Source organism: Nicotiana sylvestris, chromosome 12, assembly GCF_000393655.2.
Source record: "Nicotiana sylvestris chromosome 12, ASM39365v2, whole genome shotgun sequence".
Lineage (NCBI taxonomy): Eukaryota > Viridiplantae > Streptophyta > Magnoliopsida > Solanales > Solanaceae > Nicotiana > Nicotiana sylvestris.
The window spans coordinates 122,594,352-122,666,440 of record NC_091068.1 but is presented as its reverse complement, the minus strand read 5'-3'; the positions used below and the strand labels follow the sequence as shown (position 1 = coordinate 122,666,440).

At 35.1% G+C, this 72,089-nt stretch overlaps 5 protein-coding genes, 1 long non-coding RNA gene and 1 other non-coding gene across 10 annotated transcripts in view; 3 read left to right on the top strand and 4 right to left on the bottom strand.

Moving 5' to 3' along the window:
* LOC104212541 (light-inducible protein CPRF3-like) overlaps positions 1-4,461 on the bottom strand; it is an 11,938-nt gene extending 7,477 nt beyond the window's left edge. Inside the window, exon 1 of the mRNA XM_009761837.2 lies at positions 4,105-4,461. Within this exon, the coding sequence (XP_009760139.1) occupies positions 4,105-4,284 (180 nt within the window). The 5' untranslated portion in view covers positions 4,285-4,461. The remainder of the gene's footprint in view (positions 1-4,104) is intronic.
* Positions 4,462-13,708: 9,247 nt separating this feature from the next.
* LOC104212542 (IQ domain-containing protein IQM3-like) lies at positions 13,709-24,791 on the bottom strand. The gene is made up of 10 exons (XM_009761838.2): positions 24,650-24,791; positions 24,357-24,581; positions 24,156-24,270; positions 17,294-17,359; positions 17,110-17,198; positions 16,251-16,338; positions 15,798-15,944; positions 15,595-15,687; positions 14,966-15,067; positions 13,709-14,339 (listed from the first exon to the last, which is right to left on the bottom strand). Exons 2-10 carry the CDS (start codon positions 24,569-24,571, stop codon positions 13,836-13,838), a joined length of 1,419 nt encoding a protein of 472 aa, XP_009760140.1. The 5' UTR covers positions 24,572-24,581; positions 24,650-24,791; the 3' UTR covers positions 13,709-13,835.
* A 2,595-nt stretch (positions 24,792-27,386) lies between these two features.
* On the bottom strand, positions 27,387-28,142 carry LOC104212543 (uncharacterized). The gene has a single exon (XM_009761839.1). It carries the CDS (start codon positions 28,140-28,142, stop codon positions 27,387-27,389), a length of 756 nt encoding a protein of 251 aa, XP_009760141.1.
* A 16,055-nt stretch (positions 28,143-44,197) lies between these two features.
* Positions 44,198-45,187, top strand: LOC138883645 (protein FAR1-RELATED SEQUENCE 5-like). The gene is made up of 2 exons (XM_070164341.1): positions 44,198-44,499; positions 44,599-45,187. Exons 1-2 carry the CDS (start codon positions 44,198-44,200, stop codon positions 45,185-45,187), a joined length of 891 nt encoding a protein of 296 aa, XP_070020442.1.
* Positions 45,188-45,205: 18 nt separating this feature from the next.
* Positions 45,206-45,960, top strand: LOC138883644 (uncharacterized). The gene is made up of 2 exons (XM_070164340.1): positions 45,206-45,343; positions 45,481-45,960. Exons 1-2 carry the CDS (start codon positions 45,206-45,208, stop codon positions 45,958-45,960), a joined length of 618 nt encoding a protein of 205 aa, XP_070020441.1.
* Positions 45,961-64,174: 18,214 nt separating this feature from the next.
* Positions 64,175-64,280, top strand: LOC138884507 (U6 spliceosomal RNA). Its single transcript, XR_011404688.1, has one exon. It is a non-coding gene; the product is annotated as a U6 spliceosomal RNA (small nuclear RNA).
* A 2,952-nt stretch (positions 64,281-67,232) lies between these two features.
* LOC104235732 (uncharacterized) lies at positions 67,233-71,587 on the bottom strand. Of its 4 annotated transcripts, none has more exons than XR_713251.2 (7): positions 71,450-71,583; positions 71,215-71,312; positions 71,017-71,074; positions 70,092-70,120; positions 69,864-69,960; positions 68,372-68,419; positions 67,233-67,487 (listed from the first exon to the last, which is right to left on the bottom strand). It is a non-coding gene; the product is annotated as an uncharacterized lncRNA (long non-coding RNA). The 4 variants fall into 4 exon arrangements; XR_713252.2 differs by having other exon boundaries at positions 70,092-70,115; XR_713253.2 differs by lacking the exon at positions 70,092-70,120 and having other exon boundaries at positions 67,233-67,492; positions 71,450-71,587.
* Between the last annotated feature and the right edge of the window lie 502 nt (positions 71,588-72,089).

Sequence of the window (72,089 nt, the reverse complement as noted above, 5' to 3'; positions counted from 1 at the left end):
TCTCTACTTCTGTTCGGTAAACTTTAAAAGCATCAAGTGATTCTAATTTGTTAAACAGAAAATAAAGATACATATATCTTGAATAGTCATCAATAAACGAGATAAAATATCTCTCACCATTCAAGCAAGGGGTAGGAAAAGGTCCACATATGTCTATATGTATGATCTCAAGTAATTGAGAACTCCTTTTGGCACCTTTAGTTGATTTGTCGGTCTGCTTACCCTTTATGCGGTCCACACAAGTCCCAAAGTCAGAAAAATCAAGAGTTTTTAGAACTCCATCATTAACCAACCTTTTGACTCTATCAATAGAGATGTGTCTCAATATCTTGTGCCAAAGACTAGATGAGTTCTCATTGATAATACATCGCTTAGTGTCAATTTCTTTATCATGCAAAGTTAAAACATTGCATTCAAATGTGGGGTCTAGCTCAAGTTTATATAAATTTCCATTCAAATTTTCAAAACCAATAACTTTATTATATTTCAAAAGTTTCACAGAAGGATAATGAAAATTCAAATCATATCCACTAATCGATAGTCTTGAAAGAGAAATTAAATTTCTAGAATATTTTGGAACATAAAAAGTATTTTCTAAATCTAAGTGAAAACCATCCTTCAAAATGAGCCTATAAGTCCCCACGCTTTTCACACGTGAACGTGTCATATTGCCAGAATAGACGTATTGTTCACTTCCTATCGGCTTCCTCTGAGTTAGAAAGCCCTGCATGATTTTGGCAATGTGAATTGTAGCACCAGAATTAATCCACCATGTATTATCAAAAACTTCAGTAAAATTAGATTCATAACATACAAAGGTAAAATTACCTTTCTTCTCAAGTCATTTCTTGTATTTCAAGCAATCCTTCTTCCAGCGTCCCTTCTTCTTACAGAAACGACAAGTATCTTTGTCAAAGGTGCTTATCTTCTTCATGGGAACACTTTTGCCCTTCTTTGCATTTCTCTTACCATGAGTCACCATATTAACACTTTCAGGTATCTCATGCGTCAACCTCTCTTCTTCTTGAACACACATGGTCAAAAGTTCATTGATTGACCATTTATCCTTATGTGTGTTGTAAGAAATCTTGATCGAACCATATTCCGCAGGAAGGGAGTTGAGAATGAAATGCACAAGAAATGGTTCAGACATATCCACATCAAGGGACTTGAGTTTAGCAGCAATGTCTCTCGTCTCCATAATGTGCTCACGCACGGTACGACTTCTGTCGAAAGTCATACTTGAGAGCCTCTTCATAAGGGTGCTGGCCAATGCCTTGTTAGAGCTTACGAATTGTTCATCAATTGCCTTCATGTAAGCTTTGACCTTATCGCTATCAGGGATAGAACCCCCAATGCTTTGACTTATGTGAGTTTTTATGAGCATTAAACTTAAGCGATTAGATCGCTCCCACCGCTCATAATTAGCCTTAGCAGCTGGCATACTTGATTCCATGGGAATAGGTGGTTCATCCACACGGAGTGCCAGGTCTAGGTCCGAGCACCCTAAAGTGAGAAGGATTTTCTCCTTCCATTCAGCATAATTGTCACCAGAAAGCATTGGGATTCGAGCATTCTCATTAAAAATAGCAGTAGGAAAAGCGGTAAAGACTGCAAAACAAGGATAAACATACATAAGCTATGAAGTACAATCCATCAAAGGTGAATCGTGTAAAATACCTATTCATAATAAATTCTAGACCTTCCTGTGGGCAGAGGTTGCAACTCATGCATAGAATTTACTAACTTTATTAGACTAGTAAACTGAAATGCATAAAAAATAATCCGTACCTGTGGGCATAAGATAATTTTCAACTTAAAGGTTTACTATCTCATTTCAATTAATCTCACTAAAATGGTTACCTCCCTGTACGGCCGAGTTACCATTTTATTAAGACAACTGGACTAAGTGGATGCCATTATAATCTTAATCACTAAACTTTATGTGATTAAACAACTAAATTCCTTCTATATCAAGTACTCAAGATGTCGTGGCTACTCCTAAGTACATCACATAAAAGAAAACTCATATGACATCTCAAAATAGTTAATTTATGAAAACATAATTTGCAATCTTATGCAAATTGGTTAGACAGTGAGTGCGTCGGGAATAAAGCCTTAATTGCTAAGTGGCTTTACAAAATGTTTAAAAGGCTCTAAAGTTTTACTAGGACAGTAAGTTGATTCATGCCCCAAGAAACAAGAATCTTTTTTTTTAGATAATTACAGTGAGAACCACAAAATCAATCAATATATAAGGACAACTAAAACAATTAAGTAATAGGCCGTCTCGATTCTTTTAAATTGAACAATCTAATTACAGAATTCAACTACAATCTTGATCAAAATTGAAACAAAGACCTTCCAAAAACTCATTGTTTAAAAGCAGCAACTAAATTCACGTTCCAAGGAATGAGGTTAACAAATTTGGTAATTGACCTCGCCAAGATCCATACGGAGGAAACGAAAGGCACAAGTTTCAAAACAAGTAAAGAGATTATTTTATAATAAGCAAATAAATATATCTCCTTTTGAGTGGTATTATTAAGAAAACAATTCCAAACAAAGAAAGACAGTCTAATGATCAATTATCCAAACAGCCAGTTTCTTTATGCAAGGAAGAAGTGCAATTGATCAGAAACAACAAAATTATATGGGTCAAGTGATTAAACGGATTCTTCTTGTTCGTTGTTCTTTAACCGTGTATGCAAACATCACGAATCTGTCGTGTTTGTGATCTCTTAAACTACTGTGATCTATGTAACATACTTAGACTCTAAAAAATAGAAAAATAACTTATACATAGAACACGTATATACTGATAATCAACATCGATTCACATCCTTTTGCAAAGATCATAACAAAGTTGTCAAATTACTCATAACGAGCAAATCCAAAACTGAACAACATAGCTAAAGGACGGCTTTGATACCACATGTTGAAAATTCGAATACAAACACAGAGCCAACACAGCGGAATATTAATAGGAACGTACCTTCAGCCATGGTTGTTCAAGTGATGTGGGGAATTCCTTTAGAGAATCTTGAGAGAAAATCTAAGGAGTCTTCTAGCCTATGCCTATCGTAGGATGCCAAACTGATGGAGTCACAAGCGTATTTATAGGTAGGCTAGGGACTCTTAGGCAAATACTTTAACCCTAAAGACTTTTCCATAAATTATAATTACCCTAGGGACTCCTAATATATGGTAATTTCTTTCCATCAAAGAAACTACCAATATATGCATAACTACAGAATATTATCTGATATATTATTTCCTTTGGGAGACAAGGTAAATAATTTATTACTTTATATGTGGGTCACACTAGAAGTCTGTAGAAGAGACTGTAATTTCTAACATCCTAGACAATAAAGGAAGAAAATCCGCAATTCCAACTCAATTAATTCAACTTGGATGTGTCATATCTTAATCTAACATAGGAAACAACTCACATTGTACGTTCTAAAAAAGCTGACATGACAAGGAAACTAATCATTAGTAGCAACTTTGATCTAGACATACATAAATATATTGCATCTGCGTTGCATCAGAGAGTAGTTCCCGGTTCCTTTTTTTCCCTTTTGCCCCCTCTCTTGATAATCCTTACTCAATTAACTCAACTAGTCTATAATAATTAGTAGTACTTTATTTGGTTTTTGAAGCCAATAAAGCTCAATTTAAACTCTTTACTCAAAATCAAATAGTTCACCGGAGCAGATATATGATTTCCTTATTTAATACACAATGTTATTTCAGAAGGGGGAATCACACTAAAGAGAAGTATAGCAGCCATAATATGTCTAAATTTATTCGAAAGAAATATCTATATTTACCCCTCAACTTTTGAATATGAATATGATTTAGATTACCCACAGTTGGACATCCCTTATGGGTTAAGGACAAAAATGAAACTTTTTCCTAAAGGCGGATAAGCGTTTTACCTGAGGGTAAAGTTGTTCAATTTCAAATAATATTGGTGTAAATTTAACCTTTTTTCCCCTAAGTTATAGTAATGCATTTAAATTGTACATTACAGTTATCAATAAAAAGGATTTATCATATTGTTAGTCTATAAAAAATTGAATACATTCATAATACACATACTGTCGAATATAAGCCAGCTGCATCCCGGGCGTCCATGCAGAGTTGAACATCGCCAGTCACCGGATGCGACAAACGAGCTAACGCCTCCGCCGCTTCCCACTCAAATTCCACCAGTTTATCATCGGAAAACCTACCGTCCGCCGTGCACGGCGCCGATTTGTGTATCTCTTCGTAGTTCATGCATACAAACTAACATATCAGGTGGTAACTAGTAAGGTAACGAGTGAGAGTACTTGGTGAGTATTGAGGAGGCAGCAAAAAGGAAACAGAGGAGGAGGAGGGGTGCGGAAACGACACGTGTCCTGCCAGATAACCGCGACACAACTTCCAAGATTGGAAGCCATGTACCTGTAGATGCCAAGTGTTGTAAAATATACGCACGTAAACTTGTGAGTGGACGCTGGCACGTGCCTGAAGCTGGTCTGTTGTGCTGGGTCATGGTATAAAGGGCAGCCACACTAAACTCCCGTTATGCGCTAGATTCGGGAAGGAGCGGACCACAAGGGTCTATTGCAGCCTTACTTTACATCTCTGCAAGATATTTTTACGGCTTGAACCCGTAACCAGTAGCGTACGCAGAATATTGCATAAGCGGTGTCACCATTTAAACAAATAAAAAATTGATGTAAATTTGTACAACATACAAAAATACAACCAAAAAAAACAAAAGGCAGCAGCATCCTTTAACGTTTAAAATAATTTACTGTCGCTAGTCTATGTAATTGTGATTTATCATCCACTAGTTTAGTGTTTTCGTAATGCCAAAGAGGTCAGCGGTTCAAACCCAGGCACAACTATTTTGTGGATGGGCACAAAATATTTCTACAAAAAAAAGTGCAGCTGAAGGTTCGCGACCTCCCTCAAAATAGTTGTCTCAGACTGCATGAGCTACACGGATCGGAATACTAAGTGGTGTCACTTTTATTATTTATCTGATTGTTGTGTTTGTATATTTGAACTATAGTGTTATGTGATACCGCTTGGGCTAACCTGTTGGTCACCTGGCGGCAATTTTATCAATTACGCTAAAATTTTTCTTCTGCTGGACTCAGAAATGATCTGTTCCCTTGAAAAAAATTGGGAAAATACTAATTGACTGCCCAGCCGAATTTAATTATATTTTCTAGCTAAAAAGTGAAATTTTCTAGCTAAAGAGCATTTCGGTGCATTAAGTTCCCGCTATGCGCGGGATCCAGAAAAGGACCGGACCACAAAGGTCAATTGTAAGCAGTCTTACCATACATGTCTGCAAGATGTTCTTTCCATTGTTTGAATCAGTAACCTCATTATCACATGGCAGCAACTTTACTAATTACGTCAAGGCTCTCCTTCTACTAGGATATTGTAGGTTCCATTGAAAATATTTGGGCAAAATAATAATTGGCCACTCAGCCGAATTTGAAAGCGATGCACGGCATTTATTTTTATGTTAATTTTATCACTTAATTATAATTGATGCACTTATTCTCTTATCAGACAATTGTAGAAAATTAACACGACTTGGTATAAACCGAATGTGAATAAAGTATTTTTTGTTAGTAATCTGTATTTGTAAAATAATTCTGAAGAAAATAAAATAACATAAACAGAAATGTAAACGAAATAACAAAAACCAATTCGAGCCCACTGAATTCACAGTATTTCCTTAAGGAATTTAATTCCCTCCTAGTACCCAAGGTTATGGATTATTTCCTCCCAGTATAGAATGAATTACACACTGGTGTAGTGGTACTTCAAACCCTAGTGTTTCAACGAACACAAAGTTCGGTAGCAAATCACACTTACTGTTGCTTTCTTTGAAGTTAAAATATACAGAAGAAAGGAGAAGAACTCAGAAAATTCGTATGGAAATTCTGAGCAGAATAGTCTTGTATTTATAGCCAAAGTTTGGCTGAAATCTGAAGAGGTGCAACTCTTCAGAATGGTTGTTTATGCAAAACGGCCACAAATGTCATAACATAAATGGCTATTTAATCAACAATAAAGAGGGAAAATTGAAGAGGGTAATTTAATTTTCAGTTACACAACTAAAAAACGGATTGTATTTAATATTAATATTTATTTCAATATTAATATTCTGTTATTAAAAAAATATTTAATAACATTTCTGTTAATATTTTATTAATCAATCAATCGATCATTTGACCAAATCCGAATCTGAATCTGAATCCAAAGCCGAAGCCGAGCCGAGTGAGCGACGACGACGACGGCGCGAGGCTTGCCTTCTTCTCAACTCTTTAAGAGCTAGAAGAAGAGCAATTGCTTATATACCCATAAAAAAACTCTTCCTCTTCTAATATGGGACAATGTTCCTTTGCCAATGGGAGAAACTTAAAATTTCACTTAAAATTTTCATTTCCTTCTATTTCCCTCCATTTCTCATTCACCCTCTTTTAAGCCTCATTAATGCTTAAAAAATCCCAACAATCCCCCACATGAATGGGGAATGGCTATATTATGGAAATATGCATGGAAAAACTGTGTGATTCACAAGCAAGGATTAATTGCATCTGGATAAGTAGGTTTCCCTTTGAACTTTCCGTAGTGAACTTATGTCGGATATACTCGGTCAATCAGTAGATTTGATATCTTTGAACCGTCGAACTTTGGTGTATACCTAGACAACCAAAAGTCACACAACCAACCCTTAACCGTCTTTGGTTCTCATTGTTGTGTTCGTTTCAGCCATGAACACCACCTGGTTTTATAAGTGCATAGAGAACTGGCCTTACAAAGTTCTCCTTGAAGCAGCTAACACTTCACACTTACATAGGTGATTCCTAAATGTGTCATCCAGTAGATATACTATTTGATATACCCCGTATCAAATTTAGAAATCATTAAAAAGCCTTAATGTTTTATCCTTGGTAGTTGAACATTGTCTCATCACGAGAATGGACCAAAAGTTTAGTTGACAATGTTGAACCGTCATTAATGACTTTATTTGATCTCCTTGAACCTAGATCTTGGGATCTCCAGTCTTCTAGGTAGAGTTACCGCCACTATGACTTGTTCTCGGCCATAGTTCCATTCCCCTTGATGATTTCTCAACTACCTCTCTAGTTAGGCCTTTCATAAGTGGATCCGACACATTATCACTTGACTTTACATAATCAATCGTGATAATTCCTCTAGAGAGTAATTGCCTAACGATTTTATGTCTTCGTCGTATATGACGAGATTTACCGTTATACATAACGCTCCCAGACCTTCCAATTGCTATCGCAATGTATGCATATTGGTGCCAATGGTTTGGGCCAAAATGGAATATCTTCCAAGAAATTCCAGAGCCATTCAGCTTCTTCATCGGCTTTATCTAAGGCTATGAATTTAGCCTCCATTGTAGAGCGGGCAATACAAGTTTGTTTGGACGACTTCTAAGATAACGCTCCTCCATCAATAGTGAATACATATTCACTTGTGGACTTGGAATCAGTTGATCCGGTGATCCAATTTGCATCACAGTATCCCTTAATGACTGTAGGATATTTACTGTAGTGCAAAGCAAAATCCTGGGTATGTTTTAAATATCCCAAAACTCGTTTCATTACCATCCAATAAAATTGACCTGGATTGCTCGTATATCAACTCAATTTACTTATAGCACAAGCTATATCTGGTCGTGTACAATTCATGATGTACATTAAGCATCCCAACACACGATCATAATCCAATTGTGATATGCTTTGGCCTTTATTCTTTGCTAATGCAAGATTCACGTCAATTGGAGTCATTGCAACTTTAAAGCCCAAGTGCTTGAATTTTTCAAGTACTGTCTTAATATAATGAGATTATGACAATGACAGACCTTGAGAAGTCTTATGGATCTTAATTGCCAGAATTAAATCAGCAACTCCCAAGTCTTTCATATCAAACTTGCCAGTTAGCATGTGCTTAGTCGCATTTATGTTAGCAATATCATTACTCATTATCAGCATATCATCCACATATAAGCAAACAATGACTATGTGATTTGGAATGTTTTTAATGTACATACATTTATCACATTCATTTATTTTAAAACTATTTGACAACATTGTTTGGTCAAATTTCGCATGCCATTGTTTGGGTGCTTGTTTTAGTCCGTAAAGGGACTTAACAAGTCTACATACCTTCTTTTCTTTACCGGGAACTACAAACCCTTTAGATTGTTCCATGTAAATTTCTTCCTCCAACTCTCCATGTAAGAAGGTTGTCTTAACATCCATTTGATGAATTTCAAGACCATAAACTACAGCTAACGCTACTAATATTCGTATGGACGTAATTCTTGTAATTGAAGAGTATGTATCGAAATAGTCAAGACCTTCTCGTTGTCATACCCTTTGACCACAAGTCTTGCCTTAAATTTGTCAATAGTGTCATCATCTTTCGTTTTCCTCTTAAAGATCCATTTAGAACCCAACGGTTTATTTCCAGGAGGGAGATCAACAAATTCCCATGTATGGTTGTTTAGTATGGATTCTATTTCACTATTAACTGCCTCTTTCCAAAACAATGATTCCGAAGAAGACATAGCTTCTTTAAATGTTTGAGGCGCATTTTCCAATAAGAAAGTCACAAAATCTGGTCCAAATGAAGTAGACGTCCTTTGACGTTTACTACGTCTTGGATCCTCCTGGTTAAGTGTATTTTCTTTTGTTTCTTCCCGAGGTCATTTAGATCCTTCACCAATCAACTCACATTCCTTTTTATACGGATATATATTTTCAAAGAACTCAACATTATCTGATTCTATAACCATATTATTATGAATGTCAGGATTTTCTGATTTATGAACCAGAAATTGATATGCTTTACTATTAGTCGCATATCCTATGAAAACACAATCAACGGCTTTCGGTCCTATTTTTACCCTTTTAGGTTTAGAAACTTGCACTTTTGCCAAACACCCCTACACTTTAAAATAATTCAAGTTGGAGTTCCTTCCTTTCCATTTTTCATATGGAATGGATTGTGTTTTGCTATGGGGTACTCGATTTAGTATTTGGCTAGCCGTAAGAACGGCTTCCCCCCAGAAATTCTGTGGCAAACCAGAACTTATCAATAATACGTTCATCATCTCCTTTAATGAACGATTCTTTCTTTCTGCAATCCCATTGGATTAGGGCGTGTAAGGGGCCGTTATTTGATGAATAATTCCATATTCTAAACATATTTGTTCAAAAGGAGATTCATATTCACCACCCCTATCACTTCTTATCATTTTGATTTTCTTGTTAAGTTGCATTTTAACTTCATTTTTGTATTGCTTGAATGCGTCTATTGCTTCATATTTACTATTAAGTAAGTAAACATAGCAATATCGAGTACTATCGTCATTAAAAGTTATGAAATACTTCTTTCCACTACGAGATGATATTGACTTCATATCGCAAATATCTGTGTGAATTAAGTCTAAAGGATCTGAATTCCTTTCAACTGACTTATAAGGATGTTTAACATACTTAGATTCCACACATATTTGACATTTTAATTTGTTGCATTCAAATTTAGGCAATACTTCAAAATTAATCATTTTTCGTAAGGTTTTATAATTAACATGACTGAAACATATATGTCATAATTCATTTGACTCAAGTAAGTAAGACGAAGCTGAAATTTTATTATTATTTTCAACAACCATTACATTCAGCTTGAAAAGGCCCTCAGTGAGGTAACATTTTCCTACAAACATTTTGTTCTTACTTATTAAAACCTTATCGGAAATAAAAACACATTTAAAACCATTCTTAACAAGAAGTCCAGCAGAGACTAAATTCTTCCTAATCTCGGGAACATGAAGGACGTTGTTCAAAGTCACCACTTTGCCGGAAGTCATTTTGAGAAATATCTTCCCGCATCCTTCAATCTTGGCCTTTGCACCATTTCTCATAGAAAGCATCTCATCGGGTCCAACAGGAGCATAAGTAGCCAAAGCTTCTCTAACAGCACAAACATGGCGAGTGGCTCTAGAATCAATCCACCACTCTTTAGGATTGCCCACCAAGTTGCATTCGGAAAGCATGGCACATAAGTCATCAACATCATCATGTTTTTCAACCATATTTGCTTGACCCTTCTTCTTGTCTTTCTTCGAAGCACGACACTCCGTAGATTTGTGTCCAGCTTTTCCACAGTTGTAGCAATTTCCACTGAACCACTTCTTGCTTGGGTTGTATTTCGGTCCACAAGCCTTATTCCTCTTTTTGTTCTCTTCAACAATATTTGCTCTCATTATTGTTGAGTTTCCACGGCCTCTCTTTTCAGCAGGTTTGTTGTCCTCTTCGATTCTCAACCGAACAATGAGATCTTCAAGGGACATCTCCTTGCGTTTATTTTTCAAGTAGCTTTTGAAGTCCTTCCACAAAGGAGGCAACTTCCCAATCATCGCTCCTACTTGGAATGCTTCATTGATGACAAGATCTTTAATGAAATTTCTGTTAGTAAAAATACTAAGATTACTACTTTCAACATCAGTATTAATTTGATTTATACCTTCAGCAAGGAGATCGTGAATAATCACTTGCAATTCCCGGACTTGGATAATAACAAACTTGCTATCTACCATTTTGTAGTCCAAAAACTTTGCAGCAACGAACTTCTTCAACCCGGCATCTTCGATTTTGTATTTCTTTTCAAGCGCAATCCACAATTCTTTTGACGTTTCCACGCCACTGTAGACGTTATACAAAGTATCCTCCAACCCGCTTAGAATATAATTCTTGCACAAAAAATCTGAATGCTTCCACGCCTCAATCACGAGAAAGCGTTCAGTTTCTGGAGTTTCATCGGACAACACAGGAACATCTTCCTTGATGAACTTCTGGAGACTTAGAATGGTCAAATAGAAGAACATCTTTTGCTGTTAGCGCTTGAAATCAATCCCGAAAAATTTTTCGGGTTTCTCCGCCGGTGCCAATGCTGTCGGTGTTGTTCGGCTCATTGAAGCATTGGCAGTCACCATTGGAACAACTTGGTTCACATTATCTTAGTCATTTTATGTAAAAAAAAAAAAACACAAACGTTAAAATCACGTAGATTTTAATCTCCAATAAAGTACAAAACCACAAAGGTTTTACTCTCCAGAAACAGTGAGTACAAATACAAAAAATATATTAAATTCCTTAAGCTTGCTAGCAATCTGTATTTGTAAAACAATTCTGGAGAAAATAAAATAACATAAACAGAAATGTAAACGAAATAACAAAAATCAATTCGAGCCCACTGAATTCACAGTGTTTCCTTAAGGAATTTAATCCCATCCTAGTACCCAAGGTTATGGATTATTTCCTCCCAAGATAGAACGGATTACACACTGGTGTAGTGGTACTTCAAACCCAGTGTTTCAGTGAACACAAAGTTCGGTAGCAAATCACATTTATTGTTGCTTTCTTTGAAGTTACAATATGCAGAAGAAAGGAGAAGAACTCAAAAAATTCGTATGGAAATTCTGAGGGTTGTTTATGCAAAACGGCCACAGCATAAATACCATAACATAAATGGCTATTTAATCAATAATAAAGAGGGAAAATTGAAGAGGATCATTTGACCAAAGCCGAAGTCGAGCGAGCGACGACGATAGCGCGAGGCTTGCCTTCTTCTCAACTCTTTAAGAGCTAGAAGAAGAGCAATTGCTTATATACTCATAAAAAACCTCTTCCTCTTCTAATATGGGAAAATGTCCCTTTGCCAAGGGGGGAAACTTAAAATTTTCATTTCCCTTCATTTCTCATTCACCCTCTTTTAAGCCTCATTAATGCTTAAAAAATCCCAACATTTTCCTTTTTCATAAATGAAAAGCTTAAGAGTATAACATAATGAGAATACCATTGACTTTGCCATAAATTTTAATCTTAAGAATCTTATTACGCTTAATACAACAACAACAACAACCCAGTATAATCCCACTAGTGGGGTCTAGGGAGGGTAGTATGGTAGAAAGGTTGTTTCCAAATAGACCATCGGCATCCTTCCCTCCAAGAACTCCCCACCTTGCTCTTGGGGTGACTCGAACTCACAACATATTGGTTGAAAGTGGAGGTTACTTACCATCGGAGCAACTCCTCTTGAATAGAAACATGAAATAGTGAAAACTGAAAATAGGCGAAAAATAGTTAAAGAGGTGCATATATGAAACCGCAATTCACATCTTCCCGTTAAAGTAAGAAAAACCCTCCTTCAATATTCCGACAATAATTAATAGAGAATCTAGAATCTAGAACCTAACAAAATAAGTAATCCATAAGTGACATGATTTTTTATTTACGTACATTAGAAAAAAGATAATACTAGTTGGAGAATTTTAAAGTTCGACTCAGAATGAGAACTTACAGTTGAAATATTAGTCACTTACACGAGGAGGCGAAATTCTACTTTGAAATTTATTTGTTTTAAACCCAAAATTTAACTATTGAACAAAGCCCTCATTGACAAACACTGATAATTCACCTCAAATTTCATAATTTTAGATATTGAAAAAGTGCGTGAATATAATCTCAATGCCATCATCCGATATATGGATAATATTGTACACTTGACTTATCACCTTTTATCTCCATGAGAAAATGAAATAGCTGTTCATACAGGAGCTGTAATGAGAAGATAGGGAATCCAATTTTAATGTTTGCCAAATCAATGTCTTTTCCTGTCCTGCTCGCTAAATCAAACACAGTAAAAACTCAACATATGTGACATTAATTGCCTTTACTTGGTGAGTACTTGGAAGAACGACATACGGTAGGCTTATATTTTAGAAACTTGTCTAACTCTTGTTTGCTATAGCTGTAAATTTGTTTTGCAAAGTCTGTAATATGCACATAGGGTCTATTTGATATGAAAGAAAGTGATTTTTTTACTTATTTTCCGATGTTTGGGAAAATGTTTCTTAGAAAATAAGTGATTTTCTTACTTATTTTTCGGTGTTTGGTTAGACAACTGAAAATATTTTTGAAAAATATATGAGCAAACACTATATGAGACGAAATGGGTAAGGGCAGGAGGGGTGGTAGGTCGGGATCTATGGTTCGAAATGGCAGTGGCGATGTTAGGGGGAGGAGGGGGTAGTGGGTGGGGTGGGGGAGGGGAGGGGGGTTAATGTTTTTTAATAGACCCGGGAAGATTGAAAAAGAGTTATGGCAAATGTTTTCCCTCCTTTTGATAGGGAAGTCATTTTCCTCCAAGGAAAATGAAATAAGTTCACGAGAAAAATATTTTTCAAAATATTTTTGCCAACCAAAAGTGAAAAAATTGAAAACACTTCCAGAAAATATTATCGAAGGGGAGCCTTGGCGTTACTGGTAAAGTTGTTGCAATGTGACCCGAAGGTCATGGTTCGAGCCATGGAAACAGCCTCTTGCAAAAATGCAGGGTAAGGTTACGTACAATAGACCCTTGTGGTCTGGCCCTTCCCCGAACCCCGCGCACAACGAGAACTTAGTGCACCGGGTTGCCTTTCCAGAAAATATTTTCCTTTATACCAAACACACCCTTAATATAACCTTTTTATGGTTATTGTAATAATGTTCCTCTGCAGATTCTATCCTCGGACTAAATGAACTACCGAGGACAGCACAAACTCACAAAGTAAACTAACAGCAGACTGATAAACAGGAAGAGCGTGGGAGGATGAAATGAAGTAACTACTGCTGATAACTGCCAAGAGAGTACGCAGAAGAATACATTTCCGCTCACTACAGCTTGCTCGCACAAAGGATGAAAAATGACTAATTATGCTCTAAAGAAACCTCGGTTCAGGTGCGTGTTACATCACCATTGCAAAGAACTGGTGAAGGACAAGTAGGTGATACAATATCATCAATCGGCCTTGGAGTTGATGATGCAGAACAAGGTCTAGGTGAGAGGTTAGTCAGTTCCAAGGCCTGCTGCCTTAGTTCAGCAGGGTAGTCAGCAATGCAGCCAATTCTTGGACCAGCACCCGTTGACCATGCCAGGGAGAGTTGATGACCCAGTTGATACGACTTTGCAGACTTCTTTGAGTTGATCCTTTGCAGTATTGCAGTCGTTGGCACCTCTGCTCTTGGGCTCTCAAGACCACCCGAGAGTGTTCTCTTATAGCTACTTGTCTCTTGAGCTCGCGGACTTCTCATTAATTCCGAGGAAAGGTCCTTTTCCTCTTCCATCGGATCATCAACTTGAAGAGGGGAATATGATACAGTTGAAAGTTCAGACACAGAGTGACTCTCATATGACTGTCCCTCTACATTGCTCTCATCGTCTTCTTTTACCTTTCTTATCTGATTTAATTGAAAAATGATAAGGATTAACTGATGTTAGAACCAAATACTTAATCAAAACCATTCGTAAGTAAAATCATATGCAGAGTAGATAACTATAAGGTAAGGAGAAGCAGCCCTCATACTAAGCATTATCCCACATAAAGGGAAAGCATCCATTAGATTAGATGCAGTAGACAGGAAAGAGGAAAACCCATTATGTTACATTAAATCATTACAATATGATAAGGAAAGAGAAAATGAAACCATCATTACTAAGCATCTCAAAGATGAAATGGAACCAAAGAAATTATATACTATTAGGATGTGCAGAGTTACATGCGGCATTTGAGGGAGTTGAGAATATTATACATGAGATCAAGAGTTCCTTTTTTTTTTAATTTTGCTTTTCCCAAATCAGCTTGTTTGTGCCAAGTAGAGTATTCCCCACTCTCAGTCTAGTGGTGTTAGGCTTGAAGGGACAGGGGACCTAAACCTCACTAATATTGTACTTTCTATTTCTTTGGCATGGCCATTTCCGTTTTATACATTCATTGATGAGATATCAAAAGATCAGATTTTTTGGTGCTGCAAACATTACAGTTAAAAAGTAATTTGAAAGTAGGAAAGACATGAAAATCACTAACCTTAACCTCATCTAGGTTAACTCCATTTTCCTTGAGAAATGATAAAAGGCTGTCAAGACTATCATCATTTGGCCTATAATGCCCACTATATGCTGAAATAGACTGAAAAGAATAAAATATTAGAGCACAGCATAGAGCCAAGCTAAATGTTGTGAACAGTAACTGGAGTTTAGCTTTCAAGCTACACGCAGATGATTCAGGTGGCACTACCCATATTCTTTCTTACCTTTTACTTTGCAAATAATACATCTAAGGTTTTGAAAACAAATATGGAATACAAAAGGGAAGGCAATCTTCTCTTCATATAGCTTCTAATTCTATATGCAATTATGGTTTCACAATCTAAATAAATTTCGCCAAAGGTGGTGTCGCTGAACTTTTAAAGTGTACTAATTTGGAGCAGAATTAGAATTTCAAAGACATAAATATTGTTTCATAAATTTGAGAAGAAATGACTCGTGCATTCTGGCAGCCCTCCATTTAGATCTCATCATAGTTTCATTGTTTGTCAGGACTCAGGCATATGTAATGTAAAGGGAAAAGAACCTTGGCCTGATTGCTTTAGTTTTTGAGATATATCGTGTAACTGTCTAAAGCAACAGTTCAATACAATGATAACAGATATTTACCTTAAGTATCCCATCCGTTACCCCTAGTCTTCCAGCAGCTAAAGTAGCCCCACCAGCAAGAAAGCTGGAATGATGAAATATTCCTCTCTTCTTCTGAAAGGCATTAGAATAACAAACCTTTCGCATTAACAAAAGAAAAACAAACCTTCTTTTTGCAGGATAATCATCAAAAAATCATTTTCGCAGTAACTTTTACAACTCACCTCGCCAGCATAGAGTTTTTTTGAGGTGCTCATTACAAAAATCCATTTTGCCTCCGGCAACCCATTGGTTGTATCAAGATGATTTCCTGTTTGTTTATGCACAATTTTCCCTTCAGCCACTATATATTCATAATGTTCTCTCTCTTGCTGAGAACAGAAAGAAAACGATAAATAATTAGAGCTGCATGCTAATATCAAACAATGCAACTAAGGAAATTATGCAGAATTTACTCCTTCACTTAGTAGACAAAAAGTACACACTGTCCTTTTTCTTAATCAAGGACAAGAACATACTAGAACATGCAATGTAAGTGATATTAGCAGTGTATAATAGAGCAAATCATATGCATAAAGAGAAACCAATCTCAGTGCATTGATATGAGAAGCCATTTGTATATTGATGCTAAACATCGTGATTTGCATTGCAATAAGCAACAAAGATTTTGCACATACTGGTCCAAGATACTTAATACACTGTTTCTGAAGCTTTGATCTTGGACATTCTTTGAGATCAACCTTTTTGCCATCTCCAAGATCCAACCTGCATATTCCAAAAAAATTTAGTCACTCCTTACTATGTCTTACAAGTAACTTCATAAATCATGTTGCATTATCCATTTTGTAAAGCGACTATAGTAAAATGAAAACAGAACTCAGTAACGCACAATGTTCTTAGACTTCATACTGAAGTAGCACAAGATTAGTCAACTGCTGTAAAGTAAATTAACACCTCAATTTCTTGTATATATTATAACTGTACTACATGGAATAAATCAGTAATGTCCAAATACATTTGCACTTATGTTGATTTTTGTCTTATCGACGCGAATGCAAATCAAACAAACAGTTCCACTAATTTTTTAATATTGGTTGCTTATTAGGACTAGTATCTATTTCTGGAATTACTTCTTATTCTCTTTTGTAATTCTTCCCAAAACCTTCTTCGAAAAGGTCTAAAGTCTAAGTTACATGAGCTATATATTGATCTTTTCGTCGAAGAACTACCACATCGCATTATGTAACGAGCAAGGCTGGTCATGAATTCCACAATTAAGAAAAAACACAAAAACAAAAATTTGGAACAATTGCCAAAAAAGAGAACGAGAAAAAGAATTTAGCCCAACCAAAAACCAGAAGCAGTAAAAATAAGCACAACACTGTTCTTTCAACCGAAATTTATTGGATAGAGCTGTCACACAACCCCCACCACCACCACCACCACCCCACCCCCAAACCCCACCCCAAATATTTACCACAATAATATACCTCACAAACTATGTAATGTACCAATTCCAGTATTCAGCTTTCTTACCAATAGAAGAAGGGCTGACCAGCATCAGTTTTACACCACTCCTCATAGTACATATGCAAGCTATGTCCATATCGGTGGCGTGGGTCAATCTCCAGTTACCACAAAACCAAGGTCAGAAAAATACAAATATCAATAATGCAAATTGGGTACAGTCGAACAAAAGCCAAAGTGGGCAATGACTCACAGCCTCAATCCAGTGCTGAAAAGCTAATTTCTGAGCTTTTCCATCTCTGGATAATCCCTTTCCAACCTGGCCAAAATGTAAATGAAATTATATACTCCTACTTGTCTTTGTTTTTGTGAATAATAAGGTGTCAAGCTTCCATCCAATAATATATCCACTTTAATTAATTTACAGGTTTCAGAATTAACCTTTAAAATTCTTTAGCTAAGAAAATTTAGTCAAAAAGTAGAAAACAATTTGGTTTAGTTTGTTTGATATATTCTCCTTTCTCCATTGTCACAAATTTTATTTCCTATAAAGAAAAAAAAAGTTAATTTTGTTATGATAAATATCATATTATGGTGGATGTCTACTCTTCCTCCATGATCTTCATGTCAAATGCTTAATGACATATTCAATGACATATTTTCTATGTTCAATGACATATTCCATGACATATTTTCTTCACTTTTCATGCCTATATAAAGGCCTTGTAATAGATAGGAAAATACACACAATTAAAGAAAAAAATCTCTTCCTTCTCTCTATCTCCATTTCTTGTTCATGTTTTACTAAATTGCTTTTATTTCCTTGTTCCATATTGCTACTTTGAGTTATATTTCATAACACGTTATCAGCACGAGTCTCTAACCAATTGTATATATATATCTACAAAAAATTTCCTACATCCGGAAAGATTACAATTAGAAGCCATACATATCATCACATGGTTAAATGTAAAGAGAAACTACATATGGTAAGTAATGAAATGTAAGAAGGTATGATTATCTTATAACTTGTCATTCCTTTAAAATCTCATATGCACACAACTTCGTACTACACCTGTATTGCATAAGCACATATTAATATTACATCTTTTATATCACATGAATGGAATAAAATTTTCGAAGTTCTATATGTGAAAATCATAGTAGCAGTTAATTGTTGATATGATGCATGTCATGGTAACCAAGGATATTTTATATAAATTGTCTTATGCATATTTATGTGTTAACTATCTTCAATCTGTCTTGCCGCTTTAAACATTTTCTTTTACTTGGATGAATATTTTTTTCCTTTTGGATTTTTACACTTGCATATAGTACCAAAAAAAAGGAATAAAAAATAAAATAAAATTGGTCATACTGATTAAAAGCATAAATCATCTTGAAGAAAACAAGAAATACTTCACATCTTTATCTAGGTTGATTAATTACTTCTTTGAAATTTGGAAAACAAACCAGCTATTGAGAAAGTATACTTCATAATTTATGGTCGTATCATTTGAAAGCAAACAATGATTAGTATGACTACTAGAAGAGGTATTTTTGAGTATCCATGACCTACTTGATGCTTGCTACTGACTTACCATTTTTAAGTATTTTATCTGAATGATGCACAACCTACAACTGGTAAGTTGTTACCTATAATGTCACTTTTCAGGTAATATAAATGCTGAATTTATGTATTAGTACTATATATGTGTTGTTACCTATATGGTGTACTTTTGATAAATTTATTCACTAATTGCTTGGTTGAATTGAGTGAAGGAAAGTCATGGCGTTAAATCAAATCCAATAGGTAGGGTATACCCCGAAAACAACAATATTTTTGAGAGAGACTCAATAAATATTATGACAATGATTTTATGATCCTTTTAAACTCTAATAGAATTTAGAAGAAATATTCTGACTACAAACGGTTGTATTTCATATAGATGCTACAAATAATTAATAAAGCTTTACGCTGATTTGAGATTTGTACACTTATTTAAGAAAGCAAATTTGATTTGCTAAGTTGCAAATTAGTTGTGTATAACTTTCTTGGCATGTGATTGAAATTAAGGCTTGAGAATGAATCTCAATATTGTTTAGCCTATTATGCCATTGATTGAGGGTAAGACATCGGGATCAAGTCCTGATGCTCCATAATGATAAGAATTGGGTTTGAGTCCCAATTTATTATGGCCTAACATGCCTTTATATTGGTAAGACATTGGGTTTGAGTCCCAATGTACCATATTGATGATATAATGATGACTAAGAAAAAATAATATATTTTTCATAAAAAGGCATGAAAATTGTCGCACTTGATTTGCTCCATTCTTGAAGTGAATGTGATAGCAGTGCATAATAAGTTTCAATGAAGACAAGTGGTTGAACAATGAACGTGGGCGTTCCAAATATCAAAATAATAATAATCATCACTATGATTATAAAAGGAGAACAATAAGAGTTCTCAAAATAGTCCTTCAAAATGTGAAGGCAATGCTTACCATCAAATTGGTATGAAAATAATAAAGCACATCGTTGATTATGATTCATTCCTTGAAGAGAATGTGACTTGTGATAAGCATTGAGAATGCAAACTCATTCCTAAAGTTGAATGTGGCAATATATGATAAAAGCAATGAATAAAGACATGCATTTCATAATTATATGAATACCACACAACTCACCTCTAAGAGAGGTTTGAGTAAAATAAAGAGAATAAATATTATTGTGTGGTTACATGAATATGTCATTGGTCGCGTACATGTGATACGCCGAATATTATTTTGTCATGCCTTATAAAAGTTATTAAAGGCAAAATTAAAGCAAGAAATGATTTTGCTTATGATAATTTTGACCATGACAATTTATTATGATATAATTTTATTTGTGAAGGAGACATTTACCATATGAATGGTATGATAAAAGATCTTGTCGTACAAAAGTTGTTAAGAACTCCGAAAAAACTAATTTGTTACTACCAGTATGAATAAACTTATTCATGACATTGATATTGTAAAGTCTCAAAAGAAACTTTTTGAGTTTCAAATATATAAGTCAAAGTGATTGGCATATTGAGACTATAAATGAAAGGAAGATTGAATATCTTCATATTTCTATAATCATACCGGGTAAATATGAAAGGTTACCCGATCTTCTTTCTATTTGTACTACACAAATATAAGCATGATGCTGGAATCATATGCCACAAGTAAACTAGAGATTTACTAAAATAAATATTAATTGGCATGACCGGTTGACCATATCGGTTCAATTATGATGCGAAAAATTAATTAAGAATTACATTGACACATATTGAAGAATAGAAAATTCTTCAAGAATTCTTTTGTGCTGCTTATTCTCATGATATACTAGTTAAAGGTTGAGATTGAATCCCTTGATTTCTGGAAGGAATAAAAGGTGATATATATATGGGCCCAGTCACCTGCCATGTGGACCGTTTACTATTATATGATTTTAATAGATGCATCTATTTTATGGTCACATGTGCATTTGTTATCAACTTGCAGTTTGGTTTTTGCAAGATTGCTTGCTCAAATTATTAGAGCACAATTCCAGAATATAAATTATGATGATTTATCTTGATAATACTGGTTTAAATCCAAGTTGGTTTAGCGGAAATTGTATGCCTCCAATTATAGCTAAATCATTGGTTATGAGAACAAAACTCTCAAAAATGAAATTTGGTATGAGATGTATTATTTAATATACACCAGCACTTGTACGCATCTAGCCAAGTTATGAAAATTTCTCCCTATCACAATCGGTTCAGGGTCAGGAACCAAATCATTTCTATATAGAAATATGAATGTGCTATATGATTTAATTATGCCACCACAATGCACAAAGATGGGTTCCCAAAGAAGGTTGGGAAATGTGTTGGTGATCCCAACATTAGGAGGAGAAAATGGATAGTTGAGAAAGTGATACGTGAAATGAATTATTATGAATACATATAGATCCTCGTACAAGAAAATATGAACTTGAAGTTCAAGTGATAATTAATTTATAAATTATTGCCAGACGCATTTGCTGACCAAAGCAAAATGTCATATTTCAGCTGTTAATGCTCCAACTAGAATAAAGTCCATGAGGGACAGAGTCTATGGCATGCATGAAGCGTAACAGACCAATCGGTTCCAAAAATAAAACTCCTTGAAGAAGGAGAGGGGCAAAATGGTCATAATAAGGAGGCAAGTGCTCTAGAAGAGCACCACGACATAACACTTCGTAAGACCTCATGTGAGAGGCTCAAGTACCTGAAAATAATGAGATAAAGAGATCTCAATAAGTTATGTCTTTATTGTGTAATAATTGAACCGATATAAAATGATCGTCGACGATATTGTTAACATAATGTAGCGCTCAATATTATTAATATTGACGAGGATCTTGAGCTCAAATCTGTCATGAAATTTGGACAGATAAATGATTGACCAAATGAAAAATACGCAATGAAAATTGACTTCACTTGAAAAATGTGAAGTTGGGCGGATAGTCCCAACACCTGAAAGTATAAAGCCAATAGAGGTATAAATGTGTTCTTGTGCAAAAGGTTCATGTCGATAGACATAAAGACGACTTGTGACACAAGAAAATTAGTAAATATCCTCACATTGATTATATGGAGACATGTTCTCTTATGGTGGATATAATTATTTCAGGTTTTAATCTGGCAATACATGAAAACTTGATATGCGTATAATGGAAATCATTGAAGGATTAAAATTGTTCTAAAGCATATTAATGTTTCCAAGAAATCTATTAAATAAAGCTTCAAAAATCCTTATACGGATTGAAACAATCAAGGCGCATGTGGTATAATCACTTGTGTGAGTACCTATTAAAAAAAGGGTACAAGAATGATTCAATTTGTCCTTGTATCTTTATAAAAAGATCTGGATTTGAATTTGTTATAATCTTTGTGTATGTTGATTCAAATATCATTACAACTCTCAGGCAGCTTCCTAAAGCAGTAAACTGTTTAAAGAAAGAATTTGAAATGAAAGATCTTGGAAAGACAAAATTTTGTCTTGGTCTACAAATTGAGTGTATGAAAGATGAAATTTTTATCAATCAATCAGCATACACTGAAAAGATTTTAAAGCGATTTTATATGGATAAAGCACATCCATTTAGTACCCCGATGGTTGTGAGATCACTCGATATAAATAAAGATCCATTCCGACCTCATGAAAATAATGAAGAACTTGTTGGTCTTGAAGTACCATATCTTAGTGCAATTGATGCACTAATGTATCTTGCTAACACTAAAAGGCATGACATAACATTTTCAATTAATGTCTTAATAAGATATAGCTCTGCTCCTACAAGGAGACATTGGAGTGAAATCGAACACATATTATATTATCTAAAAGGGACTACCAATGTGGGCTTATTTTGTGGCAATGATTGCAATCCTGATCTTGTTGGTTATGCCGATGTAGAGTATTTATCTGACACACACAAGGCTTGATCTCAAATATGCTATGTGTTTACATGTGGAGGCACTGTCATATCTTGGCGATCGACTAAGCAATCAATCGTGGCTACTTCTTCTAATCATGCTGAGATAATTTCAATTCATGAAGCAAGTCGAGAATGTATTTGGTTGAGGTCTATAATATATCTTATCCGAGACAAATGTGGTTTGAAGTGTGACAAACTACCCATAATTTTGTATGAAGACAATGCAGCATGCATAGCCCAATTGAAGGGATGATTCATAAAAGGAGATAAGACAAAGCACATTTTACCAAAGTTATTTTCACACATGATCTTCAAAAGAATGATGATATCAATGTGCAACAGATTCATTCAAGTGATAATATGGTTGATTTGTTCACCAAATCTCTACTGACGTCAACCTTCAAGAAACTGGTGTACAAGATTGGGATGCGAAGGCTGAAGGATATGAACTGATGCTCTCATCAGGGGGAGTTAATACGCGGTGTACTCTTTTTTCCTTACAAGGTTTTGTCCCACCGGGTTTTCCTTGCAAGGTTTTTAACGAGGCAACCAAAAGGCGTATTTATAAATATGTGTACTCTTTTTCCTTCATTAGGACTTTTTTTCCCATAGGGTTTTTTCCTAATAAGGTTTTAACGAGGCACATTATTTATGGACATCCAAGGGGGAGTGTTATGATAAATATCATGTTATGGTAGATGTCTAATCTTCCTCCATGATCTTCATGTCAAATGTTTAATGACATATTCAATGACATATTTTCTATGTTCAATGACATATTCCATGACATATTGTCTTCACTTTTCATGTCTAGTAATAGATAGGAAAATACACACAATTAAAGAAAAAAATCTCTTCCTTCTCTCTATCTCCATTTCTTGTTCATGTTTTACTAAATTGCTTTTATTTTCTTGTTCCATATTGCTACTTTGAGTTATATTTCATAACAAATTTGATTTTTTTGGGTGTTTCACACTTTCTCTCTTTAAAAAGTTCTCCTATTTTTGGGGTTTGGAGGGGGGAGGGGTTATTGGGGCCTTGGGGGGGGGCTTTGGCTTGTTTTGTTGTGATTCTTTTTGTCGTTATATATTTTCACCCACTCTATAGAAAGAAAAAAAAAATCTTTGGTTTGGTTTTGGTGTGTTTATCTTTTTTTTCTCTTCATAATGTTACTAAATTCTTCTTCTACAACGTAAAGAAAAGCTTATTCATTAGATTTAGAGTGCACTTGGGTTAGCTTAAAAGTTGGTCTACTGTTGTTTGCTTAACACCAAAAGTGTTTTTAAATCCAAACAAGTATAAAATCATAAGTGTGTATTTTTCTTTTCTTTATCTACACTTCCTGTATAGAATCCTTTTTCTTCCAATCTAGCTAGATGATTAAACAAATTATTAAAGCAAATAAATGAAATGACAGTTTAAAATTATTGTTTAATCTAAGTTGACTCTATTCATTTTGGCTCAAACAAACGTTTGTCGTGTTAATTCATGAGCCGTTCATTTATTCAACGATTTTAATTCGTCAACTTGACAGCCTTGCTGGAATGTTACTGATAAACAAAATCTAAGCTATAATGTATATAAAAGTATTACACTAATTGAAATTAAAACTGTGAGGATACCTTGGAAGCATTTAAAGTGATGCGATTCCACCGAGAAGCCGCCGTCTCCGGTGTCGGAAAATTGAAGAAAGAAATTGTACTGTGGTTTAATCGAGCATAATCTATCGCTTGCCACCTTCAAATACATCACCAAAATAAGCACATTAACAACACTAATAACAAGAATAGTGAAATTAATCCTACGTAAAGAGAGAACCAAACCAGAGCTCTTCAGCAACCAAAGCAGAGTCTGCTAACATGCGCCGGGTGCGATAACTCCTGTAAACCTTCTGCACTGTCATAGCCGCTTGCGTCGTCGTCTTATCCACTGGAATCCCACCTCCGACGACGGAGTCAGGCCACTGGCATTTCCGGCCATTATTATCAGCGGACGACGTGTCTAAAATGGAGTTAATAGGAGGAGACGGGGAGTTCATGAGATCAAAACTGGAGAGAGCGTGAGTTTCAACTTCCATTGAAGATATAGGAATTTGAAATGAAGAGAATTTCATTACCTGTGGCCTGTGTCGGAGTAATATATAGTGGCTGTGGTCAAAGTTTCTGCGGGTTTGGCCGGTACGACCGAAGTTATTCGACGCGCTTGTTTATCATATCCATAAACGGGTTTTAATTGATTTTTGACAATCTTAATTTTAGTAATATATCAGCTTTCTTTATTTAACAAGAAAAAAATTAGTAGCTTTTTTTGTTCAAATTTCACCTGCTATTAGCAGACGTATATAAAGGTACCTTGTTTCATTCTATGTGGCGTTGTTTGACCATAATCAAGAAAGTAAAATATATTTTTGAAATTTATAATTTTAAGATGATGCCGTGAGAGTTATACGCTATAAAAATATGTCCTTAAGGGTAAATTAAAAAAAATAAGAAAAATTATTTTTAAATATGAAAATATTATTCTTTTGAAATATATTAACAAAAAAATGAATCATATAAAATAAAATAAAACAGAGAGAATAAGAATTTTGTCCGGAAATAGTAAGTGGTAAAATATTTTGTTCTTTACGATTTATAATTGAATACACGATCGTTTAAAATTAAATAAATTTATAAAAGAATTAATGCCACAGTCCACACAAATACAGTTACGTGTCATCTTTAATGGGACATGTGATGTAATAAATCTTTCAAGGGACATGTGATGAATATCAAGAAAGAATTTTAATGTCATCTTTGAAAGGACATGTGATGTACATAAGTGTTAGCTCTATTGTAGCCTGTTTGGACAAGCTTCTTTTTAGTCAAAAATACTTTTTTTGGTCAGAAGCATTTTTGGCCAAAAATTGAGGTGTTTGACCAAGCTTTTGGAAGGAAAAAAAGTGTTTTTGAGGAGAAGCAGAAACAGTTTTGGAGAAGCAGAAAAAAGTAGTTTCTCTCCAAAAGCACTTTTGAGAAAAATACACTTAGAAGCAGTTTTTTAAAACTTGGCTAAACACTAATTGTTGCTCACAAGTGCTTTTCAAACTAATTAGCCAAACACAAACTGTTTCTAACCAAAAGTACTTTTGAGAAAAGCACTTTTAAAAAAATACTTCTCAAAATAAGCTGATTTTTGCCGTTTAGCCAAACGGGATATTAGTATATTGAAACAAAATTCATGAAAAAATAATTAATGCACACATAGGAAGTACTAATTAAACACCTAAATAAGCTGACACATGTAAGACTATAAAGAAAATAAAATTACTTATTGTCTGCCAATTAAAATAAACTTTGATAAGGCTTTAATTGTTTGCACTTTATCAGCCATTAGAATCACTAGTTACTACTTAACAGTATTTATAATCGCCATCATCTGCTAACACTACCGCAAACATTCACCCTCCGATCACTATCACTGCAGAGGCGGATTCCGGGCAAAAATGATACTTTTAGCAAGTAAAAAAGTTTTTAATGTTGGCTGGTCTATTTTTGAAAGAATAAAAAAACAAAAAAATTCACACGGGTGTTGTTTTGTGAAAAAAACAAAGTGAAGCTAAAAAATATATAAGGGGATTCAAACCCTCGCCACATATTCAGGAATACAACCTTAGTTGGTTCCTCCGTTTGCCACTGGACCAGAAGTTGTGGGGTGTGTGGAATGGTGGTCTGGTGTAAAATACCTTGGGAAGAGAAGAAGGGTTTGGCCTCAAAACTAGTACCAAGCTCAAAAGCATTATCAGATCTAAAACTTTGAACTGAAGCGTGGAATTGTGTGATTATCATAGAAGTAAAAGCTTTAATAACAGATAAAACATTACCCTTTCATGAGAGGAGATGAGTCCAGATAACTCTTGTAAAATCATCTACTAAAGTCAAGAAATATCTAAAACCATCATAGGTATTAGTGTTGTAGTGTCCCCAAATGTCAATGTGTACTAATTGGAAAGGAGCCGATGTGTGGATGGAGCTATCAGGGAATGGTAATCTTTGTTGCCGAGCCATAGGACAAATAGAGCAAATAAAAGATTGTTTAGAATAAACCTTGCTAGAAACAAATGGAATAGACTTCATTCTAGTAAAAGGTATGTGGCCTAGTCTCTGGTGCCAAAACAGAATCAATTTTATTGATACTAGAATTTGAATTACAATGGGGAGTAAAGGGAAGAGGTGTTACAGGATTAGGTGCATAAGTAGAAACATTACAAGAGTGATTAGTAAAAACAAGAAAAGAAGATGCAGTAAAAACAAAAAATATTGCTAGCAGCAGATGGGACTGACAGAGATGGTGAAGCAGTATCATCAAGGTGGAAAAAAAAACAGACCATTAGTAGCTTTACCAATTTCCAATGGCCTCTTCAGAGAAGGGCCCTGTAAATAGCAAGTAGCAATGGTGAGTATTGCAAGACAATTAAGTTGAAGAAGGAGTTGATATACTGAGATCAAGTTAAATTGAAAAGAATGCACAAGAAGAACATTATGCAAGGTTATGTCAGCCCTAAGGTGTAAAGAGCCAGTTGAAACAACCTTGACTTTATATCCATTAGGAAGAGTGATTAAAAATGGCTAAGGTAATGGTTTTAAATTGTGAAGAAACTGTTTATGAGGTGTCATGTGGTTAGTAGCCCCAGAATCTAAAATCCAACTATCATCACTTAACTGAGAAGATGCACAAACATGAAAATTAATAGAATTAACCACAGAACTTTTCAACAAATCTACAAAATTAGCAAAGCCAAAAGTTTCTCTAGAAGAACTATTATTGTTGGTACCAGGAGAAATATTTGCTTGCTGTAGAAAAGAGATAAGATGTTAATATTGCTTCTGGCTTAAACCATGAGTAGATGAAGTCCCAGGTTGGGAAAGGGGAGCTTGAACTGAAGATTCAATGGATGAAGTGTTAGCATAAACACATGGGGCAGACCTTTTAGACCGTGTGAACTTGAAATCAGGAGAGAATCCATGCAGCTTGTAGCACTTCTCAATGGTATGCCCTGACTTTTTACAATACTTGCATGAAACCCCCACACCTTGCCCGGGATTTCTTAACTCAAACTGAACCCTTTGATTAAAACTTTTCTGATTATCAGAAGGTGTAGAAGATGCAGAGAAAGAGACTGACTCATTGGAGAAGCATGGTATGTGAGAAGATTCCCTCTGTTTCTCATCATGTTGTAACATAGAATAAGCTCCACTAATAGTAGGGAGTGGAGACATCATAAGAATGTTACTCTTAATTGTAGAGTAAGATTCATTAAGGCCAGCTAAGAACCAAAAGAGCTTGAGTTCTTCAATGAATTTGGGTAAAGCACCACAAGAACAAACAGGATCCACATATGCAGTACTCATTTCATCCCAAAGACTTAACAACCTAGTAAAATAAGATGCAATATCTAAAGTCCCTTGAGAGATAGTTCCAATTTCCCTCTGAATCTGGATGAATTTAGACCCATTAGACTGTCCAAATCTTTTATTTATATCTAACCAGATTTTCCTAGCAGTGTTGTACTTCAATACACTGGTAGCAATATCCGTAGAGAGAGAATTGGTGATCCAAGCGATCACCATATCATTGCACCTTTCTCAAAAGGGATAATAAGGAGAATCTACTGAAGGTTTATCATGCCGACCATTAATCAGGCCCAATTTATTTTTGGCAGACAGAGAAACAAGCATACTTTTCCTCCATGCAACAAAACCAGTACCATCAAACGGAGGAGAAACTAAATGAGTACCAGGACTATCCGACAGATGAACATAGAAAGGGTGAGAAGGATCTAGACTAAAAGTAGCAAAACCCTCAGATGAAATGGACGAAGACGTAGTGTCAGCATCTATGGTCATGATAGCAGCTAGTATTTCTAAAATCAAATGATATTTCTAAGAAAATTTCAAACCAGAATGATGTATATACAGTAACAAATAAGAGTGATAGTGGATGATACCGCTCTTCTTCTGAAATAGTGAGAACCTGTCGAGACTTTGAGATCCAGTCAAAAGTCCATGAATAAACTTAGAAAAGCTTCATCTTTAAAGAAATGGACCACAACATCCACATTAATATGTAAAACCCCAAATTTTGGAATATTAGGGTTTGTACATGAAACCGAAACTTGTAAAACTAAGGTCGAGGGTAACATCGCTCGACTCGAATAAGAGAGTTGATAGCGATCCTCGGCTCTGATACCATATCAAGTGAAGAAAAGCTCGGTTATTGTACAAAACTCCATTATCATAGAAGAAGAAATGAGAGACGAAGAGAGAGAAAAATATCTGATCTTATTGAAATGAAAATGTCTTTCTTGTATTTGTTCCAGAAACATCTTTTTGTTTATATACTATTAGGAGTGGTAAAATGTGGCTAGCTATTACAAAAATGTGTCTATCACATGTAAGAGTATCATGTACAAATATGTTACTTCAACTATAATTGGGCTAATGGTTTATTGGGCTTGTACTGTCCAATATGATACAAATACAAGGTTCGGGTAAAAGTTGTTGCACCTAATATTGTAGATCCGCCCCTGACTATCCGTCTATCACCGTTAGGCATTATCATTATCAACTATCATAATTTTTTTTAGAAATTCATATCCAGATATTTTGATATTTATATATATTCAAGTTTCAACGTATAAATTTTAATAAAAAAATGGTGCTCGAGTCTAACAATTTTGGGATGTTCACACCCACGGAAAATGTATGTATCGTTCCACACGTCCAAAGCACCAAATTTGTGCATTTGGAAAACGAAGAACCAAAAGGAAGCAGGGCCAACAGTTCTAATGTTCTATCATTAAACTCAATTGACTCCTCTACCAACCATTTCTTTCCATCTTCCCTTTCTCAAAATAGGTTCAGCTCTAGGATTATTATTAACAAAATTAGCTAAAAGAGAACGAAACTTCGTTTAGATTTTGGGTACCTCCTTTTACTGTTCTTTTTATTATTTTCAATTCTACTGTTTTTGTGCAAATAATTAAATGAGCACTTATTAGAGTTCTTACTTTACACGATAATTTAAAAATAACTAGCAAGTTGTTTCTTGAGTTCTCCCATTCTTCGTTCTCGCCTGCTTTATAAACCTAATTATTTATTTATTTATTACGATAAGGAAAATTAGGTATACAATTTTTCCAATAAACATCTGTAAAAGTATAAGTTATTAATGTTGACAAGGGTACAAAAAATAAATTATTACTTAATGAAGAACTTACTTGTTTTGTAGTATACTTTGTAAAAACGACATATAACTATTAGTTGTAATGGGGTCATTTCATTAAATATAATCGAGATATTCTCATTTCCCAACTACTAATATCACATGTCTCTTCAAGACGTACTGAATATAATCTTCTTTTCATCAAATATGAATACATTATATATTTTACACTACTCTTTTGTATACTTAAAAGGAAAAAGGAAATTTAAAAAAAAAAAGGGGAGAAAAGGAAATACTTCAGACTACAAGGTTCTTGTACTTGCACTTCTTTCAATTATTGGGTCATTTTTTTAGGTATCATTCACTCTCCCAAATGTGCCTGTTTACTGTCTACCTTCTAATTACGGAAAAAATACAAAATATTTTGACCCAATAAATTTCTGAAGTCAAGTCTCTCATATAAACAAAAAAAAACAATAAAAGGCCAAGTGTTTATCCAGAAAAAATAAAAGAGGAAAAAGTCTTTATCATCAATAAATAAAAAGTTGTCGTCAAGCCTGTGGGAAAAGGAAGTTTGAATTCTACGTTGCATGTGCTCCATTTAATTACAAAATTGCTATTCAATTTAGGTTATTGTTTTCCATATTTTCTTGATCCCTCTAGGTCTTGTGAAGTAAATTGGTCTGTAATATAAAGAGAATTTTCATAAATCACTATAATTTAGAGCCTAGTAATAGAGTTGTCAATATGGGTTGGGTGGGGTTATATTAAATTAGTCCAATCTAGCCCACGTGGGCTTTAGCAATTGACGGGTTGGGCTAGGCTAGCCTACCATTTTAGTGGGCGTTATAATGGTCAGCCCACCCCAGACCTATGTGGGCCGTGGGCCCCCACGGGCTAGCCCATCATTTTTTAAAATATAATTCTATATATTTTTTTAAGTTCTAATCTGAAAAAAAAGAAGATAAATATTTAAAAGTTAAAAAATATCTTATTGAAATTTTTTTGCAAAACTTAATAACTTTTTATACGGTTCCAATATATCACAATAAATACTAAAAAGGTAAAAAAAAAAAAAAAAAACAAGACTGTATTTCATTCACTACAAGTCAAAACTCAAAACAACCTATTCAAGAGAACGTCCATGACGCTTATGGATTATCCAACACATCATCTTCGTCAAACACAATTGGATCAGCTTGTGACAAGGTTGTGTTAACATCTTCACTTTTATCTACATCTATAATTCATGTGCAATATTAATTAGTTAAATATTAAGAATAATAAAATTTAAAAACTAATAATATTCAAATTCACATAAAAAAAATTATCAGTTTGAGTTTGGAAAAAGTCGTGCAGCCAATTTCAAGTAGTAAGAAGTGTTTGGACATTTCATAATGGATGCAACTTTTGTACTTTGTCAGAACACGCCTACCAATGCTAAATATTGATTCTGATGCTACAGGGCCAATATGAATACTAAGTACATCACGCGCCATCATTGAAAGATCGGGATATTTTCTAGAATGGTCCTTCCAATACATGACAACATCCATCTTTTGAAACTTCTCAGGATCAAGCTTTGGTTCCTCTAAGTAAAAAGATCCAATTCCGACATCCCATCACTAGAGCCAATATACTTTTTATATTTTATATATTCTAAATAAATACTTTATTAGGCCCATAGGCCGGCCCAACCTAACCCCAGTCAAGCCTCACGGGCCACGGGCTTACTCGGACCGGACTTAAAAGCATCATTTTTACATGGGCTCTAAAAATTTGAGCCCAACCTTGCTAAATCACGGGCTGTGTTGGGCTGACCCAATGGGCCAAGCCCATATTGACGGCTCTACCTAGTAAAAATAATTTGTCTAATTACCATTCATAGCTACTATTTAATTGTTACTAACTTGTATCACTTGTATTCAAATGCGTAACGAATAACTGTATTCGTTCGCACAACGAATACAACGTGTATCAGTTGTATTCATTCGCGCAATTGTATTCATTTGTGCAACGAATACAATATGTATCAACTGTAACCAACGCGAAATATAAGGGTATGTACACTGGATACAACTTATATCCAGTGTATTTGTTCGCGCAACGAATACAATTAAGGCGAATACAGAAATACAGAAGAATAAAATATTTTTGTTAAGAGTTGAACTCAAGAGCTTTGCTAACTAAACGGGCACTCTAACCAACTGAGCTACGAAAGCTCGTTTCTCTCTTGTTTCAGTTCAAAACAATTAACTCTTATTTCATGGATTTGCTATAAAGATTCAAATGTAGCTATGAATGATAAATTTGATGAAAGTATAGCTACGAATAGTAAATACAATATAAATATTTGATGTGTTGCGTAAATTTACTTAATAGAAATCATTCTTGTCAATGTCGTCATTTTAGTTCATTGTTTCTTCTTTTTGTTTGTTTAGATTTTTGAAATATGATTGCTCAATTTTTCAAATTTTTTACTTGTCTTGAGTGTTACAAATTTCTAGTTATCAAATAAGCACGGACATTCTAAAATAATTACATTGATCTCTTCTCAAGATTTTAGCCAATGTTTGTCCATTCTTAGCAACTATATACATATTTAGTAATTGGAAATATTTTTTGAAAATATGCAGATGAACGATTGGTCACATTGTTTTTTTAACTCTTATTCGTTTTAATTGCTTCACTGCTGCAAAATGTTATCCAAAGTTTGATTAATTCGTAGAACATTAGAAATAGTACAGCTAATCTTTTGAAATTAATATCCCACCTTGTTGCTTAATATTGAAAAATCTCCCTGAAAGTACACAAATCTTGAGTTCAAGTTTTATGTACTTGTCCAAATACTATTCTTATCTGATTATCAAACAAAATAAAATAATTGGGCACGTGTGCGCCAGCTTTGTCTGACATCCTCAGGGAAATTAGGTTGCATGGGCACCAGGCCATGCCTCACAACCTAACTTTCAAGCATTTGTCTCAATTTAAATCTTGGGCTCTTAATTGTTTCCTTAATTTAAGTAGTAGTAATAATTGTTTTCTTTTCGCCTTCGAAGTGATAATGGTTCTTGGTGTGAACGTTTACTGAGTTAAAACAAAATTCAGGAAACTGTTAGAAGAATAAAGAAATATATAAAATAGTAAAGAATCAGAAATATTCCGAGTCCACAATTTTCTTGTGCGTCCTTAAGGAATTTTAACCCCCTCACACGTTGCCAAGGTAATGGATTAAATCCTCCCAGGATAAAACGGAATAAACCTTCCTGCAACAGTGGCAATACAAACTGCAGGATACCAACGAACTCAAAGAACGGAGCAAAATCACACTTACGAATTTGAGAGAGAGACTGCGAATTAGGATGCAGTATATTCAGAAAGAAAGAAGTTCTAGAGTTTTTTTCGTATATGGAAGATGCAGCCTTGCCTCAGAATTTATAGGCAAATATCAGAAGAGGTGTCTGGAAAGGTGCCTTTTCAGAAAATACGCGGCCTGCCGCGGTTCTATCGCGATCGCGGCCGAACCGCGGCCAGAGAGCTTCTCTGAATCTGACTGCCGCGATTCTACCGCGGTCGCGGCAGAACCGCGGCCAGCGAGGCCCTCTGAACGTTCAGCAGTGATTTGGCATTTAATTAATTATTAAATAATTAAATAAATTTTGTCCAAAAATAATCTTATCGATCATTTATCCAAATCCAAAGCCGAAGCCGAGCCGAGCGAGCGACGACGACGGCGCGAGGATTCATTCTCTTCAACTCCTTTTAAGAGCTTTAAGAAGTGAATCTATATGTAAGCACATAAATGTGATTGTCCCTCACCAATGAGGGACAAAGTGCAAGACAAAAGTTCACTTCTTCAAATTTTTATTTTCCCTCCATTTTATTTCCCTTCATTTCCAATTCACACTTCTTCTCTTTTAAAGCCCAATGGCTTAAAGTCCAACAATCCCCCACATGAATGGGAATGGCTGTATCAAGAAAGATCATAGATGAAAGCTATGTGATTTTGCAAGTAAGGATTAATTGCATCTGGATAAGTAGGTTTCCCTTTGAACTTTCCGTAGTGAACATATGTCGGATATACTCGGTCAATCGGTAGATTTGATATCTTTGAACCGTCGAACTTTTAGTGTATACCTAGACAGCCATATGTCACACAACCAACCCTTAACCGTCTTTTGGTTCTCATTGTTGTGTTCGTTTTAGCCATGAACACCACCTGGTTTCATAAGTGCATAGAGAATTGGCCTTACAGAATTCTCATTGAAGCGACTTCTTTTTCATACTTACATAGGTGATTCCTAAACGTGTAATCCTTTAGATTGACATTATTTGATAAATACCTCATCAAACTTAGGTAATCATTAAAGAACGTGTAAAGTTCTATCCTTGTTACTGAACATTGTCTTCATCACGAGAATGGACCAAAGATTTTGTTTTGACAATGTTGAACCGGTCAATCACAACTTTGTTTGAGCTCCTTGAACCTAGATCTCGGAACATCCAAAATTTTAGGTAGAGTTACCGCCATGTTGACTTGTCCTCGGCCATAGTCCCATTCCCTTGGATGATTTCTCAACTCCCTCTCTAGTTAAGCCTTTTGTAAGTGGATCCGCAACATTATCCTTTGATCTTACATAATCAATAGTGATAATTCCACTAGAAAGTAGTTGTCTAATGGTATTATGTCTTCGTCGTATTTGACGAGACTTTCCGTTATACATAACGCTCCCTGCCCGTCCTATTGCAACCTCACTATCGCAATGTATGCAAATAGGAGCCAAAGGTTTTGGCCAGAACGGAATGTCTTCTAAAAAATTCCGAAGCCATTCAGCTTCTTCACCGGCTTTATCCAATGCTATAAACTCTGATTCCATTGTAGAGCGAGCGATACATGTCTGTTTGGAAGACTTCCAAGATACTGCTCCTCCACCAACAGTAAACACATATCCACTTGTGGACTTTGTTTCTGATGAGCCGGTTATCCAATTAGCATCACTATATCCTTCAATAACCGCAGGATATTTATTGTAGTGCAAAGCGTAGTCTTGGGTATACTCCAAATATCCCAGAACTCGTTTCATAGCCACCCAGTGATGCTTGTTGGGATTACTTGTGAATCGACTAAGTTTACTTATTGCACAAGCTATATCGGGTCGTGTACAGTTCATGATGTACATTAGACTTCCCAACACACGAGCATACTCCAATTGAGACGTACTTTCGCCTTTATTCTTCATAAGATGATGGTTTAAGTCAATTGGAGTCCTTGCACTTCTAAATTCCAAGTGTTTGAATTTTTCAAGTACCATTTTCACGTAATGTGATTGAGACAAAGCTAGACCTTGAGGAGTCCTCTGGATTTTAATTCCTAGAATTACATCGGCAACTCCTAAGTCTTTCATATCAAACTTACTAGCAAGCATACGCTTAGTAGCTTGAATGTCGGCAATGTCTTTGCTCATTATTAGCATATCATCAACATATAAGCAAACAATGACTACATGATTTTGAACGTTCTTAATGTAAACACACTTATCACATTCATTAATCTTAAAACCATTTGACAACATTGTTTGGTCAAATTTCGCATGCCATTGTTTGGGTGCTTGTTTTAATCAATAAAGAGGCTTAACAAGTCTACACACCTTCTTTTCTTTTCCCGGAACCACAAACCCTTCAGGTTGGTTCATGTAAATTTCTTCCTCAAGATCACCATTTAAGAAGACTGTTTTTACATCCATTTGAAGACCATACAAGGCGGCTAACGCTATTAGCATCCGAATAGATGTAATTCTTGTTACCGGCGAGTATATGTCAAAATAGTCAAGACCTTCTCGTTGTCTAAATCCTTTGACAACAAGTCTTGCCTTGTATTTGTCAATAGTACCATCGTCCTTCATTTTCTTCTTGAAAATCCATTTAGAACCCAACGTTTTGTTACCTGGAGGAAGATCAACCAATTCCCAGGTATGGTTGCTCAATATGGATTCTATTTCACTATTGACAGCTTCTTTCCAATATTGTGCTTCTGAGGAAGACATTGCTTCCTTGAAGGTACGAGGCTCATTTTCTAACAGAAAAGTCAGAAAATCTGGACCGAATGAAGTAGATATCCTTTGACGTTTACTTCTTCTTGGATTTTCTTCATTAGGCATACCATCTGTTATTTCCTCCCGAGGTCGTTTTGACTTTTGGCAGGTCACTTCACTTTCCTTTTTATACGGATAAATAGTTTCAAAGAATTCAGCATTATCTGATTCTATTATCGTATTAATGTGAATCTCAGGATTTTCTGATTTATGAACCAGAAAACGATATGCCTTGCTATTGGTTACATATCCAATAAACACACAATCAACCGTTTTTGGACCTATCTTAACTCTTTTAGGTTTAGGAACTTGTACCTTAGCTAAACACCCCCACACTTTGAAGTATTTCAAGCTAGGCTTCCTTCCTTTCCACTTTTCATAAGGAATGGACTGTGTTTTACTATGAGGTACACGATTGATTATCCGGTTAGCTGTAAGTATAGCTTCCCCCCACAAGTTCGGTGGTAAGCCAGAACTTATTAGCAATGCATTCATCATCTCCTTCAATGTTCGATTCTTCCTCTCCGCAATTCCATTAGATTGTGGAGAGTAAGGGGCAGTTGTTTGGTGAATAATGCCATTTTCCAAACAAATTTCTTCAAAAGGAGATTCATATTCGCCACCCCTATCACTTCTTATCATTTTGATCTTTTTGTTTAGTTGCGTTTCAACTTCACTCTTGTATTGCTTGAAAGCATTAATTGCCTCATCTTTACTATTAAGTAAATAAACATAGCAGTATCTCGTGCTATCGTCAATAAAAGTAATAAAATACTTTTTCCCACCGCGAGATGGTGTTGACTTCATGTCGCAAATATCTGTGTGAATTAAGTCTAAAGGACTTGAATTCCTTTCAACGGACTTATAAGGATGCTTAGCATACTTTGATTCCACACATATTTGACATTTGGAATTAATGCAATCAAATTTTGGCAATACTTCTAGATTTATCATCTTCCGCAATGTTTTGAAGTTTACGTGACCTAAACGCGAATGCCATAAAGTGTTTGACTCAAGTAAGTAAGAAGAAACATTCACTTTATTGATAGGAACTGCTATTACATTTAGCTTAAAAAGGCCCTCATTTAGGTAACCTTTTCCTACATATACATCGTTCTTACTAAGTACAACACTATTAGAAACAAAAATACATTTGAATCCATTCTTGACAAGAAGTGAGGTAGACACAAGATTCTTGCGAATTTCTGGAACATGGAGGACTTGATTTAGAGTCACTATTTTTCGTCATCTTCAACGCAATCTTGCCAACTCCTTCAATTTTGGCCGTAGATGAATTTCCCATGAAGATTGTCTCGTCGGGTCCTGCGGGGGCATAAGAAGAAAATAACTCCTTGTTAGCACAAACATGGCGGGTGGCTCCAGAATCTATCCACCATTCTTTTGGATTTCCTACCAAATTGCATTCAGACAACATGGCACATAAGTCCTCCATTTCATCTTCAACCATGTTAGCTTGATTCTTTTTCTTCTTATCATTCTTGGGCGCACGACAATCCACGGCCTTATGCCCAGATCTTCCACAGTTGTGGCAATTACCCTTGAACTTTTTCCTGCTTGGGTAATTCTTTGGTCCGGAAGCCTTCTTCCTCTTCTTATTTTGTGGCGCCTCCTCAACAACGTTTGCCCCCATTATTGTCGAGTTTCCACGTGACTTCTTTTCAGCATTTTTGTTGTCTTCTTCTATCCTCAGACGAACAATCAAGTCTTCTAGTGTCATCTCCTTCCGCTTGTGTTTAAGATAGTTCTTAAAATCCTTCCACAACGGAGGTAACTTTTCAATGAAAGCAGCGACTTGAAAGGCCTCATTTATGACCATACCTTCAATAACAAATTCATAATTAATAATAAGATAAATCTTATTAATAAAATTATTGATTCGGGTCATACCTTCAGCAAGGAGGTCATGCACAATGACTTGTAATTCTTGGACTTGAGTTATGACGGACCTAGTGTCAATCATCTTGAAATCCAAAAACCTTGCAGCCACGAACTTCTTAAGTCCGGCATCCTCAGTCTTGTACTTCTTCTCTAGTGCATTCCATAATGCTTTTGAAGTTTCCATGACACTATAGACATTGTACAAGCCATCTTCCAAACAACTCAATATGTAGTTTTTGCACAAGAAATCAGAATGTTTCCATGCTTCAGTTACAACAAGTCGTTCATCATCCGGAGTATTTTCAGCCATGACCGGAGGATCCTCCTTGATGAAACGTTGCAAACTCAACGTAGTAAGATAGAAGAGCATCTTCATTTGCCAACGTTTGAAGTCAATCCCGGAAAACTTTCCGGGTTTTTCTGCCGGTGCCATAGCATGAGCAGGAGTAGAACGGCTTGTAACAGCAGCAACCGTTCCCGCAACACTTCCATTAGTTTGGTTTTCATTCGTCATATTTCTGTAAAGTTGAAAACAATACAGAACTTGTTAATTAGTGAAGTTTTTGATATCTTCAAACTGAATACCAAACCAACCATACAACACGTAACAATGGTGAAGTTTTTACATACTTCAAACCCATACGTTTATTATTCCGGCAAAGTTTTTATGTACTTTAAACCGGACAGAAATAATTATAGGAGTAGAAAGCAACAAGGCTTTAGTCTCCAACAAAGTATAAAGAAAATAGTTTAATAATCAACACAGAAACGTTAGTAAAATAAAATTCCTTAAGCTTGTGAACGCTTACTGAGTTAAAACAAAATTCAGGAAACTGTTAGAAGAATAAAAAAATATATAAAATAGTAAAGAATCAGAAATATTCCGAGTCCACAATTTTCTTGTGCGTCCTTAAGGAATTTTAACCCCCTCACACGTTGCCAAGGTAATGGATTAAATACTCCCAGGATAAAACGGAATAAACCTTCTTGCAACAGTGGCAATACAAACTGCAGGATACCAACGAACTCAAAGAACGGAGCAAAATCACTCTTACGAATTTGAGAGAGAGAGACTGCGAATTAGGATGCAGTATATTCAGAAAGAAAGAAGTTCTAGAGTCTTTTTCGTATATGGAAGATGCAGCCTTGCCTCAGAATTTATAGGCAAATTTCAGAAGAGGTGTCTGGAAAGGTGAAAAACCGCGGCCAGAGAGCTTCTCTGAATCTGACTGCCGCGATTCTACCGCGGTCGCGGCAGAACCGCGGCCAGCGAGGCCCTCTGAATGTTCAGCAGTGATTTGGCATTTAATTAATTATTAAATAATTAAATAAATTTTGTCCAAAAATAATCTTATCGATCATTTGACAAATCCGAAGCCGAAGCCGAAGCCGAAGCCGAAGCCGAAGCCGAGCCGACCGAGCGACGACGACGACGCGAGGGTTCATTCTCTTCAACTCCTTTTAAGAGTTTTAAGAAGTGAATCTATATATAAGCACATAAATGTGATTGACCCTCACCAATGAGGGACAAAGTGCAAGACAAAAGTTCACTTCTTCAAATTTTCATTTTCCCTCCATTTCCAATTCACACTTCTTCTCTTTCAAAGTTCAATGGCTTAAAGTCCAACAATCCCCCATATAAAGGAACGAATCTAGCACAACTCTCAGGAAGTTCGAAGTTTCGTGTTTAGCTTAGTGGGCATTTGGACATAAGCCTTGTGAAATTCCAGAAAATAGTGAAATAAATTTTCAAGTGAAAATAGTATTTAAAAATTAGAGTTGTGTTTGGACATGGATATAATTTTGAGTTGTTTTTAAATTTTTTGAGTGATTTGAAGTAAAATTTTTGAAAAACAATATTTTGAAGTTTTTCAAATTTCCGAAATTCAACTTCAAGTAAATTTTTTGAAATTTTCACGGTCAAACAATGCTTCCGAAGAAAGTAAAAAAATTTCAAAAAAAATATTTTTTTTACGGCCAAATGGACCCTAATTTCATAAACAAGATCAAGTGTTTCGAAAAATGACTTCTGCCATATCAAAGTATATGTTTAAAGGTGTATTTGGTATGGAAATTGTTTTTCGAGAAATATTTCTTGAAATTGCTTTTAGAGTTCATTTGGATTAATTGATGAAAAGTATTTGATAAGTATGAAGTGTTGAAATGAATTTTATAAATTAACAATTTTGTGTTTAGATAAAAATGTTAAAATCGATGATAAGCAGTTGATCTGTTTGGTAAATAGTGCTGAAAAATATAATTTCTTTGATATGATCCTAAATATACCGAACTAAATGGAGCACATTAGCGATAATCTCGAATTGTCTGACGGGCCTTTGACTCGCCCTAAGTCAAAATGATTCAAGAAACGATATAACATTGTTAAGAGATTAGAGTAGTTTAGACACTGTCATGATATAATATATATATATATATATATATAGACATTTTGTTACGAAGTAAATGTTATGTGCAATGAAGAAAACACAAAACTGATTGAGAGCTAGGCATTTCCCCATGATATAACATTGTCAAGAGATTAGAACAATATAGATTTGAGCGTCACATCGAGTTTAATCGAAATTTATTATAATAACGAAGAATGAACCAATTGTTTGTGTTGAGTCTTTTAAAAATCTAATTTTATAATATTATAGTACAAAAAGGATTGTAATTTTGACATCTTCAGAAATGTAAAGGGAACTTCATTACATGAATGAAATTCTTAAGGGGGTGATATTGAAATAAACATTCTTAAAATAGGGGGAAAAGTTTGGTTTTCGAAACTTTAGGACCCAAAACGAGTAAACAACAACCTTTCCGGTTGTATTCTTACAAGCCCCCGAACCAGACAGTCCCACACCGACCAGGAGCTGCATTTTTTCAACATTTATATTGCGAACTTTGGGGGCATTTGATAAAATTGGAATAAAATTGTTAACATTCCCAAAATGTTCTTTTTAAACTATTGAAATCTGAGGCTAAGAAAAATTGATAATTCTCTAACACGACCAAATGTTTAAATAAATTAGGACAGAATACAAAATTAGTCGGTCGAAATTAATTGTATTCGTTAGTCAAAAAAATATAAAATAAAAATAAACTATTTCTCAAGTATATTTTGGGCGATTTGCAGCCGTATTTTATTTTTATGCCACCTTTTAACCTATACACTATTTTTAAAAACTATTGATTTTGTTAACTAGCTAACAAAAAATTCGTAATAATATGATCATTATACCCCTTTCAAAACATATAAAAGGTGCATCAACAATACCCAGAATTAAATTTCAGATCTTCTTCATATCTCCTCCATCAGTCTGTCTCTCTTGAGATCGCCTCTCGCAAATCAGATTTGAACCAGATTCAAATTTCAAATTCAAAATTACAAAATACATTGTAAGTATTCAAATTCATCTTCAGAATTCAAAATAGTTTTTGAATTACATGTTTTCTGATTGATTGATTAAAGTTGTTTGACGAACTTCACTGATATGCCGAATTTGCATTCTAAATCTATTTGACGATGAATTCTAACATTCTAATCCGACAAATATGCAGAAACAAGCTGAAGTTATTTAGTTCATATCTAAAAAATTTAGCAAAACGAGCAGGCAAATAACACAACGAAGAAAAAATTATATTAAAACATTATATGAGTGTTTGAATATTTAAAACACCTATGCGCAAAAAACTTCGGCATAGGTGCCGAAGTTTTTTAGTTAATATTTAAAAACTTCAACAGGAGGAGCTGAAGTTTTTCTATTACACTGGGTAAAAAAATAAAACATCAATTAAAATTTCATATTGCACAAAAAACTTCGGCATAGGTGCTGAAGTTTTTTAGTTAATATTTATAAACTTCAGCAGGAGAAGCTGAAGTTTTCCTATTACACTCTGTAAAAAAAATAAAACATCAATTAAAATTTCATATTGCACAAAAAACTTCGGCATAGGTGCTGAAGTTTTTTAGTTAATATTTAGAAACTTCAGTAGGAGGAGCTGAAGTTTTCCTCCTACACTGGGTAAAAAATAAAACATAAATTAAAATTTCATATTGCACAAAAAACTTCAGCACATGTGCTGAAGTTCTTTAGTTAATCTGTAAAAACTTCGGCTGATGGAGCTGAAGTTTTCCTCCCGCACTATGTATTTTATTATCATTTTTTGGAAAAACTTCATACCAAAAAATGCTTATGTCTTCAGGAATATGTAAAACATTTTTCATATAATATTTTGTATGCTGAAGTTTTTTTAGTTCGTCTGCTAAAAATGCTTAATATTTTGTTGTGCAATATGTAATTTTCGGATAAGTTTTTATTAATTGTTTTGTTATTTTCTAAGTTTAAAAAGAATTTTTAGTTCATGCTTGAAGTTTTCATCAAGCACTGTGTATTTTATTATGATTTTTTGAAAAAAACTTCATACCAAAAAATGCTTAATATTCGGATTAGTTTTTGTTAATTCCTGCTGAACTTATATAGTTCATTTTCTCTGCTATTTTTTGACTTTGAATAGAATTAGTATTAAAAAAATGCAGAAAAAACTTAAAACAAAAACTGAATATTTCATTAAACATCAAAAAAATAAATTAAACTACATAAATAACAAAATAAATATAAATAACAAAAAGAAAAACTAATCGTCCATATCATCATCATCATCATCGTCGTCGTCACTACCAGATGGACGAGCATCTTCATCAGCAAGATTATTAAATTGCATACATCACAAGCGTATCAAGCTTGTTGTTAATTTCTTCCAGCTCCCTGTCGTACTTGTGTATGAGCTCATCCAGTTCCAGCTCAAAAGCCTCTATAATGTCTTGCTTGATTTCTTCCACTATTTGCCTGATGACAGCATCCATTTTTTCCTTTTTGTATTTTATTATGTGTGCTAAAATATATGTGTTTGAGTGAATAAACTCACAAGGAATAGCGTGCTTATATAGGGAAAAAAACTTCTGCATGGTATATAAAAAGGCAAAGAAGAATTTAAAACGTTGTCTAATGAAAAGCGTGCATGAATGTATGAATGTAATTATTACACTAACACATACCCCCAACGCAATATAATTATTACTTTAATTGTGTAGGTTACTCTTGTATACTATGCAATTAATGCTGAAACTTGCTCAAGTTTGTTGAATTCATTTGCTAAAACTTCAGCCCAATGTGCTGAAGTTATTTAGTTCATTTCTAAAATCTTCAGCACCTAATGAGCTGAAATTGTTTTCCCTGCATTCATGAATCCCTGTCATACAACTTTTTCAAAAAAACTTCAGCTGATATGCTGAAGTTATTAAGCTTATTTCTAAAAACTTCTACACTTAATAAGCTGAAGTTTTCTGTGCAACATTCATTAATTATGTCATACATCTTTTTTCAGAAAAATTCAGTAGAAGATGCCTAAGTGATTTAGTTCATTTGTAAAAATTTCAGCACAAACAACCTAAAAATTCTTCTATTCACTTTCCTAATACTTGCCACTAACATGAATCTGCAGGATGAGTTTAATTTGCGTTGTTATAACTTTCAATGGGAGTTGGACTCTTGATTTCAAATACTTGGATCATAATACAAAACTTATTCTACTTAATAAGCACATATCATTCAATACTTTTCTAAAGAAAATTAGTGAAGTTGCAAATATTGATTCAACTAGATATGCACTAAAAGTATGGTTTGATATCAAACTAAATACAAGCAAAGGAATGCTTGTAACTTTAGATGAAGAACTCAGTACCTGTATGCATTTGCTTACAACTGATTCACCCTACAAGAATTGCCATTTCATCATCGAAAAAATATATCCTTCAGAATCTGTAGCTTTCAAACAATCGCTTGCATATGCGATAGATTCATAACTTTTTGCTGATTATCAACATGAAGTAGGACAGCCAATAATGGAAGTAGACAACGAGCAACAACCTTCTAACATTACAGCTGCTTCAGAATATATAATGCTGCAACAATTACCCCCTCCTCCAATAAATTCATACCAGTTTATCGATGACCAAGAAGAAAGACAACTAATAATGCAAATTGACAACCAACACACAATCCAACAAAGCTTTTTGTCACCTTCTGCAATGATAAGCAACAACGAAGATGAAGTAAACATGGAGCTTATACCGATAACATCAGATAGAATTGAAGAAATTGCTGAAAGTTCTTGTGCTTCTCAGAAATCAAGAAAAAGAGTGAGGAGAAAGCTGAAAGAATCTCCACCATGTAAAATACTTAGGCACGATGTGTTGCCTGCAGAAGTAAGAGTTGGATCAATTTTTGAGAACAAACAAAACATGACTAAATTTTTTTGCAGCTTGGAGATAAACCAGAAAGTTGAATTCACTGCTGTTAGATCATGTCAAAGAGATATGAGCTGAAATGCATCGTGGACAAATGTGGTTGGAATGTACGTGCTACCAAAATAAAAAATTTCACACTATTCAGGGTGATAAAATATCAATGAATATTGATGCAAGAAAATCAGATCAGAAGCATACTACATCAAATTTTATAAGCGAACAAGTTATAGAACATGTTCGAGACAAAAAGATAGAGGTTACACCAGCCTTTGTAGAAAATGAAATGAAAAAGAAATTTGGAATTGACATTAGTTATCACAAGGCATGGCGTGCTATTCAAAAAGTTGTTGCTTGCATAAGGGGAACACCTGAAGAGAACTACCAGATTCTTCCTTCATACCTACATATAATGGTGCGCAAACCTAGAACGTACACAAGCATAAAAAGAGATGCGCAGAATAGGTAAGCAAAACAATACTAACCATCAACCTGAAGTTTCAAATGTTCCTATTTGAAAAACTTCACATCTTATGATTTGTTTTTTTGTGTTTCACTGTACAGATTTGCTTACATGTTCTTTGCTCCTGTGGCATCAATAGCTGGTTGGTCTTACTGTAGACCCGTTATTGCAGTAGATGCAACGTTTTTGAAGTCAAAATATCGTGGTGTTCTATTTGTTGCTGTATCAAAAGATGCAAACAATCAAATCTTTCCTCTATGTTTTGGTGTAGCAGATTTAGAAAACAATGAGGCATACATTTGGTTCTTCGGGGAAATGAGAAAAGCAATTCAAGTCCGCCGTGAACTGGTTTTCTTGTCAGATAGAGACCAATCGATCGCAAATGGGATTAGAAAAGTTTTTCCTGAAGCTCACCATGGTATCTGCCTCTATCACTTTGAGAAAAATTTAAAGCAAAAATATGCAAAAGCCACGGTAATAAATCTTTTTCAAAGTGCTGCAAGGTCATACAAACGTGAAGATTTTAATCAGTTAATGTCCCAACTCAAAAGTATTGACAAGAAAACATACAATTACATAATAGAAGAGCCTCCCGAGAGATGGGCTCGATCGTGGTTCCCACGACGACGTTATGATATGCTAACAACAAACATGGTAGAATCAATGAATTCTGTTTTACTAAAAGGGTGAGAAATGCCTATTTTAAGAATGTTAGATTTCATCCAAGAAAAGTTGGGAGAGTGGTTTTACGAACGAAGAAAAAAGGCAAATGAAACTTTTCACAGAGTATCAATATGGGCAGAAGAAGAGATGACTAGGAAGATGGACTTGACTTGCAAAATGTTTGTGAGTATATTTATTAACTTCAGCTTTTTATATCTGTTGCAGTGATTTACTGCTTACATTTAAAAAATTTCATACTTTTTCTTTTTGAAGCAAAAATACACTAATATAGTTTGTCTTAATTTTTTATTCCTTGTTAGGTGTTCAACCTTGACTCAATATTTTTTAGAATAAATAGTGAAGGAATCGAATTCATTGTGGACTTAAAGAAGAGAACTTGTGACTGCCTGGAATTCCAGCTTGATGAATTGCCCTGTCCACATGCAATTGCTGCTATAAATAAGAGATATTTGCATAAATCTGATTACTGCTCAAATTGGTATTCAAGGGAAACATGGTTGAAAACATATGAAGGACATGTGAATACCGTGGGAGATCAAAAATCATGGGATATACCACAAAATGTACAATCTGAGATCACAAAACCTCCCGATGTAGAGATTTTACAAGGAAGGAGACAAAAGAAGAGGCATATACTTGCGACTGAATCAGTACCATTCAAGTCTACCAAATGCAGTCGATGTAAACAAGCCGGGCATAACAGAACAACTTGCTTGTCTTCTCAAGCACCTCATCCATATTCCAAGAAACACACTGAAAAATACTCCAACCTTCAATAATCCTTGGTCTGAATTTAGACTTTCTTTATTGTATGACATAATTGAAATGTGATTTTTTTCATAGGAATAAAAAAAGCTCTTGGACTATTTTATATACTGCTAAAGTACAAATCACTCATTTTTGTTGCGCAGGCTTACAGGTTTGGTTGCATTTTTAAAAGTACGCAATGACTTCTGTGACAAAAAAAAATTAGCTTACAATATATGAAATACATATCCTTAAACAAAAACACATATACACACACTCACACACACACACATACGCGTACAACACACAAAAAGAAATGCATGTACAAATAAAAGCAGCAGCATCTCTAAGCTGAAGTTATAGAAAAAGAACTTAATAAAAACTAAGAACCATACTGCAACTAAGAAATATAAAGCGAATACCAACAAATAACAAGGATAATGCAATAGAAAGCTAAGGACAAAGAGGATGACAATTATATTGATATAAAAAGAGATGAGAACAACAAACAAAGTACAAACAAAACTTCATCTCTCTGGGCTGAAGTTATACAAAATGAACCTAAAAACTTCAGCTTTATGGGCTGAAGTAAACAAAAAAGCATAGCATTAAAACATAAAAAAAGGATTACAAACACTAACAATCATCACCATCATCATCATCATCACAGTACTCCTTAATTTCTCTATATATATCATCATCATCAGTATCGGAGATAGCTATAGGGTAGTCAGGCAAAAGACCACTGAATCCAAGAAGATCAATCTTCAATTTGTTGAATTCATCATGCAACTGACTTTGTTCGCCGATTACTCTGTCCATAAGAGTAAGAAGTGTCTTCAAGTTGTTTTGCATCTTGGAATAGTCGTTCCAGCTGGGAAATTGAAAACTATCAAACTGCTGCACAACCTTGTCGAACGAGGTTGAATAACCTCCACAACTACGTTCCAGGTTAAGCCTGTTCTGGAATGATTCATTCGCAAAGATCTTTGGTCTGATTCTCTCCCAATCAGCCTTTATTTGATCCCACAAAAGCATAAGATTAGCCATCGCTTTGTTATTGTACCACTCACACTTCAAACTCTCCCACTTCTGCATAATTTCATCCATATTAGGCTTCATACTTTCGCTTGCACCAGACATTTTTTCTTTTACAAAAGCTGAAAGACTAAGGATGAATATAAATTTAAAGAAATATGATGGAAGTCTATGAATGACTATTAAATTTTCAAGTGAAGAGATTGTTAATATAGACAAAGAGTTCACCTAATCAATTTAATATCTATAAATGTAAAAGTAACTTTTCAGCTGTTTTTACTGCTTTACGTTCAGAGAAATTGAATGAAACAAGATAAGTAGGTGGTAAAAATAAGTATGTGGTAAATGCAAAAAAAAATGTAACTTCAGCCGTAATAAAGCCCACAGTTTTTCTATAGTAAAAAAATAACTTCAGCCTGAAAAATATCTTTTCGGATCATTTACTATATAGTCAAACGAATGTAAATGAAAGATGAAATAGGTGACAAAAGACAAAAAATAGATAGTAAATGCAAAAAAAGATAAGTATCAACTTTAAAAAATCCCAAAACATGTCGAAGTTTTTGTCATAAGCTTTTCCAAAATCTTCAGCCCAATGTGCTGAAGTTATTTAGTTCATTTCTAAAAACTTCAGCACATCATAAGCTGAAGCTTTTCATCGTGGATTCAATAGTTTTGTCGTAAAGCTTTTTCAATAACTTCAGCCCAATATGCTGAAAGTATTTAGTGCATTTATAAAAACTTCAGCACCTGGTAAGCTGAAGTTATTGTCCTGGACTCGATAATTTTTGTCGTAAAGCTTTTTCAAATAACTTACGCAGAAACTGCTTTAGTGTATTTAGTGATGAGCTCAAGTTTTTGTCGTACATTTGACACTTTTGTTATGACTTTTAACCAAAACTTCAACTTAAAAAGCAAAAGTTATTTACTTCATGCTAAAGTTTAGCATGCTGAATTTCAACAAAAATATACTTGAAATTCATGGAAAAACACACAAACATATTTGAATCAATCCAAGTCACATAATTTACACAAAATAATGTATATTCACAAAATCCAATTTTGTTTTCACTTACATCCTTGAAAAAAAGAAAAAATTAGTTTTTTGTTTACAAGTTATTTTCTATTCAAAAAATTCACAGAGTGTCTTCATATTCTCCATAGTCATGTCCTAGTTGCTCTTCTTGGTTTTGTTAACCACATTCCATGAACCTTCACTATGTCTTCAACTGATTCACAGAAGTGGCAATACGAGCACCTAACATAGGCTGACGAAGTTTAGTACTATGATTTTTTTTGCAACTACCGTCTTCTTTCATAAGAAAAAAACAAGAAAATATTGGCCAAAGACATGCTTACTGGTGTGCATCTGGGAATTCGTGGGAAGCAAAGATAGTGAAAGAGAAGTCCAAAATACTTCATATGTGACGGAGAGTAGCCACATCAAAAACTCAAGCCCCAGGAAATTTACTCTTTTTCCTAAAAGTTAAATTTATCAACTAGTAAAAAGAGCAAATTGTCCTGGAGCTCGAGTTTTTGATCTGGCCACTGTCCTTCACATATAAAGTATTTCGACTTCTCCTTCACTATCTTTGCTCCCCACGAACTCCCTGCTACACCCAATAAGCATGTCTTAGCCAACATTTTCTTGTTTTTCTTTGAATACAAATTTAAAGAAATATGATGGAAGTCTATGGATGACTATGAAATTTTCAAGTGAAGAGATTGTTAATATAGCCAAAGAGTGCACCTAATCAATTTAATATCTATAAATGCTGAAGAGATTGTTAACTGTTTTTTGTTCACAGAAATTGAATGTAACAAGATAAGTAGTTGGCAAAACAAATAAGTGCTAAATTCTAGTAGTTGGTAAGTGCAATAAAAAAAATAGTAAAAAATAAGGCCACAAAAAATAGTAAAACTTCGGCCCAATGTCCTGAAGTTTTTTAGTATATTTCTAAAGACTTCAGCACCTGATAAGCTGAAGTTTTTGTGTTGGATTCAATAGTTTTTGTCGTAAAGCTTTTTCAAAAAACTTCGGCCCAATGTGCTGGTGTTTTTTAGTATATTTCTAAAGACTTCAGCACCCGATAAGCTGAAGCTTTTGTGTTGGATTCAATAGTTTTTGTCGTAAAGCTTTTTCAAAAAACTTCGGCCCAATGTGCTGAAGTTTTTTAGTATATTTCTAAAGACTTCAGCACCCGATAAACTGAAGTTTTTGTATTGGATTCAATAGTTTTTGTCGTAAAGATTTTTCAAAAAACTTCGGCCCTATGTCCTGAAGTTTTTTAGTATATTTCTAAAGACTTCAGCAGCTGATAAGCTGAAGTTTTTGTGTTGGATTCAATAGTTTTGTTATGACTTTTAACCAAAACTTCAGCTTAAAAAGCAGAAGTCATTTACTTCATGCTTAAGTTTTTTGAAACAAAAATGTACTTAAAAATTCATGATAAAAGACACAAACATATTTGTATGACACAAAAGTGAACTAAAAAAATAATTAATGTATATTCACAAAATCCAAATTATGTTCAACCAATCCTCTAATCAAAAAATTCACATAGAGTCTCTTCAAAATCTCCATAATCATGTCTTTCTTATTCTTCTGGAATTTCATAGCCGCTATCTTTTTTCCACTTTCCATGAGCCCAAAGATTGGCAGCCAATTCTCTCCTAAATGTCAATGACTAACTTTGATCGAAATTGAAGACATCTTCTTTCTTCAACTGCATCAATAAACTTAAGAGCAAATATACCACAATCAACACTACAAAAAACACATGAAAAAGAAATTGAAGAATCGTTAACACAAGGGTAAAAAATAATAAACATAAGATGCATGGTAAAACATATGCGAAACACGTACTTGTTAGTATGTTGTGGTATCTTCATCTACGTAATTTGAAAATTTTCCACAGGACTTTCCCTATAAAATTTATTGTGTGCCCCAAAATCCAAGCATTTGAGATAGTGTGGGATCAATCGGGCATAAATTTTGACATGTTCAAGCGCACGATCGTATGTTACACTGCCCATGAAATCATACACATATATAATTTTATCTTTAAAGTCCAAAATTCCAAAAAAGTAATGCGTAGATGTCTGGCCCGTCCTTGGCTTAAGTCGAAATGGAAAGAATACTTTTCTAGCAGATGCCCATGAGATACCACAGGAAAGGTCGAGGCCTTTTACGTAGTTGGCCACCTTTTCATTCGTTGATTCTTCCTCAAACCAACTAAAATTCGTAAGTGGCTGAATAACCGCTTCTTCTTCTTCAGCCTGTTGTTTGGATATCCTCTTTCTCTTTGATTTGCTCTTTTTTGATCCTGCATTCTCTTTTGCTTCCTTTTGTTAATTATCTTCATCTTTTCTTCTAAAGGATGAATACCATCCAGCCTTAGTCATATACTGATCGAAAAGTAAATCTGTTACTGCACATCTTGATTTTGGATAACGTGGAAGGTGATAGCAATATTTTTTGCGCAAGTAATATATGCCCACATCAATATGCTGCAAATGAACAACAACAAATGATAACATGTGAAAATACCACTATGAAGTTTAGAAAAAATGCATTACAAAACTACAAACAGCATGACAAAAACTTAAGCATATTCAGTTTGAAGTGTTAGGCTGAAGTTTTAGCAAATAAGCTAAAAAACTTCAGCACTTTACTATGAATAAAGCTGAAGTTTTCCAAACTACAGTGTAAAAACTTTACTATAAAAAATAAGCTGAAGTTTTGGAAAATACAGTTGAAAACCAATTCAAAAAACAAACTTAATAACTTACTTCATCCGCAAGATTAGAGTCAGGATCCATAGGCTCAGTAAAGAATAATTTTGCAATATCAAATCCAGCTAATCTGAATCGATTCGAATCATATTCACTGGCATCCATCTCCAACCACTCTGTAAATCTTTCGATCAATCCACTATCTTGATTAACATAATGGAAGGGACATCTTCTTGTATTCTTTCCTACTTTTCAATCTTGCCCCCTTTGCTTTTTTTTTTTATAAACTACATAAGGAGATCTCAACCAAATACTCTCCATACGAATCTTTTTCCCTTTTTTATCTAGTTTTCCTTTTGCTTGCTCTTCCTGCTGTTCCATCATAACTTACTGTTGTTGTTCAGCAGCAGGGGGAAAAACTACAGCCATCATGGCAGATGCTTGACCAACTCCCTGTTGTTCACGACGTTCTTGTGTCTCTTCACGAACAACAACAATAGCAGAATTACCTTCTAAATCAGCCCCTTGTGTACTACCAAGTGAAAATGAACATAAATTGAAGTTGGGGATATCATTGGTGTCACACATAGGAGAACTGGAAATCTTCCTTCTCTTAGGTTTTGGAAGAAGTTCCGATGCATCAGATGAGATCTGCAAAAGCAAGGAAAATATAAACATAAATAAAACTGATAGAAAACACACATCAGGCAAAAAAAAACTTGTAATTGAATTGCAGAAAATAACTACCTGGTCTAAGTGTTGCGACACAGATGGTGTTTGCATTCCAACAGATCCTGTATCTTCATGCAAAAAAAAAAAACTAAATAATACTAACTAAATTTTATAAAATAATACCAACACACTTCACACCTGTATGTGAGGCAACATGTGTGAATATATGTATTTCTCCTTTTTCATATAGCTGCATAAGCTCACCAAATTCTTTTTGAGCTGCCTCGAGTCTTTCTGAAAAATTATTCAAAAACATAAAAAAGAAAATAAAGTATGTAAAATTTCAAACTATAAAAAATATACTTCAATCAAATATTATAAATTCATGATCTATAGAATACCTTGACGTTTGTCTTCCGCTGTGGTTTCCCTAGGCTGCATGCCTTTGTCAATATCAACATTTACAGCTTCATTCATTTGTGAACCAACGTCTAGGAGCATTGGAGTATTCTCTAGAAGGTTTTTCTCAACTCTACCTTCATTCAATTCAGCATCATCAGAGAGTTTTTGAGTTGTGTCAATTGAAGCACAACTAGTTTCAACTTCCACTGCATATTCATAAAGAGGGTGAATAGATCAACTAGTTTTTCTATATATATAACATAGAAAAAATTTATACCTGTAGTGAAAATTTCACTACAGGATATTATAAAAAAACAGTTAAACTTCAACTCTAAGAAGGCTGAAGTTAGACAGTCACAAACAAAAACTTCGACAGTTACAAAAAAAAATTCGACAATTACAAAAATAAAAACTTCAGCTCTAGAGCTGAAGTTCACCAGTTACAAAACAAAACATTCAGCAAAAAAACATGCTGTAGTTTTTACAAAAAACACAAACACATGAAACAAAACTTCAGCTCTAATCTAAGGTATCATTGAAATATTATAAACTTCACACTTTATACCTATAGTAATAATTTCCTGTGTATCACCACCTAGAAGTTCTTTGCAAATAACTAGTAATCCTGCATACCGATCGTCTTTCCTAATAGTGCTAGACACATCACTCGCTTTCAGTTCTAAAGTACAAACAAGTGCTTGATCTCCATCACCAAACAAATTGCCTTTTCCAATATCACTTTCCAAAGGACAACTCGGTGCATATTTTTCAGTGCCAACAACTAGATCATCTGAACCTTTCTCAGTGAATACTCAATGAATCACTAGGCATGACCAGGTACGGTGCAAAGTAAGATAACACATATGAATACGTAGACCCTAGATCAAATAGCACTGAAACATCTCTATCACAAACCAGAACAGTACATGTAATAACTGCATCTGAAGCCTTAGCCTCGGGCCTGGCTGGAAGTGCATAACATCGGGGCTGGGCCCCACCACCTTGAACTGCCTCTCCAGGACGGCCTGCTGCTGGTTGGCCTCCACCTCTGGCTAGGGCTATGTATTTGGATCGGATATCCAAAATCCAAACCAATCTGCTTAATTTCGGATTTTGGATTTCGGATATTTGGATCGGATTCAGATTTGCTTTATTAAAATTTCGGATTTTCGGATTTGATTCGGATTTGTATTGTTTGAACCCGATCCGATCTGAAATCCGAATTTATTAGGGGAAGTATAAATACTAATTTTATTTTAGGGTTAGGTCTTATTTCATTCTCATTCTTTTCTCACAGCCATATCTCAGAGACTCAGACTTTTACTCTCATAGAGACAGAGTCACGCCACAAGTTGCTCCTGCTCGTCGCTTCCTCTGTCTCTTCTCTGTGTTCCGGCGACCGGCGACCGCATTGGTAAGACACTACGACTCACTCCTTCTCTCTCGTTCTCTCTCTGTCTCTCTTTCTCCCCCTTTCTTAGAGCTTAAATGAAGTGTTTGTTCTCTTTTATTTCTTGGATAAAATTGATGAAATAAATTGGGGGTTTCACTCTTGACTTTCTTAAACAGAAATATACCATACTATAATGGGGCACACATCATTTCCTTCGTGATGTACCCAGGCCAAGGCTAGTTGACATGACGTCTTGTTATGCTCAAGATTCTCAGCTTGAAGTCTTGGTATATGCTACAAAATCAATATATATATATATATATATATATATATATATATATATATATATATATATATATCAAATTCAATATGTAGTTAGTTTTTTTTGAAATATAAACTAACTAGAAAGATAGAATTGGCTTTGATTGGTCAAGCAGAACTTAGCGATTCTAGCTAACGCCAGATTTAAAGCTCAAATTTCTGCGTTCTTAATATATAAATCTTCTGCAGAAGTTTAAAAAAAGACATCTCGGTATGCTCCTGTAGCTATACTACTATTTTGAATCTGATTTTACTTTTAATTTTTTGTTTTGTTTCGTAGATGGAAGATGAGGTAGAGATGGTGAATAAAGTTCAAGCTCTTGTAAAATGTGGTGAAAGTGGTGCTTCAAATGATTCCACAACCAACATTGAATCTAAATCTGGGTCGAAGAAAAGAAAAACCATGAAAGAAAGATCAGTGGCTTGGCGACACTTCAGTAAGTTCACTGATGAAGAGGGTGTTAAAAAGGCAAAATGCAAGTACTGTCCAGAAGAATATGTAGCTAACACCAAAAATAGTGGTACAAGCAATTTGCTATCACATCTTCTCAAGTGTCCGAACAATCCCCACAAGCCGGAGACAAGCTAGACAAAATTATCTTTTCAACCGAAAGGTCAAACAGGTGATGTCTCACTTATCCCTTGGAAATTTGATCAAGAGGCATGTAGGAGGGCTTTAGCTCATATGATAATTATAGATGAACAACCATTCATTTCTGTTGAAAAGGATGGATTTAGAGACTTTGTGAGCACTCTTCAACCTTTATTTCATATTCCATCTTGTACTACGATGACTAGGGATTGTCTTGAGATTTACCATGATGAGAGACTTGCTTTGAAGTTAATTTTTAAAGAATCAAAACAGAGAATTTGTATTACGACTGATACATGGACATCAATTCAAAGAATTAACTATATGTGTGTTACAACACATTACATTGATAAGAATTGGAATTTGCATAAAAAGATATTGAAATTTTTTGTCCAATTACTAGTCACAAAGGTCAAGATTTAGCTAGTGGTGTTGCTAAATATTTACTTGAATGGGGAGTGGATAAAGTATTTACTGTGACAATTGATAATGCAAGTTCTAACGATGTCATGGTTAAAGAATTATCCAAACAATTAACTAGATGGAACACTAACTTGATGGAAGGTAAGCATGTTCATGTTAGATGTATGGCTCACATCATCAATCTAGTTGTTCAAGATGGGTTGAGAGAAGGGAGTGTATCTGTGGAACGAATAAGACAAGCTGTTAGGTACATTAGACAATCTCCAGCAAGATGGAAGAAGTTTAAAGAATGTTGTGATCTAGATAGGATAACTTCTAAAAAATCATTGTGCTTGGATGTTCCTACTAGGTGGAACTCCACATATTTGATGTTGAAGGTTGCTACAGTTTATGAGGAAGCCTTTACAAAATATTGTGATATTGATTATGGTTTGATGTCATGTATTTCTAACTGTATTTGTGAGGATGGACAACCTGCAGGTCCACTTTTAAGTACTGATTGGGATAGTGTAAGATGTATTGTGAAGTTTCTTGAAATATTTTATGAACTCACCTTGAATCTATCAGGTACACTTTATATTACGTCTAATGTGCACTTTCTTGAGATATGTGATGTTGGTTCTTCTTTGAAAGAGTTGATGCAAAGTGAAGATGCTACCTTGAGAGAAATTGCAATGAATATGAAAGAGATGTTTGATAAGTATTGGGGGGATCCACAAAACATGAACAAAATGATTTTTATTTCATGTGTGTTCGATCCACACCACAAGTTTCAATCTCTTTTGTTTGCTCTTGCTGCTATGTTTGGAGAAACAATAGGTGTGAAAATACAAATTGAGGTGAAGACATACATGGAATCTTTGTTCAATGTGTATGCAAAGAAGAATGATTCATCTCCATCTTCTCCATATTCCGGTTCTTCTCCATTTTCCCCTAGTTCATGTCCAGTTTCTCCAACTTCATCTACTTCTTCATCATCGCTTTCAAAATTCATGTTAGATTTAAAGAAGCACAAGAAGGGTGAAGGAATTGATTCTAAAACAGAGTTAGATAAATATTTGGGTGAAGATGTTGAGGAAGACTTTGAAATTTTTAACATTCTAGGGTGGTGGAAGTTGAATTCACCCAGATTTCCCACTCTTGTTGAGATGACACGTGATGTGCTAGCTATTCCTATTTCTAGTGTTGCCTCAGAATCAGCCTTTAGTACAGGTGGACGCATACTTGATCCATTTAGGAGTTCATTGACTCCTAGATTGGTTCAAGCTCTTGTGTGTGTCCAAGATTGGCTTGGAATGGATCAACAACTCCGGTTAAAATTGAAGAAGATTTAGATAATCTTGAACAACTTGAAGCGGGTAAGACTATCTTATTTCTTCTATTACTTTACTTGTGTTTAATGTATACTTATGTTATGTTTATTTAGATTATTTTTAAACTAATTTATTCTATTACTATCTTATTCTACAGACTTGATTAATACCGGAAGAGAGCCTTGCATCGTCGACATATAAAAGGTATGAGTTCGTGGCATGTTAAAAAATTTTTTTGGGGATTATTGGGGTTGGTTGGTTTGTTATGGAAAGCATAGACTTGCTATTAAATCTATTCCATGTAATCTCCTTAAGATGTTTGATTAGTAACAATTCCTACTGTTAAATCTTCACCGTGACTTTTAAATGTTTTAATGAGTATGATACAATTGTGGACTTCAGTTCCTACTTTTATTATAGGCTTAAGCCTTCTAATAAATTGAACCAAGCTGCTGCATTAAGCCTTCTCTATTGTATTGTTTTGTTCTGCCACCAAGCAGTCAAGCAGCTGCATTAGGCTATGTTCTGATGAACATTGAAAACAACTTGTATAGGCTGCATATAGGCTGCTGCATATAGGCTGCTGCATATAGGCTGCCCAGCTTAACATGATACACATTTACTGATTCTCTCATTTTTGACAAGTGCAGTGTTGCAGAACTTGAAAGCGTGCCAGGAATCAGGACTAAGTGTGATGGCCATAGAAGTTGGAACTTGGAACTCTTTTGTGTAATCTATTAAGGAATTCTGGTTGAGGATTTCAGTTCATTAGTGATTAGACATCTATTTGGGATTTTAGTTAATTTTGTTTTGTTATGAAGAACGAAGATTGTGTTTTGTTTATGGACGCCTGTGAATTTCTTTGAAATTCACCTATGATGAACTGGTGCTTACCACATGCAACTGAATTTTCTCAAAAATTACATGCTTTGTTTGTCTTTCTCACTATAGTCTTTGGATTTGCATTTTATAAGTTAATCTAATCTTATAATCCAGTCATGTACATGCCATTTCTTTCTTTTTCTTGTTGGAGAATTTTTGTTATCACCCCGAATGATCTGGCAGTGATTGGATTCTCAGATTGCTTTCGCGACAATGTTATACTATTAGTAACATATTTATTAACTGGAATGAAGTCAAAAGTAAAATCTTGAGGTACTGTAATTTATAGTCATTTTCTTACCTCATCCGATATAAATGAACTGGAATGTGTATATGGATGCAAAAAAGAATAAAAGAAAAGGTACTTAATAATACGTACAATTCGATCCGAAAATCCGATCACCAAACTAATCCAAACTTTAAAAATTCGATCCAATCCGATATAATTCAGATCGGATTCAGATTGCAATTTGTGGAATCCGAAATCCGAAATTTCAATCCGAAATATGCTAAATTCGATCTGATCCGATCCGTGCACAGCCCTACCTCTGGTGGCTTGAGCTCCGCCTCTAGGACCTCTACCTCCACCTCTACCACCTCTACCCCCGCCTCTAGCTGGCTAGGCAGGTTGTGGGACATCTGGTGCCTGTACCATAGCACGAGAACCCTGATGCGGAGAACTGCTCAAAGCTCGAGGGCAATACCTAGCAATGGCCTCGTGTCGCCACAAGTAAAACAAGCTCTTGGCTGCTGGGGATGACGACCATGGAAACTCTAAAGTGACAGTGCACTGATAGGTGCCGATGGTGCACTGTAAGGCTGCTGATCAGAATAGTGCATCTGAGAACCACGACTACCTGAAGTACCATGGGAGACCTGAAGAGCTGACTGAAAGGGCCTAGGAGGATGGCCTCTACCATATGAATCTCTACCTCCAGACGAGGTACCACTGAATCTGCCCGAATGATGGGGCCTCTTATCCGACCCATGACCACCTCCTTGCGACAGAACCATCTCAACTCGGAAGAACACATTGGCCGCCTCCTGAAATGTGATCTCACTCCTGGCCTCCTTGGCCATCTGAAGACGAATCGGCTGAATAAGACCATCAATAAACCTCCTCACCCTCTCTCTCGGTGGGAAGTATGACAAGAGCATGGCGAGCTAGATCAATGAACCTGGTCTCATACTGGGTGACCGTCATGGAACTCTGCTGGAGGCGCTCAAACTGCCTCCAGAAGGCCTCTCTCTGAGTCACGAGGAGAAACTTCTCCAGAAACTACACTGTGAACTGATCCCAAGTCAAAGATGGCGAACCGGCTGGTCTAGCTAAGCAATAATCCCTCCACCAAGTCTTGGCGGATTCAGACAGTCGAAAGGTAGCAAAATCAACTCCATTGGTCTCAACGATCTCCATGTTCCGAAGAACCTCGTGACAACTATCCAGATAATCCTGGGGAGCCTCAGTAGATGCACCGCTGAATGTAGAACTGAAGAGCTTGGTGAACCTATCCAGCCTCCACAAAGCATCGGCGGACATGGCCACTCCATCGACGGTCTGAGCCACTACACCTGGATGAACTGCCACAGCTGGTTGAACCACTGGAACCTGAACCTGGGGAGCTACCTGCTCTGGAGTGCGCTTAGCGGGAGTCTGAGCCCCTCCTCCAGCCTGAGAAGTGGCTGGTGCTACTGAAGCAAACCCGCTCGGGTGACACTCTCCATGAGGCCCACCAATCGGACTAGAGCGTCCTGAAGAACTGGGGTGGCAATGAACCCCTATGGGACCTGAGCTGGGCCCACTGGAACTGCTGGGGCCGGAACCTCCTCCTCGAAATTAACCTGAGGCTCCGCCACTGGTGCTGCTGCTCGGGGCTAAGCTCTGCCCCTACCTCGGCCTTTAGCACGGCCTCGGCCTCGCCTTCTGCCCCTAGTGGGAGTTGCTGCAGGGGGCTCGGGCTGTTGAGCGGTAGATAAGGAAGCGCATGTTCTCGGCCTCTGCGAGGAACATAGTAGAAGTTCAATTAGCATTTGAGGAACAAATCCGCACGACAAGAAAGAACAAATATGAGATTTTCCTATCTCTGTAGCCTTTGGGGGATAAATACAGACGTCTCCGTACCGATCCCTCAGACTCTACTGAGCTTGTCCGTGAGTTGTGAGACCTATGTAACCTAGATCTCTGATACCAACTTGTCACGACCCGGATTTCCCGTCCTCGGGAGTCGTGATGGCGCCTACTAATGTGAGCTAGGCAAGCTAATCCTTAACTGCTTACTTCATTAACAATTACTTCTTTTAAAAATTATCAGTGATAACATGAAAGCAACGGAATTAAATAATTATGTTGAAGTCTTAGATTAAAGAAGACTAAACAATAATGCGAGAATCAACATGTGCCTCTACCCAAGAACTGATGTCACATTACTCACGAACTTCTAAGAGTGCTAAATACAACCGTTTGAAAGAAAATATAAACTGTTTGTCTCGAATATATGAGATAACAGACTGAAATAAAAGATAGAGGAAATGTCGGTCCTGCGGACGTCTACAAGGCTACCTCGGTGTTTCACTGGACTGAAGGCTGGCTCCCACGCTACTGCTACTGTCCAAGACTTAGATATGTGCAAAAGAGCATAGAGTGTAGTATCAGCACAACCGACCCCATGTGCTGGTAAGTGTCTAGCCTAACCCCGGCGATGTAGTGACGAGGCTAGGACTAGACTCCAGATAAACCTGTGCAGTCATACAATATATGGCGGAAAAGTAAACAAGTAATAAGCAGTTAAAGCTGGGGAAGGGAAAAACATGCTTCGGGGATAGCAGTTAAAAGAAAATAACAGGGAATAATAAGGAAGCTAGCAATATAACTTCTATCACAAATGAAGAAAATAAAGGCAACTTTCACTTTCAGTTTCATCTTGTTGCAGGCGTGCAACCCGATCCCATTTCTCATATCTCGTGGTAGGCGTACCACCCGCTCCCATTTCATTATATCTCGTGGTAGGCGTACCACCCGCTACCATTTCATTATATCTTATGGTAGGCGTACCACCCGCTTCCATTTCATAATATCTTGTGGTAGGCGTACCACCCGCTCCCATTTCATAATATCTTGTGCTAGGCGTACCACCCGCTCCCATTTCATAATATCTTGTGGTAGGCGTACCACCCGCTCCCATTTCATAATATATTGTGGTAGGCATACCACCCTCTTCAATTTCATAATATCTTGTGGAAGACGTACCACCCGCTCCCATTTCATCACACAATTACAAGAAATCTCGGCAAGGGAACATAAGCGATATAATAACCTCCTGGCGAGGGAACAAAAACAATATAATAGTTTCCCGGCAAGGGAACAAAGATATCGAAACAATCATCTCGGCAAGGGAGAATCAGCTATAACCAATCTTAACTTAGCTTGTACTCAGCCCAAATAATGACAATGCTCAAACATAAATAAGATCTACGAGGATAGAACAATTCTTTGCGCAATATAAAAGATCATTAATTAAAGCATCTGAAATGTCGTTTAAGGACACAACCACTTTCAATTTAAGACTCACGGTCATGCTTGACACCAACGTATAGATACTCGTCATCATGCCTATACGTTGTACTCAACAAGAAGCAAGTAGCAAATATGACTCCACTCCTAATCCCTCAAGCTAAGGTTAGACCAAACACTTACCTCTAAGCTTTGAACACCGCTCAAGCCTCAATTACAGCACCCACCGCGGACCGCGCAAAGGCGACCGCGGTCGCGCTGGCCCCTCCGCGCCCGCACGCAATTCCTCGCGGGCCGCGCTAAAGGGTTCAGAGGCCTGCAATATTTACCTGAACCTGCAACATCTGATCTTTTAAGCCTACAGCATCCCGGAACCTATTCCGAACTCACCCGAGCCCTCGAAACTCTAACCCAAGTATGCACACTACCTCAAAAACACCCTACGGACATATTCGTGTAATCAAATCACCAATATAATATCATGAACATCGAATTAAGCCTCAAAATCAGTGAAATTTCTTAGATTCCCTTTCAAACATCAATTCCCAATTAGGGTCCGGATCACGTCAAACGACGTCCGTTTTTAACCAAACTTTACAGGAGTGATTTAAAACATATATAAGACTTGTACCGGGCACCGGAACCAAATTACGGGCCCGATACCATTACTTTCTAATCAGGTTTCATTTAAATTTTCCTTAACAATTTCAAAAAAACAATTTTACTCAAAAATTCATTTCTCGGGATTGGGACCTCGGAATTCGATTCCGGGCATACGCCCAAGTCCCATATTTTCCTACGGACCCTCCGAGATCGTCAAATCGTGGTTCCGGGTCCGTTTACCCAAAATATTTACCGAAGTCAAATTTTATTCATTTTAAATATCAAAACTTAGCATTTTTCACAAAATTTCATATTTAAGCTTTCCGGCTACACGCCCGGACTGCGCACGCAAATTGAAGCGACTCTAAATGAGGTTTTCAAGGCCTCGAAAGCACATAATGGGTAAGAAAACAGGTGATGACCCCTTTGGGTCGTCACAAGAACAAAACTTCAGCTCAAAAACATGTTGTACTTTTACAAAACACAAAACCGAAAAACTTCAGATCAAAACTTATAGAACATATTGTGTCGAGTAATTCATTGTCATCAAAGTCACTTGTAAAACGGTAAGAACGACTATGGGTACGAGATGATTCGCCAATAAAAGGAGTTTGATTCGCTTCTTTTGATCGACTCCGATTACGTGGTGATTCACCAATAACAAGAGTTCGATTCAATTATTTTGATCGACTCAGAGTACGTGGTGATTCACCAGTTGAAGGACTCGCGTTAAGTACCTTTGAATGAATCCGACTGCATGGTAATTGGCCAATTAAAGGCATTGAATTCAATTCCTCTTCTGTAGGAATTATATCCAACACCCTAAAGCTGCGATATTTCTGTTTAATACAAAAAAGTATATTATGAAAAGAAGAAAACTAATACGTCAACATATTAATACAAAGACAAAAAAAGTAACTTACTTCATGACTACGGAACATCTCAAAAAGTTCGGGAAATTTAGGCTCTCCCACACATACATAACGTAACATCCTGGGAACCTGAGGGGTATCAAGGTACTCATCCTCTCTTATATACTTCTCCCGAATATCTGGGAAGCGCTCATAGAACCAAGCACATAACGGATAAGAAAATCCACCAAGTTTATACTCAGTTGCATGGAATTTGTTCTGCTTGTCCAATGCATGTTTCAGTGAGTAAATGAGCTTCTCATAATCCACATTACCCCAAGGATATTCAGCATAAACCTTATCATCTTCAACAATAGATGCATACTCCTCCATCACAGATGACTCAGTCTTTTTCCCAAATAAAATAGACTCTACAACAAGAATTTCCATAAGCTTCACAGCATCATCATCGCTCTCGCATACGTGTATGTGATTCACAACATTCTTTGGAATTTCATTCTGAGTCATAAAATCTCGAATATCCTTCAAAGTCACACCCTTGGACTTACCAAAATAGCGCTTCAGAATATTGCTCTCTCGATTAATTGGTTTTTTAACATTATATGCTGTGATCCGCAAACCACACATAATGTGAAAGTCTTCAAGGGTGAAGGAAACATCATGGCCAAAAATCTTGAAACTAATCGAGTCTCGATCATTCATGAATATTCGAGAAAGACACAGACAATGAACCAACTTCATGCTGCATTTGAAATTCTCCATAGCCATAATGTATCGAAATGTACTATTATGATGCTTATCCCGTTGTGTAGGAGTCAAGAAAGTTGCAATTAATTTCTTCAAATCGTGGTTCCCCTTCCAGTAACCCTTAGAGTTAAACCAATCTCGAAACTCAAAATATCTTTGACCTGGTCTTGTAGGTGGAAGAGCAGGGACATAAGGACCTGGGGGTATTACAGGTTGTCTAGGTGCTTTAGGTGTATTAGCTGCTTTGCGTACTTTAGCTGCATTAGGATCTTTAGGTGTTTTAGGTGCCATCTGTTCAAAAAAAGTAAAACATACAAAAAATAACATCAGGACATTATCAAAAAGATCAGTTAAAACTTCAACCTCTAAGAAGGCTGAAGTTCGACAGTTACAAAACAAAATTTCAGCTCTAAAGCTGAAGTTCGCCAGTTACAAAAACAAAAACTTCAGCTCTAGAGCTGAAGTTCGACAGTTACAAAAACAAAACCTTCAGCTCTAGAGCTGAAGTTCACCAGTAACAAAACACAAAAATTTCAGCTCACCAGTTACAAAACACAAAACATTCAGCCCTATGTTGTAGTTTTTACAAAAAACCAAACACAAATTCAAATCCAAAAATAATTCCAAAACATAAAAAAAACTTCAGCTCCTATCTAAGGTATCATCACTTTAATAGTATCATCTATTTAACTCTCAATTTTTTTTAAAATTTGGACGTCTAATCACTGAAGAATTTATAGAATTTTCATCAACAACATAAAAACTCGTTCAAAAAATCTAAAAACACAATCGTAAAAGTAAAACTAATGCACTTATCAAACTAAACACTAAGAAACTATTTAATCATAAATACATGACTATCAAAACCAAAACAAGAAAAAAAACAGGAAATCGTAAAATAAAACCCAGAAAATTAATGCAATGTACATGTGATTAAATCGTAATGTGGGAACAACGACGAATAGCAGTTGAAAAATCAAAATAACGACGAAAACCCTTTGATTTCAGAAAGAACAAATCAAAAAATGCGAATAACGGGAGAGAGAGACAGAGACAGTAAAGGGCTAGCGTATACTTGGAGAGAAAGTAGTCTTTTAATGAAGACGGCAAAATAGTCTTTTTAAAAGGCTTTTAAAAAAAACGGGTACGGGTACAAACAGAAAAACAAAGCGGCTACAGGTTAAAAAGGGGCGCCCAAATAGAACGCCCGTGCAATTTTTACGTATATTTTTCTACCATTTTAAAATGAAAAACAATTATAAATTATAGTAGTAGTACTCAAATGGAATGTAGTCTACAATCGAGGCCCACTAGTTAGTTATCAACCAAGTGGGCCTTAAACTAAACAAGAAACAAAAGCCCAATAAAACGCCAACCAACTTATAGCCTGTTTGGCCAAGCTTCCTTTGGCCAAAAGCACTTTTGGCCAAAAATTGAGGTGTTTGGCCAAACTTTTGGAAGGAAAAAAAAAGTGCTTTTGAGGAGAAACAGAAAAAAATAGCTTCTCTCCAAAAACACTTTTTTGAGAAGCACTTTTGAGAAAAATACATTTAGAAGTAGTTTTTTAAAGCTTGGCCAAACTAATTGCTGCTCAGAAGTGTTTTTCAAACTAATTAGCCAAACACAAACTCTAAAACACTTTTGAAAAAAAATACTTCTCAAAATAAGGTCGTTTTTGCAGCTTGGTCAAACCGGCTATTATTCTCCCTCATGGGCTGCAGAAGAAGTTTTTGCTCTGTTTATATTGCGGAAGCTCAACACTGGAGTTCGTTTGGAACGATACACAGAAGATTAGCATGGCCCCTGCTCAAAGATGATATGCACAATCGAGAAATGGTCCAAATTTTTTTTGCCCCTTCGCCGGCGGTGATGCTTCGCTCCCAAACTCAACTCTTTTTGCCGGTCGGCGGCGGCGATGCTCTCTCACGAGATTTCTTAAGGTTCGTAAACTATTCAGTATTTTTTTCATCTGTTTTATTTCCTGTTTCCCCAAATTTAGCTGACGGCGATAGGCGTGTTATTATTCCCTAATTTGATTGTTTAGCTTTTATCATGATGTTATTGTGAAATTCACACATATTACATTAGGAACATTTATCACTCCATGGTCTTTTGCGTTTCTTCTTTTTGAAGGTAAATTTTGAGGCAAATTTGAAAGATCATTCGTTGTTTAATTAGTTTTCTTTTAATCACAGCGATGTCGTAATGCAATGGTTTACTTTAAACTTGATTATCTTTTGTTCCCCATTATGCAAGGGTTTACAATTGCTTGTTTGCTATTCAAAATCAATAAATTCATAGATTCGTTCTACTATATTTAATCTACTTGCACATTGAGCCGCTTTTTGTGCAATGGCTTTTCTCCATCCTTCTATACTCTTTTAAGTTGAGGAAGCTCGTCCAAATTGTTGGTAAATTCCTTTATGAGATTGGTCTCTGCAGTGAAAAAACTATGAATACTAATTTGCAGTTATTCTAAGTCAAGCATGCGCGGAAGTATCTATGTTCTAAGCTTCTCATCTAGTAACCTTCGTGTCATATAAGCAACTTTTTCCTTTCTTTAACAATGACGTGTTAAAGACGTCAATGAAGCGAGGACATTGAAGGAGGAGCCTTCCTATGGAAAAGGTGAAAAAGGGATTTCAATGAAAGGTCCTATGGTTGTTCGAATAACACGTGGTTCTTTTATATGCTTAAATGTCATTATAGCACCTACGGATATGTGAAGGATGTTAAGACGAGGTACTGTGCTTTTTGTTAATGTTTGTTGATCTTTGAGTGCTGTGTGAACTGCTTTACTTCTTTCTTTTTTTTTATCAGTGGAATTACTGACTTAAGTTGTACGAAAGATAGAGACATGATTCTTTCTGAAGTCCCCGACATTTAAATTTCTTGACTTTTCATAAATGATATCTCTCTCCTAGTAATATTGCAGCATATAAATAACTATGCAGTTTGCGGGATCTATTCCTGATTCCCAGAAGATAGTGAAAGTTGGTTCAACAGATGGACTACAAAATGAGAAGACAATGGTACCTAATGAAGTGAATTATGAACTAATATAGAAAAAACTTATAAAATTGATTGTGTCTATCCCTTGCAGCCTGTTGTGCAAGCGACTAGTTCTGTCTGTCGAAAATGTGTACCACATGTACATGAGTTTTCAGTGTCCGAATAGCATAATTAACATAACCTAGAACATTTGTGATGCAGTAGGATGTTTTATCCTTTGCACATCTTGCGTTTGTTGTTCTGTTATATATGTGATAACATCAGAATGTCTAGATGGCTAATATCATGCGGCATATGTATTTTCAAAGTCAAACAAAATGGATTAGGTTCAATTTACCTTTCCCCATAATCCCCAACTTCCATCCCTAATGATTTGATCTGACAGAAATGTGAATTAACTGTGATTCTCCTAATTCTTGTATTCTCTCTTTACCAAGTGAAGTGAATTGGGTTAGAGCCTGAATTGCTGTTAACTGGATTTTCATATACAAACAGCGGATACCAGCAGGTAGACCAGACTCAACTAGTCTGCTTATGTTTGATCCTTCAACTAAGCCAAAAGGTTAATTGGGCAAAAAGATTGCTTTAGTTCTCAATCATCAAATCATAGATGATAAGTCACAACCCTATAGTGCCCAAGTCTTTTCACAAAAGAAAAAGAATCTTACTTATTAAGTACTAGATAAGTGTTGCCCGTGCATAGCACGGGCCCAACAATTTGAATTCTGATCCCGTTTTGTTCTTGTCTAATATCGCATTCACATAGCGAACCTACAAAACTATAAAGGTTTAGAATTAGGCCAGTCCGATGATTTTTGTGGTCTAAAGCCAAACTTTATGATAGCCTTAACTTTTTAATTTTTTTTTATGTGAACTCTATTTTTCTAGCTTTTTTTAGCTGCAAAGTTATTAATAATATTCTTATAATCAATTTCTTCTAAAGAGTGTTTCTCAATTGACAATATAGCTAATTCATTTAACCTCTCTTGAGACATTGTTGATCTTAGGTAAGAATAATTTTAATTTTGAAAAACTTCTTTCCGTTGAAGCAACGGTAACAAAAGCAATTAACATTATTTTATAAGCAATATAAACATTTGAAAAAGAATCAAATCTTTTTATTTGATTGAATATATCAATTAAACTATTATCTTCTAATTATACTATTTTTCTTAACACTACTAATTTATAAAATAAATCTAAACCATAAATATCTGATTGATTATTATGCTTTAAGGAACATTCATGATTAAGACAATATTTTTTCAAATTTCTATCATCTAGTGATCTCAGTTTTTTTACCGCTAAATAGAAAACCAAAAATATTTTCATATGCTTCAAAGTATTCAAATTTGTTGTGAAATAAAAAATTAGCCTAATCTACTATGTATAAAAAGTAATCAACTCTAAAGGACTCTTCAAGAGATTTTGAAATTTCATTATCAACATTTTCATCAAATTATTTCTTCCTACATATCACACGTTATTTGCGTTCGATATTCATTTCAAATGTAATTTCCTTGACATAAATCATAGCAATTGCTAATCCTTCTTCTCTATATTTGTTAAAGAAAGAATCAAACATTTTCATTCACAACATTTTTAGGTGTAATAAAAAATAAGACCCCCATAAATATGGGGCCTAAAACGTTGTTTTACCCGCTTTAAAGAAGGGATGCCCCTGTTTAGAATTGGACATAAGTTCACAAACATAGAAACACACTTCCAACCTTGGAAAATAGTGACAAATATAGAACAATATATATTGCTTCCCTAGATTTATCAAAATTGAGCAAATATTTCCTTTTCTTCAACTTCCTTTAAATATACTTACAAAATCAAACTCAAGCTCAAGTACGCCTTATTTCTTCATCGTTTTCTACCCACTATCTTATGCTACGTGATCAACTAAATATATCAGTTGCTATCCGTGTTTGTACTATAAACAAAAGAGAACATAGTCCAACTAAGAGCCACATAAAGTATGGCAAATATTTTGTGTATTGCATTCATACATCTGCTACTATGTGTTCTTCAGACAACCTGTCCTATTCCAAGTAGAGAATAAGAAGTCAAATATTTAGAGATAGAAAATATTAAATGATAGCAAGAATTGAAAAATATCACGACATAAAGAGATAAGTGCGATCACCACAAATAAACTACTCGAAAAATACTATACTCAAGAGTCAAATTATGGCCTTTTATAGCAAGACACTGTTACTACAATCTAAAGATACATCAAATATAATATTTTATCAAAACAGTATAGGATCTTCCTATCATTAAGATTTAACCACCTAACAATTAACGAAAAAATCGAAAAAATGCTAAGCCTTATGTTTTCTTTGATAAGCTAATGCTGACACAACTTATGTGAAATGCAAATGATGTCCAGAAAAGTTGGTCAATGCATTTTACTTTCCCTCATATAAAAGAAAAAGATACATTAATATCATATGACTATTAAGTGACACAAAAAGTTCATTCGTTATAAAGAACATATAAGGATATGAAGTAAATACATTGATATATTTTTTGTCATCACTGCAAGAATAAATATGGACTGATATTAATATTTCTTTTATGTCATCTCAGCATTATCTTAGTGTGGTCTTTGTCAATAATAAAATTTTCTAATACACGAAAAGGGAAATATAAAAAAGTGATCCACTTTGCTTTTCTCATTTTCTTCACAAACCTTAATTGAAAAGTTTCTTCTCTGTTTCAAGACATAGATAGATTGATTTATTGACTGTATTTATCACATAAAGTATCAAACTGAAGTTCCATAAGTCAAATATCGAAAGGAAACTGAGTAGATAGTTTAATTCAAGTACAAACTCTTCAAGACAATTACAATAAAACACATTCTTTATATCTAAATATATTGAGTAAGCTGGTAGTGCTCAAGACCTAATACATACCTCAGTCATGGGGTTCTTTTAAATCTCCCATTGATGAATAATCAATTTCTACCAGAGTCAACAATGAAAATAATTTAGAGTTCACGAAATACTGAAGAAGATATAATCAAACATAAAATTGTGTTCAAGATAGTTAGCTCAAGATGGTACTTATTCTAGAACTTCCCAAACAACGGTCAATCAACAAACTTCTAATGGTTGATCAACTAAGTAACAATAATGACGTTTTTGTGTTATTCTATCTGCAAGAGCACCTTATGTTTGAAATGGCACTCAGCCTAGGTAATATGTTTTTTTTTTTCCTCAAAATTTTGGTTTGTTCTTGTCACCCTTTTTGCATAAATTGCACTTTTTTATAAATACATTTGTAGTACATTATATTTAATTTGCAAAGACTTATAACCAAGGAAACAAACAAAGTTATACCATGCCACTGTTACCAAATACACTACAATAATTATGCAAAACTATCCTTGATTTCTTATTTTATTTGTCCTTAATCTTAGTAGATAAACTCATAGAACGGAAAAATATCTCATGGTATTAATACACTGTGCGAAAGAGTTATATACTTCAATTCACAAATAAAACTCAATACCTAACAATAGTACAATTTTACGAAGTACTTATTTCCGAAAGTGTACATACTACGACATGTTATTGTATCATAAATCACCCTACCTATTCAGCCAAATAAAAATTAAAGCAACTCTTGTAGCCACAAATAATAGGCAATATCAAAGCTAGAACTTTCAAAGTATGAATATAAAACCTCCTCGATCACCAGTTATTTCATGCATTACAATACTACCTTTTCTAACTAAGAGGAAAGTTTTTGAATGCTAGACTTATCGCCTGTTTGGCCCAGCTTCTCCAAAGCCAAAAGCACTTTTCTTTTTAAAAGAAGTACTTTTTTTTCAAAGTTAAAGTGTTTGACCAAGCTTTTTGAAGAAAGAAAAGTGCTTTTGAGGAGAAGCAGAAGCAGTTTTGGAGAAGCAGAAAAAAGTAGCTTCTCTCCAAAAGCACTTTTTTGAAAAGCACTTTTAAGAAAAATACACTTAGAAGCAGTTTTTAAAAACTTGGCCAAATACTAATTGCTGCTCAGAAGTGCTTTTCAAATTAATTAGCCAAACACAAACTGATTCTCACCAAAAAATACTTTTGAAAAAAGCACTTTTGAGAAAAAACACTTCTCAAAATAAGTTAATTTTTGCAGCTTGGCCAAACAAGCTATTAGTCATCATATGTTCCGGAATATTAAAAAAAAATCAATTGATCTTTGAACTTGTAACTACAACTTGAAAGTGATGAAATAAATTAAAAGCACAAAAGCAAACACACCAATTGATTTAAGAAACTGAATGCGAAGAGAGCTGGGCCTTACCATCAATAATCACAATGATAAACATAAATATGAAGAAAAAAAAACTTACACCCAAAAAGGAAGTAAAGAGCAGCATGTAGAGGCCTTGATGGATAAAAAGAAGGGTACCAAGTTAAATAGTTCACAGCCTTTGCCACTTGAAGTGATGGAGGAGGACCTTTGAGTACTCTTTCATGACCTTGAAAATAATCCTTTTTCTAGGTTCCTGTAATAGTTTTAATTTGTAAAAGTTGAAAGTAATCATCATGGAAGAATGTTTTAATACATGCTATATTTATGTTAAAACAAAGTGTATTTATGAATGCAATAATATTTTCCACTGATAAATATACAAACCTGATAATCCATATGCATTCGGTACTGAACTAACAGGAGAAAAAACCAATTGTCAAGAAGTAACCAAGTGAATCAATCAGTCAAGTATGCAAGATGGAAAGATCCATCCGTCACTTATACTTTTGGACAAAATATCTTAATAAAATACAAACTTAAAGAATATTCTAATAAAATTGCATAAAAGTAGAGAATAATAAGAAAGTATAGGTGAAGATAACATATGTTGATAATAAGACATGGACATATCAGTAGAAAATAAGACAAATTAGGCTTAAAGATGGGTGAATGAGAATTTCCAATAAGACAAACAACTATAATTTATAGTTGAACACACATTGTATCAGTGGATGCCAATAAACAAGGAATAAAAAAATAAAAAAAATTAAGCTACTTCCTTGGCTTAGGTATCCTCTTATACATGTCCTTACATCTCTATTCCTCTTGTCTGCTTCTTAAAGTTTTGGATATCTGTGCTATTTTCTCGTCCTTTTTCTGGACCATTAGTGTCTTGCAACTTCATACAATCTTTATCAATCCTCGGTGCTCTACTTCCTACTCCTCTACTTTTAAATATTCCTCTACTTTCAAATCCCATCAACAACAATGAGTCATCATATAAAGCAATCCCATTACATGCCCTTTAACATACCTTCCTTATTCCATAAATTTGTAGCCAGATAAATGAATTTAAGTTTAAACAATCAGATGTTGCTCGAACACAACTTTTAAGAAAAGTTCCCAAATCATCTTAAGCCTAATTAAGCATTCCTAAGACATGAAATAATGAATAAAATCTGTCAATAGAAATTTATATGCATAAATTTTTCCCAATAGCCATTTGACTTAATTCATTCACTTTATTTCAATCTCAACCCATACACCAATTTTAGTGCTTTATCAAAATTAGGTTATCATGAGTTCTTACTGTTCTTTTCCTCGGCTATGGAGAGTGAGGGGTGTGCGCAGAGGCAGTTAAGAAGAGCCTGAAAACATACTCGCGATTCACAATTCATAGAAATATAACATATACAAAAAATGTAAAGAAAAGGAAGAACAACATGAATTAGGAGTAAAATTAAATATCCTTTTTGTTTTAAGTTAGTAGAACAATAAATTTCAATACCTTATGAAGAAGAAGAGATAGAGGTGAATCAGCAAGAAGAAGGCAACATCAATGAAATTGGACGGAGAATAGCCCTTAAAATGGTAATTCCGCATCATCTGGTTGGAAAATACAAAATCCAAGGAAATTTATCCATGAAATTGAAAACAGTTAAATAGATCTAAAAGTAGCAAAGAAAGAAAAGAAGACAAAGAGAAAACAAAGAAGATGCGAGCAAGGATTGAGCGAATAATGCCTGAAATCTAATAGATAGATAAGAAGACGAAAAGAGCTACGAGTATTGTTGAAAGTTTGAAGAAGGCGAACTGAAACTCCTCCATCGGTTGGAATAGAAGAGACGGAAGACGAGAGCAGATTCTAGACTCTGTCGTGTGTGTCAAAAATGATGGAAGGCACTTTTTCCTTTGAGCAAAATGACAATTTTGCCCTTGATCGACATCTTTCCTTTTCTATATAATAGAAATAAATAGAAAAAATATAATATGAAGTTAATTGATGGTAAGATCCTTATTTCTGTTGCTAAGCTTCTTACAAATAGTTACACCTTTTTTTTTATTAATCTCAGGCTTAGAAATAAAGGTTTAAAGGCAACAGGAAAATAAGCTAGATAACAAACATATAAATAAGCCTTGGAAAAATATTTGAATTAAATCGGGATACTTTTATTTAGTATGAGCGAAACGAATTGCTAGTTGTTTCAGAAGCTAAGAGGGGCATTCCCCTGTACATATGAAGCAATGAGAACCTAGTCTTTGCATTAAACAGATTAGAACAAAATCTAATGCTATTGTATTGAATACAGAGAACTGGCATAGACGAGGAGTAAATTCCTAACAACAGAAGACATATCTCTAATTCGTGAATGATCTTGGAAT

Coding starts and splice junctions, on each gene's coding strand:
- LOC104212542 (XM_009761838.2), bottom strand. CDS start 24,571: ATGAACTCCCCGTCTCCTCCTATTAACTCCATTTTAGACACGTCGTCC. Junction 17,360..24,155: donor TCACTTTAAATGCTTCCAAG/GTATCCTCACAG, acceptor CATTTTGGCCAG/GTTGGAAAGGGATTATCCAG. Junction 14,340..14,965: donor TTAACCTAGATGAGGTTAAG/GTTAGTGATTTT, acceptor CAATTAAATCAG/ATAAGAAAGGTAAAAGAAGA.
- LOC138883645 (XM_070164341.1), top strand. CDS start 44,198: ATGAATATTGATGCAAGAAAATCAGATCAGAAGCATACTACATCAAAT. Junction 44,500..44,598: donor AAAAGAGATGCGCAGAATAG/GTAAGCAAAACA, acceptor TTCACTGTACAG/ATTTGCTTACATGTTCTTTG.
- LOC138883644 (XM_070164340.1), top strand. CDS start 45,206: ATGTTAGATTTCATCCAAGAAAAGTTGGGAGAGTGGTTTTACGAACGA. Junction 45,344..45,480: donor ACTTGACTTGCAAAATGTTT/GTGAGTATATTT, acceptor ATTCCTTGTTAG/GTGTTCAACCTTGACTCAAT.
- LOC104212543 (XM_009761839.1), bottom strand. CDS start 28,142: ATGGTGATCGCTTGGATCACCAATTCTCTCTCTACGGATATTGCTACC.